General features: G+C 46.5%; 1 protein-coding gene across 3 annotated transcripts; it reads left to right on the top strand.

The window, feature by feature from the left end:
* The first annotated feature begins 15697 nt into the window (after positions 1-15697).
* MTCH2 (mitochondrial carrier 2) lies at positions 15698-39922 on the top strand. 3 transcript variants are annotated; one of them, XM_049779735.1, is made up of 13 exons: positions 15698-15911; positions 19318-19402; positions 19528-19634; positions 25336-25362; positions 25821-25883; positions 27314-27371; positions 27596-27647; positions 28285-28344; positions 29973-30066; positions 32533-32580; positions 32961-33028; positions 35469-35544; positions 38556-39922. In XM_049779735.1, exons 1-13 carry the CDS (start codon positions 15705-15707, stop codon positions 38640-38642), a joined length of 1032 nt encoding a protein of 343 aa, XP_049635692.1. In that variant the 5' UTR covers positions 15698-15704; the 3' UTR covers positions 38643-39922. The 3 variants fall into 3 exon arrangements, with proteins under 3 accessions (XP_049635692.1, XP_049635691.1, XP_049635693.1); XM_049779734.1 differs by having other exon boundaries at positions 25333-25362; XM_049779736.1 differs by having other exon boundaries at positions 15801-15889; positions 25333-25362.
* The last annotated feature ends 21026 nt before the right edge of the window (positions 39923-60948 follow it).

Below are 60948 nucleotides of genomic sequence, written 5' to 3'. Positions count from 1 at the left end.
GCTCAGAAATCACTCCTGGGCCCGGAGAAATAGCACAGCGGCGTTTGCCTTGCAAGCAGCTGATCCAGGACCTAAGGTGGTTGTTTCGAATCCCGGTGTCCCATATGGTCCCCCGTGCCTGCCAGGAGCTATTTCTGAGCAGATAGCCAGGAGTAACCCCTGAGCACCACCAGGTGTGGCCCAAAAAACCAGGAAAAAAAAATCACTCCTGGCTTGGAGGACTATATGGGATGCCACGGGATCAAACCAAGGTTCGTCCTAAGCTAGCGCTCGCAAGACAAACACCTTACTGCTTGCACCACCGCTCCGGCCCCATTAGTGTAGATGTTTTGCATGCACATATTTGGGGGGCACCCGGTGACACTCAGGGGTTACTCCTAGCTATGCGCTAAGAAATTGCTCCTGGCAGGGGCTGGAGAGAGCATGGAGAAGGGCGTTTGCCTTGCATGCAGAAGGACAGTCTGGCATCCCATATGGTCCCGAGCCTGCCAGGAGCGATTTCTGAATGTAGAGCCAGGAGTAACTCCAGTGCTGCCAGGTGTGGTCTCCCCAAATAAAAGAAATCGCTCCTGGCTTGAGGGACCATATGGGATGCTGTGGGATCAAACCGCAGTCCATCCTAGGTCAGCACGTGCAAGGCAAACGCCCTACCACTTGTGCCACCTCTCAGGCCCCTGCATGCATATATCTATCTATACATAGATGTAGGAACATGCAGCTTCATCTATTAAAAGGCCTACATCGGGCCCAGAGAGATAGCACAGCGGTGTTTGCTTTGCAAGCAGCCGATCCAGGACCTAAGGTGGTTGGTTCGAATCCCGGTGTCCCATATGGTCCCCCGTGCCTGCCAGGAGCTATTTCTGAGCAGACAGCCAGTAGTAACCCCTGAGCACTGCCGGGTGTGACCCAAAAACCAAAAAAAAAAAAAAAAAAAAAGGCCTACATCAAATATACCCCATTGGCACTAGGTACATTTGCACTAAGTCCTTGTTAGGACTTGTAAGTCCTGTTAGGACTAAGTCTCGGGGGGTCACACCCAGCAGTGCTCAGGCATTGCTCCTGGCTCTATGCTCAGAAATCACTCCTAAGCAGGCTCAGGGTTACCATATGGGATGCCGGGATTTGAACCACCTACCTTCTGCATGCGAGGCAAACACCTTACCTCCATGCTATCTCTCTGGCCCCTCTCTTTTTTTTTTTTTTTTTTAAATTTTGGGGCCACACCTGGCCACACTCAGAGGTTATTCCTGGCTCTGTGCTCAGAAATCACTCCTGAAAGGCTTAGAGGGACCATCTGGGATGTCAGGGATCAAACCCGGGTCCGTCTCATGTCAACCACATGCAAGGCAAATGCCTGCCACTGTGCTATCACTCCAGCCTCCAAGTCCTTGTTCTCTAATTCCATTCCTTGATAGAATGAATGTATTAGGGACTGGAGCAGTGACACAAGTGGTAGGTATTTGCCTTGCACACGCTGACCTAGGATGGACCACGGTTTGATCCCCCGGCATCTCATATTGTCCCCCAAACCAGGAGCGATTTCTGAGCACATAATCCCTGAGCATACTGGATGTGGCCCAAAAACAAAACAAAACAAAAAATGCATTAGGGGCTCAGTGAACTGGAGAAAAATTTACAGCCAGGAGGCCCAAGTTCAATCCATAGTACCACATGGTCCCTCAAGCACCACATGGTCCCTGAAGCACCACTCTGAGCACAGAGCTGGGAGTAACCCCTGGACACTTTTGGGTGTCCAAGAAAACTAAAAGGAATGGAAATACATTAGAGAAATGGCTGATACAGGACAGACCCATTATAGAGATTAGATGAGAAGGCTAAAACATTTTGCTACCATACCAAAGATTAGGAAAATACTTTTTAAATGAGAGGCTTAAGAGCAGACATTTTAGGGACCAGAGTGATAGTGAGGTGGGTAGGGCGATTGCCTCACACAAGACTGATCCGGGGGGCCGGGCGGTGGCGCTGGAGGTAAGGTGCCTGCCTTACCTGCGCTAGCCTAGGAGACGGACCGCGGTTCGATCCCCCGGCGTCCCATATGGTCCCCCAAGCCAGGAGCGACTTCTGAGCGCATAGCCAGGAGTAACCCCTGAGCGTTACCGGGTGTGGCCCAAAAACCAAAAAAAAAAAAAAAAGACTGATCCGGGTTTAATCCCCAGCATCAAATGTGGTCCCTTAAGCAACACAAGTGTCACTCCTGAGCACAGAGCCCTTGCATATAGCCAGGTGTGGCCCCAAACAAAGCCAACCAAAAAAATGCCATAGTACAATTATTTAAAATGAAGGTAAAAGTTGGGCCCGGAGAGATAGCACAGCGGCGTTTGCCTTGCAAACAACCAATCCAGGACCAAAGGTGGTTGGTTCGAATCCCGGTGTCCCATATGGTCCCCCGTGCCTGCCAGGAGCTATTTCTGAGCAGACAGCCAGGAGTAGCCCCTGAGCACTGCCGGGTATAAGCCAAAAACCAAAAAAAAAAAAAAAATGAAGGTAAAAGTTAAGGTGTCCTGGTAAATACATATACACATAATAGATTAATATCTATGTGACTATATTAAGAGTATATATATTTTTGGGCTGGAGAGATAGCATGGAGGTAAGGCATTAGCCTTGCATGCAGAAGGATGGTGGTTGGAATCCCAGCATTCCATATGGTCCCCCGAGCCTGCCAGGAGCGATTTCTGAGCGTAGAGCTAGGAGTAACCCTGAGCGCTGCTGGGTGTGACACCTCCCCCCAACAAAAAGTATATATTTTCCATCATTCTTTTAATTTATTTATTTATTTATTTATTTATTTATTTTGGTTTTTGGGCCACACCCGTTTGACGCTCAGGGGTTACTTCTGGCTATGTGCTCAGAAATCGCCCCTGGCTTGGGGGGACCATATGGGACGCCGGGGGATCGAACCGCGGTCCGTTCCTTGGCTAGCGCTTGTAAGGCAGACACCTTACCTCTAGCGCCACCTTCCCGGCCCCCTTTTTATTTATATATATATATTTTTTTTTTGTTTGTTTGTTTTTGTTTTTGGGCCACACCCGGCTGTGCTCAGGGGTTACTTCTGGCTGTCTGCTCAGAAATAGCTCCTGGCAGGCACGGGGGACCATATGGGACACTGGGATTTGAACCAACCACCTTTGGTCCTGGATCGGCTGCTTGCAAGCCAAACGCCGCTGTGCTATCTCTCTGGGTCCTATAATTTTTTATTTTGGGGCATACCTGGCAGGGCTCTGGAGTTACTTCTGGTTTTGCACTCAGAAATAGCTCTTGGCAGGCTCAGGGGAACCACATGGATGCCAGGGATTGAACCCAGGTCCGTCAAGGGTTGGCCATATGCAAGGCAAACACCCTACCTGCTGTGCTATTGCTCCAGTTCTCATTCTTATTTTCTTATTTGTTTTTGGGATGCACAGACTGTGGTTTTCAGCTCTTACTCCTGGTTCTACACTCAGGGATCACTCCTGGTGAAATCAGGGGACTATATGTGGTGGCAAAGATCAAACTTGGATTGGTTTCTTGTAAAGTAAATGCCCAACCCACAGTACTATTTTTCTTTTCTTTCTTTCTTTCTTTCTTTCTTTCTTTCTTTCTTTCTTTCTTTCTTTCTTTCTTTCTTTCTTTCTTTCTTTCTTTCTTTCTTTCTTTCTTTCTTTCTTTCTCTCTCTCTTTCTTTCTTTCTTTCTTTCTTTCTCTCTCTCTTTCTCTCTCTTTCTCTCTCTCTCTTTCTTTCTTTCTTTCTTTCTTTCTTTTCTTTCTTTCTTTCTTTCTTTCTTTCTTTCTTTCTTTCTTTCTTTCTTTCTTTCTTTCTTTCTTTCTTTCTTTCTTTCTTTCTTTCTTTCTTTCTTTCTTTCTTTCTTTCTTTCTTTCTTTTCCTCTCCTCTCCTCTCCTCTCCTCTTCTTTTCTTTTTTTTTCTTTTCTTTTCTTTTCTTTTCTTTTCTTTTCTTTTCTTTTCTTTTCTTTTCTTTTCTTTTCTTTTCTTTCTACCACACCCATTTGATGCTCAGGGGTTATTCCTGGCTAAGCGCTCAGAAATTGCCTCTGGCTTGGGGGGACCATATGGGATGCTGGGGGATCGAACCGGGTCCTTCCTTGGCTAGCGCTTGCAAGGCAGACACCTTACCTCTAGCGCCACCTCCCCGGCCCCCCACAGTACTATTTCTCCAGTCATCATTTTTTTGAAGTATTTACTAGAAAGTGAATTTTAGTCCATCAAATGAATGAATGGAGGCAACTGTAACAATAACTCATAGAAATTTTGTGTTTTTTTATTTATGGGGTTTTTAATATTTTTTTTTTAATTTTTTGCAGGGGAGGCAATACTCTGGCTATTGGCTCTGTATTCTGGCTTCACCTCTGGAACCTCATGGAACCACATGGTATATAGGTGTTCAAATCGGAGTCAGCCACCTATAAGTCAAGAATTTTATCTCTTTAGCCACTCAGTGATCATATTTTTGGGGGAATGGTTTGCTTTTTGGGCCACATCCAGTAATGTTCAGGGATTACTCCTGGCTATATGCTCAGAAATCTCCCCTGGCTTGGGGGACCATATGGGACGCCGGGGGATCCAATCGCGGTCCATCCTAGGTAAGTGTGTGCAAGGCAAACGTCCTACCACTTGAGCCACAGTTCCAGCCCGATCATTTTTTTTAATTCATTTTGTTTTGGGGGATTTATACCTACTGATGCCCACTTATCACTCCTGAAGGTACTTAGGAGACCATTTGTGGTGCCCAGAATTGAACGGGGATCAACTATGTGCAAGGTAAATGCCTTAATCCATGAACTATGTCTTCATTCCTTTATAAGAAATAGTTTTTGTCTTTGAGATTATATGAAATGGCTTTATTTATGGAAAAGTAAAAAAGATAATAAGGAAGTTATAGAGAAATGTATATCTGAGAGGCAATCAACATTTTGTTCATGTTATGATCAAGTTTACCAAAAGATATTTAATAGACAGCAGGGATTTATTTTTGAGGGGGAACCCAGCAGTACTCAGAGTCACTCCTGACTCTGCACTCTGGCAGTACACAGGGAACTATCCAGGATGTCCGGGACCAAACCTGGGTCAGCCACATGCAAGGTAAGTAAGTGCCTTACCTGCTGATGATCACTCTGGCCTTATACAGCAAAAATTTATATTTTTCAGTTTAACCCATGAATAGGCATGCTAAACTAGTCTCAAACTTCATACATTTGGGGCCCAGAGAGATAGCACAGCGGTGTTTGCCTTGCAAGCAGCCAATCCAGGACCAAAGGTGGTTGGTTCGAATCCCGGTGTCCCATATGGTCCCCCGTGCCTGCCAGGAGCTATTTCTGAGCAGACAGCCAGGAGTAGCCCCTGAGCACCGCCAGGTGTGGCCCAAAAACAAAAAAAAAAAAAAAAAAAAAAAAAAAAAAAACAAAAAACTTCATACATTTGAAGTTTGCACATCAGGAAAATTATCTTTTGTGCTACAAGTCACTATTTACTTTGAATATTTTATTATAACTGTCTCACTGTGCTTTGTAATATGCCCTTCATACATAATTCTTTTTTTGGTGGGGAGGCATACCCAGTGATGCTCACGGCTTACTCCTGGCTATGCGCTCAGAGATTGCTCCTGGCTTGGGGAACCATATGGGATGCTGGGGGATTGAACAGTGGTTCTTCCTAGGCTAGTGCCGGCAAGGAAAACACCTTACCGCTCCACACCACTGCTCTAGCCCTTCATACATAATTCTAAAGCCAATTTTAATTTTATGCTAAGCCTGGGATAATTTAAAATATAAAATTATTTGCATAAGGGCCATAAAGATATACAGTGGGTGGGGCAAATATTTACCTTGTACATGGCTAACCTGGTTCAATCCCCAGCATCATATATGGTCCCCAGAGGCAGCCAGCACTATCTCTGGGTGTAGAGCCAGGAGTAAACTCTGAGTACTGCTGAGAATGGCCTTTCTCTGCCAATAAATAAATAAATAAACTTATTGTTATAGAATGAAAATAATTCAAACTGAGCAGCATTGGATAGTAATAGTTGAGTGAGCAGGAGGAATAAAAGTAATGTTACCTTGTTGATCTCATAGAATGAAGTGAAATGTTGCCAAATTAGATAGTACCTGTTCAAAATATATTTAAATTAGAATGGTAAATACTATAAATAAAACACTACAGACATTGTATGTAGACATAGTGGAATATAAGAATACTATTATGATACTGGGAAGGCAGTTCAGTGGACTGAAGCACATGCCTTACATGCAGGAGACCTGGATTTAATCTTGGGGATGATATATTCCCCTGAGCACTCCCTGCCAGGAGTGAGTCCTCACTGAGCCTAAAGTAGCTTCTGAGTACCTCTGGATGTGACCTGATTAAAAAAAAAAAGAAGAGCAGGGGCCCGGGAGGTAGGGCATTTGTTTTGCATGCAAAAGGATGGTGATTTGAATCCTAGCATCCCATTTGGCTCCCAAGCCTGCCAGGAGCAATTTCTGAACGTAGAGCCAGGAGGAACCCCTGAGGGCTGCCAGTTGTGTACTCGTTCCCCCCCCCCCCCAAAAAAAAGAGCAGAACAGCAAAACCACAACAAACAAATGGACAAAAACCCTGTAAATGGGGCCTGTGCAGGTAGAGCATTTGTCTTGCAGATAGTAAGCCTGAGTTTGATCCCTCGTATCCCTGAATCTGCCAAAGTAATTTCTGAGCACAGAACCAGGAGTGGCCCAAAATCAAACAAACAAGCAAAAACAAAAAAACAAAAAACCCCAAAAAACAGTAAATGTACCTGGCTAAATTCAGCTATTGAAATATGGGATTGTTGTACTACCATAAAGTGTGTTTGACCCAAAAATAAACCAAAAAAATAAAATTTATAGAAAGAAAATAGATTTTCAGGGATTTGGCTCAGCAGTACAGTAACTGCCTTTCCATATATGAGGTCCTGAGTCTGATCTTCACCACTGAAAAAGACTTTCAAGGTGAAATACAGTAACACTATGGTGGCATATTATATAAGTAACTAGAAGTGAAAGTGCAAAGGAGCATTAGGCTAAAGCAAATAAAAGAAATAAGGGCCATCCTCTTTTTATCAGATAATGTCAAGTTGAGGTCAAGAACAACTTGTAAAAGAGAACAAGATGCAAGCCAGAGCGATGGCACAGTGATAAGGCCTTGCACTTGGCCGACCTGGGACAGACCTGGGTTTATTCCTGGCATCCCATATGGTCCCCCAAGCCTGCCAGGAGTAATTTCTGAGCACAGAGCCAGGAATGACTCCTGAGCCCTGCCAGGTGTGGCCCCAAAACAAAACAAAAACACAAGATGCAAGGAATTTTGATTAATCACCAACTCTCCTGTGTGACTTTGTATCCGTCTCTTGGACAAAATACTGGAAATGCAAGATCAAATACTGGCTTCACTCTTTGTTGAGCAAGTAGACAGAATCAAATACACCCACATTCCTCTAAAACTTATAAAACAGTCACCAAAACACGTACTTTGTAAATGTTCCAAGACCATTAGTAAAGGGAAAAAAATACCCACTCTTATATTAAGGCACAAAACACAAATAAACTTATAAGTAGGGGCCAGAGAGACAGCATGGAGGGAGGGTGTTTGCCTTGCATGCAGAAGGACAATGGTTCATATCCCAGCATCCCATATGGTCCCCTCCCCTCCCCGAGCCTGCCAGGAGAGATTTCTGAATGTAGAGCCAGAAGTAATCCCTGAGTGCTGCCGGTGTGACCCAAAAACAAACAAACAAACAAATTTATAAGTAATGGCCTATATAGTAGAAGTGGGAAAAATTGTCTATGAATACAAAACCTCAAACTAGTCAAGGACTAAAAGGTAAAATTGAGAAGTAATCACTGAGAAATCCGGACAGCTAATCTTTGGCCACACAAGAAACTGAAAGTGATTAGAAGTAGTAATACAGGAAGAGGCAAGTTATTTGCCTTGAAGGCGGCTGTGGTGGTCATGATGTGAGTTTGAATCTCCAGCATCAGATATGTATGTACCACCCCAAAACCGCCAAGAGTCACACCTGAACACAGAGCCAGGAATAAACACACAAATAATAGATCCTATGAGCTAAAGCAGTGTTCAGTTAAAAAGTCACACTGAGGGGCCGGAGAGATAGCATGGAGGTAAGGCGTTTGCCTCTCATGCAGGAGGTCATCGGTTCGAATCCCGGCGTCCCATATATGGTCCTCCCGTGCCTGCCAGGAGCAATTTCTGAGCCTGGAGCCAGGAATAACCCCTGAGCACTGCCGGGTGTGACCCAAAAACCACAAAAAAAAAAAAAAAAAGTCACACTGAAATACTTAGCAATGAACAAGAAGGGGTAATATAGAGAAACAAATACTTATAACGGGGTAGAGTTCTAGAAGCATCTTCAACTTCCCTCCCTATGTTTTCATCCAATACTCATCCAATTAGTGCTGTGAGAAGATTTTGCAGGTGGAATTAAGTTTACTAACACTTTCAGATTGATTAGGGCCAAAAAGATGGCTCAGTGAACTAGAGGGCAGGCGTTGCAGAGATCCTGGGTTCATTCTCTGGTTTCCTAAAACACCACCAGAAGTAACCACCACTAGCCCATGAGCACCTCCTGGTGTGGTCCCAAAGAAAAAATGTTTAATGGTTGATTAATTTGAATTATCCAGTAGATCCAGGTCTTATAGCTGAAGAGGAAGTCAAAGATTTCATCAGAGTTCAGGGAGAAGAGAGAAAGAGGAGAGATTGGTTGAGATACTTGAAGCATGTAAGGACCTAACGCAGTTTGGCAGACTTGAGGCTGGAGGAATGGGCCCACCGCCAGCCAGGGAGGGACAAGGACCTTTGGAAGCTGAGCGCCACCTCTGGCCTCAATCCAGCCAGGAAGCAGAAATCTTAGTCTCATCACCACAGGCTCCTGAACTTAAATTCGTCAACAAAATGCAAGAGCTCAGAAGTGTGTCTTCCCCAGGAGCTTCCATCTAGTATCAGAGTGGACCATGATCACAGCCTTGCAACTGGGGATTGAGAAATGAACAAAGCCTCCCTCTTTTTGCCCTGCAGATATGAGGGGCCAGAGTGGTAGCACAGCGGGTAGGATGTTTGACTTGCATGTGGCTGACCCAGGTTTGATTCCCGGCATCCCATATAGTTCCCCGAGCCTGCCAGGAGTGATTCCTGAGTGCAGAGCCAGAAGTAACTCCTGAGTGCTGCGAGCTGTGGACTAAAAACCAAAAAGAAGGGGCCGGAGGTGGTAGTGCAAGCAGTAGGGCATTTGCCTTGCACCTGCTAACCTAGGATGGACCATGGTTCGATCCCCCGGCCTCCCATATGGTCCCCCAAACCAAGAGCAATTTCTGAGCACATAGCCGGGAGTACCCTTTGAGCGTCACTGGATGTAGCCCAAAAACCAAAATAAAACCAAACCAAAACAAAAAATAAAACACCCAAAAAGAAAAGAACTGTAAGATGAGTATGTGATTAGGGGTTGTCCACATGGGGATTGAACCTGGGTTGGCCTCATATTAGGCACATGCCCTAAACACAGCACCATCTCCAGGCCCAAGAACCAAGTTTCTTGATAATCTTTTTTTTGGTTTGTTTTTGTTTTTTTGGGCCACACCCGATGATGCTCAGGGTTTACCCCTGGCAAATAAGTCACCAGAGAGATAGTACAGCAGGGAGGCCTTTCGTCTGGCACTCAGCCTTTCAGGGTTCAACAACCAGTATCCCATATGATCTTCTGAGTGCAGCCAGGAGTGATTCCTAAGAACCAGGAGAAACCCCTCAGTATCACCAGGTGGGGCTCCTAAAATCTTTTTTGAATTAAGAACAGCACTTTTTTTTTTTTTGGCCCACACTCGGTGACACTCAGGGGTAACTCCTGGCTATGCGCTCAGAAATTGCTCCTTACTTGGGGGGATAACATATGGGACACTGAGGTATCAAACCATGGTCCATCCTAGGTCAACCACATGCAAGGCAAATGCCCCACCACTGTGCCACTGCTCTGACCCCAAAACAGCACTTTTTTATTCTGACCCTCCACCTGTGTCTGTCCATTTATACTTTCTCGTCCTTCTGTAATGCTTAGGACAGGACAGGAGAGGTAGTGCAATGCACTGAATGCAGACATTGCATTCAGGAGCCCTAAGTGCTGATCCTGACAGCACATGGTACCTGAGCACTGCCAGATGTGCTCCTCCCCCATTTATATATATAAAGAAACAAATTAAGGAAATGGTAAGTATCTAATGTTATCTATGTTAATAAATTCTTGGACTTTGACAAGAGAATTGAGGTTCCCAGAAGTGGGGAAGGAGGTCAGATATAGAGAAGAAAGAAGTGGACCAGAAGTTACAAGATCAGAGTGAGGGCCTTTGGTGATTGAGGAGGTATGCAGTAACCCTATATGTGAGAAAATCTTAAACATCACTATGAACATGTTGTCTCAACTACAATTAAAAGTAGTTATAGGGAAAGATAGCACAGTGGTAGGGTGTTTGCCTTGCGTGCTTGCATGCGACCAACCCAGGACCAACTGTGGTTCAAATCCTGGCATCCCATATGGTCCCCCGAGCCTGCCAGGACCGATTTCTGAGGAGAGAGCCAGGAGTAACCCCTGAACACCACCAAAAAAAAAGCCTAAACTATTTTATAAATATTTTATAAGGTGCTAAAGTCTATGGAGAAAAAGCAAGGACTGGGGATAGGAAAAGACAAGATACTTTTGGATTCATCACAATGAGCTCGTGGTAGTTGGAGTTTATTTGCTCACACTTGAGCATAAGGAGATTAAATCACTTGTTCAAGGCCACCGAATAGCAGGTGGTAAAATTAGATTAACTCACTTGTTCAAGGCGAACAGCAGGTGGTAAAATCAGAACAGGAAATGAGAGGAAGTTCCAGGACATTTGACCTCCACCTAAGTCAGACTACCTTCCAGTCCAGACAGATTCATTCCCCTGTCTGATGTGTTATTGTCATTGTTGTTATTGCTATTATTTTATATAATCTATATAATTATGTATTTTATATATCTCATATTGTTTATATCTTATTAAATATATAATTATTTGGTTCAAACCTAGAGGTGCTCAGGGGTTACTTCTGGCTCTGTGCTCAGAAATCACCCCTGTCAGGCTCGGGAGACCATATGGGATGCCAGGAATTCTGGATTTTCTGTGTGCAAGGCAAATGCTCTACCACTGTGCTATCTCTCAGCCCTATAATTATGTTTTATATAATAATAACTATTATATATTATTATTATTATTGTCCTGTTAACAGCTTTTCTGTTTTTGTTTGTTTGGAGACACTTCTAGAAATATTTTTTGGGGGGGTCACACCTGGTGGTTGTCAGGCGTTACTCCTGGCTCTGCGCTCAGAAGTCACTCCTGGCAGGCTCAGGGGACCATATGGGGTGCCAGGATTCAAACTGGGGTCTGTCCTGTATTGACCATGTGCAAGGCAAAGTCCTTACAACTGTGCTATTGTTCCGGCCCCATTCTAGTGTTGCTCAGAAGTAACTTTTGGTACTGCTAGTGAGTGAACCAAAGCTTCCTGCACATGAAGACTTTATTTTATTGGGGGGGGGGGTTGGACCATACCTGGCAGCACTCAGGGGTTACTCCTGGCTCTGTGCTCAGAAATTGTTTGTGGAAGGCTAAGGGGGACCATATGGGATGTTGGGGATTGAACCCGTGTCTGTCCCAGGTTGTCTGCATGCAAAGCGAATGCCCTACCGCTGTGCTATCACTCTGGCCCCTTTTTTTCAGGTTTTTTTTTTTTTTTTTGTGGTTTTTGGGTCACACCCGGCAGTGCTCAGAAGTTATTCCTGGCTCCATGCTCAGAAATTGCTCCTGGCAGGCACGGGAGACTATATGGGACGCTGGGATTCGAACCGATGACCTTCTGCATGAAAGGCAAATGCCTTACCTCCATGCTATCTCTCCGGCCCCCCTTTTTTTCAGTTTATTGATGCTTCTCTGGCCCCTGCTGAGAGTTTTTATCGAAGACCAACCTAGGTCAGCTGTGCACTGGGCAAACGCCTTCCCTATTTTGTTGTCCCATTTGACTCTTATTTCTCATCAAATAAAATTCATTTTAAGTCACCAAGTATTCAGATTACTCGAAAAGGCACTCTGGGATTATACAGCATACATCTTAGAAAACTGGCTTAAAGCAACCCTCTCTTTTGTTCCTCTTTCCCACTGTTTTGGGGTTTGCTTTCTTTTTTGGTTGAGGGATTAGGCATGGGGGAGATTGTTGGACCATTTCTAGATGTGCTTAGAGGACTGTATACAGTATCAGAAATTGAACTGAGGTGGACCACATGCAGGGTCATCCTTCCTCTGTGACTCCTCTCTCAGTCTCAGTTTTATCATCCATATCATCTAGGCCCTGTGCTGAGAATAGGACAATATTATCAAATTGAATCTTCTTTAAGACCATCTTTATTCACCATGTCAAATGTTCACTTACTATATTTGTTTGTTTGTTTGTTTTTTGGCCATACCTGGCAGCACTCAGGGGTTACTCCTGGCTATTCCCTCAGAAGTTTCTCCTAGAAGGGGCCCAGAGAGATAGCACAGCGGCATTTGCCTTGCAAGCATCCGATCCAGGACCAAAAGTGGTTGGTTCGAATCCCGGTGTCCCATATGGTCCCCCGTGCCTGCCAGGAGCTATTTCTGAGCAGACAGCCAGGAGTAACCCCTGAGCATCTCCGGGTATGACCCAAAAACCAGAAAAAAAAAAAAAAGAAAAGAAATTTCTCCTAGCAGGCTCAAGGGGCCCTATGGGATGCCTGGGATCAAACCCAGGTTGGCCATGTGCAAGGCAAGTGCCTTACCCACTGTGCTATTGCTCCAACCCCCAACCTTAGACTCCTTACTTGCATGTTGTGTTCCTGCCCATGAGTCATCCATATCACCAACCCTAAGAGTTACACTTCTAAGAAATCAATAAGATTTACTTTAAATAGCTAATAAGGGGGCCAGAGCAGTAGCACAAAGTGTAGGGCATTTGCTTTGCAAGCAGGCGATCTGGGTTAGAGCCCTGAAATCCTATGTGGGTCCCCCACAGCCTGTCAGGAGTGATTTCTGAGTGGAGAGCCAGGAGTAATCCCTGAGCACAGCTTGGTATGGCCCAAACACCCATCAAAAAAAAATCTAAGAGGTATCAGCACTGATGGAGGACTATATGGGATGCTGGGGATTAAACCCAGGTCAGCTGCATGCGAGTCAAGTGCCCTACCCGCTGTACTATCGCTCCAGCGATTGTATTTTTAACAGGAAACATAGGAGCTGAGGGCTAAATCAGTAAAGGCAATCTCTTTTTCCTTTTTTTTTTTTCTCTAATTACATATAATAAATATGACCATTGAAGCAATGAATGTTAAACTTTTTTTTTTTGGTTTTTGGGTCACACCCGGCAGCGCTCAGGGATTACTCCTGGCTCTATGCTCAGAAATCGCTCCTGGCAGGCTCGGGGGACCATATGGGACGTCGGGATTGGAACCACCAACCTTCTGCACGCAAGGCAAATGCCTTACCTCCATGCTATCTCTCCGGCCCAGAATGTTGAACTTTTATTTAAGAACTTTTATCTAGGGCTGGAGTGGTGGCGCAAGGTGTAAGGCGTCTGCCTTGCAAGTGCTAGCCTAGAACGGACCACGGACTCCAGCGTCCCATAGGGTCCTCCAAGCCAGGAGCGATTTCTGAGTGCATAGTCAAGAGCAACCCCTGAGCATCACCAGGTGTGGCCCAAAAACAAAACAAACAAAAAAACATTTAAAATATATGGAGCACCTAGCTCCTGAACTTTATCTGACAAGTGGAGGAGTAAACAGGTACATAAGTTAATTTGAGCTGTGGGAAATATAGTTTAGCAAGTAGGGCATTTGCCTTGCACCTGGCCAACCTAAGGTTCCATCCCTGGCATCCATCCAGATGGTCCCCCAAGCACCTCCCAGAGTGATTCCTGAGTGCAAATCCAACAGTGAACCTTGAGCACCCTCAGGTGCGGCTCCCCCAAACAAAAGTAATTTCAGGCAGCATAAAGTGCTACAAGATGGTGCGGTAGAAAAACAGAGGCAAGTATGTTTATTTCTTGTCCCCGACCCTTTTTGTTTTTCGGGCCATATCCTGTGATGCTCAGGGGTTACTTCTTCAAGAATCACTCCAGGCAGTGAGTGCACAAGCAGCAAACGCCTTATCCATCGTGCTATTCTTTAGATGACTCATTTATTTAGGAAGAGGAAAAGAGGGGCTGGAGCGATAGCACAGCCGTAGGGTGCTTGCCTTGCACGTGGCTGACCCAAGACAGACCTGGGTTCCATCCCCAGTGTCCCATATGGTCCCCAAAGCCTGCCAGGAACAAATTCTGAGCGCATAGCCAGGAGTAACCCCTGGGCACCACCACACCGAGTGTAGCCCAAAAACACCAAAAAAAAAAAAAAAAGAGGAAAAGATAGACAAAAGTCACACATGGAACTTCTGAGCAGGTTACAATGGAAAGACTGAATGCACGAGGGAACAGCAATGCACTGAAGAAGTCTCAGGCCTATTATCAGGTCAGATCTGATTGTCCAATTTCTTTTTTTCCTTATGCCAGGAGCGATCTCTCAGTGCAGAGCCAGGAGCAACCCCTGAGCACCGCTGGGTGGAAGGAATAAAAAAAGAAAGGATAATGATGGATGGATGGAAGGGAGGGAGGGAGGAAGGGAAGAAAGGAAAGAAAGAAAAGAGGAAGGAAGGAAGGAAGAAGGAAGGAAGGAAGGAAGAAAGAAAGAAAGAAAGGAAGGAAGGAAGGAAGGAAGGAAGGAAGGAAGGAAGGAAGGAAGGAAAGGAAGGAAGGAAGGAAAGAAAGAAAGGAAAGAAAAGGAAGGAAAAGGAGAAAGAAAAGGAAAGAAAGAAAAGAGAGGGGAAAAGAAAAGGAAAGAAAGAGAAAGAAAAGAAAGAAAAGGAAAAAAGAAAAAAAGAAAGGAAGGAAGGAAAAGGAAAGAAAAGGGAAAGAGGGGCCGGGAAGGTGGCGCTAGAGGTAAGGTGTCTGCCTTGCAAGCGCTAGTGTAGGACGGACCGCGGTTCGATCCCCCGGTGTCCCATATGGCCCCCCCAAGCCAGGGGCAATTTCTGAGCTCATAGCCAGGAGTAACCCCTGAGCGTCAAACGGGTGTGACCCAAAAACCAAAAAAAAAAAAAAAAGAAAAGGGAAAGAAAAAAAAGAAAAGAGAAAGAAAGAAAAGAAAGGAAAGAAAAAGGAAAGGAAAAAGAAAAAGATAATGAAAGAAAGAAAAGAAAGAGAAAGGAAGGAAAAGGAAAGAGAAAGAAAAGGAAAAAGAAAACAGATTTATTGATCCAATATAAAGAAAGAAAGAAAAAGAAAAGTGCAGCAAAGGAAGAATCCTTTGAAATTCTCTTTCCCCCTCTGACCTTGCCTGGGCCCTCAGGGTCACACACGCACGCACACACCCCTCTCGTGGCCACACCCATTCCCCCTCTCCTTCCGGGCGCTTTCGGCCTGCGCAAGCGCAATAAAAACTACCGTTCCAAGTGGTGGCCGCGCAGCCCGCTGCGAAACGCACGCGCGCTCCACACCCGTAAGCCCCGCCTCCCGCGCCTCTGCTCGCGAGCTCTTGCCGTTTCTCGGGGGGCGGGGCCGAGAAGTGGGCGTGGCCTCCAGGGGCCGGAGCTGGCCGGTGTGCGCATGCGCGCGCGGGCCCCGGGCGAGCCAGTGGAGCCGGCGGGCCTGGCACGTGACCCGAGGCCGGCTCGGTGGCTCGGTAGCTCGGTTTGTCCGTCCGTCTGTCCGTCCGCGGGTGCCATCATGGCGGACGCGGCCAGTCAGGTGCTCCTGGGCTCCGGCCTCACCGTCCTGTCCCAGCCGCTCATGTACGTGAAGGTGCTCATCCAGGTAGGAGGCGTCGCCATGCGCGCCCTCGGCCCGCTGCGATCCCCGTTTGCCCAGGCCGGCCTTCCCCGGGGATGGATGGCGATGGATGCTGCTGCCCCTGGGGGTCTCGCCCTGTCTCTCTCCACGGCGGGTTCCTCTGCATCCGGGCCCTGTGGCCTGCTCCCTGTCGTGCCAGCCCAAGCCCATGCCATGCAGCCATGCAGGGCCCCAACTGCCACCTTGCCCTGCCCTATGGCTCCCTTGAACTTTGGTTTTTCTTCCCACCCCGCTTGGATCCTGGCCCATTGCCCTCCTGAGCTCCCCAAATCCTCTCCTGCCAAAGCAGCATTCCAGCTGGCTCCTCCTCTCCTGTCTTCTCCTTGTCCCTCCACCCCATCGTTGGGATTGGAAATGAAAGGGGTGCCAATGTCTCTTTTGTTTCTTTTTTTTTTATTTCCTACTCCCCCTTTTTCAGGTGCCACCCTTTACTGCTGGTGTTCTTTTGTTCCAAGATTGAGCCCCAGATAGAGACCCAGATAAAGCACAAGTTGCTCATTGAGACGACTGAGAATCAAGTGGTTTTTGCCCCAGTCCCCATTTGCTTGCAGAGGCTCCTGATGACAGAGTGACAGTTCACTTCTGTCTGAGCTGGAACTCGGATCATGGCCCCACCTCCTGGGTGACTTAGTCTCTGATCTACTACTGTTAAAATAGAAGTCATTTTATAGTCCCAGGCCAGATGTGCCCAGGTTTTTTTTTTGTTTGTTTGTTTGTTTGTTTGTTTTTTGAGCCCTAGTGATTTTAATACTGTTGAGTAGCATTTCAGAAAGCTGCCTCTCTTGATTTCACAGTAATGAGCATGTCTTTTTTGTTTGTTTGTTTTATTTTAACTTGTGTTGAGAGCTGATGTGATTATTCTATTTTATTTTATTTTATTTTTGATCTGGGGCCAAGGACGAGGAGAAGGGAGCAGTTCTGAAATTTCCTCTTCCCTGGCCACACAATTAAGCAATGCAAGGCACTAGGAACATTGCCCCCCACCCCCACTGTGGGTTCAGATTATTTCTGTGAAAAGACGGTTGTAACCTAAGTTACTTTTCAGGCAGACCCCAAAACTTTGAAATGGGCTCATCGAAAACAAACAGAAATGGGCTAAACATTTGGAGCTAAGTAGTGTCTGAGATGGACAGTTGGGGCTGGCACCACTTGTTTAGTGCTTGTCCTAGATCGATAGGTAGATCGAGAGTGACGGTCAGTGTTCTTGCCTCAGAAGTTTGAATGCACAGTTTTGTTGTTTTGGGAGCACACTTTGCCAAGTTCGGGGTGCTGCTCATTCCTATGGTGGGAGGAGAACCGTGTTGGATGGGCAAATCATATGGCATGCCAGGCCTGCTGCATGCAACACTCCAGCCCATTGAGCTCTTTCTCCTGAATGTCCTTAATCCTGGTTTCACAATCTCTGTGTCTTGCCAGATAGACATCTTAGTGATATTCCAGACTTTTTATTTTTCAAGTAGCTGCAAAACAGGACTTCCAGGGAATTCAGGCAAGAGCAGTGCCATGCTTACCTGCCATGGATGAGGACCTGGGTTCCACCACTCCACCCCCAGCTCTTTCAGGGTGAAACAATATAAACAGGATCATAACAATAGAGAGTTCAAATCAAGTTCTGCTGTGTGTTCATTCTCTCAAACATTCCGTTAGCATTAAAAATCCTGTGTATTATATAGACATAGTAATCATTAACTCCGAAATTGCCTTCATTAGCTCGTTAATGATGCCTGTGCATTTAAGATGGACTTGGTTTGTAATTATTGAATTATCCAGGTATAATCTGTATTTGCCGGAGTCGTTCATCTTGCCTGCCCCAGCCCAGTGTGAATGTGATGATGGCTTAGTGTTTTTATTTGTCTGAGTAATTAAAATGCACTAGATTATTTTGTTTTTGTTTTGGGCCACACCCAGAAATGCTAGGGCTGCTCTCCCGGATCATTCCTGGCCAGTTTGGAGGAACCATATGAGGTGCTGGGGATTAAACCAGTTAGCCAGGTGTAAGTCAAGTGTCCTACTCACTGTACTATTTTTCCACTGTACTAGTTTTCTTTGGGAGTTTTTTTTTTCTTTGGGGGAGGGGCCACACCCGCTGGTGCTCAGGGGTTACTCCTGGCTGTCTGCTCAGAAATAGCTCCTGGCAGGCACGGGGGACCATGTGGGACACCGGGATTCGAACCAACCACCTTTGGTCCTGGATCGGCTGCTTGCAAGGCAAACACCGCTGTGCTATCTCTCCGGGTCCCTTTGGGAGTTATTTTGAATCTCCTTATAAACAGGAATTTAGCACTTTTTTTTTTTTAGCACTTTTTCCATACTCTATTTTTCAGTTTGATATAAGTTAATTTCAGCTATATGCTTTTCCTCATAGAATTTAAAACAGACAAAAATTTAGAGTTTGTTGAAACTAGGAAGAAAAAAATGACAAGGATTACCCTTCATCGTTGCTTCGAAAAATGACTGCATTTTAGCTGATGTTTAAAATGATAAATTTAGGGGCCAGAGAGAAACATTGGGGTAAGATGCTTGCCTTGCATATGGCTGACTGAAGTTCAATCCCTGGCATCCCATATGGTGACCTAAGCACTGCTAGTAATTCCTGAATGCAGTCAGAAGTAACCCCTGAGTATTGCAAGGTGTGGCCCAAAAACAAAACAAAAAGTTAAATTTAGGGGCCAGAGATAAATAAAGTACATGTGAAGACACTTACTTGCCTTGCACTGGTTTGCTTCCCAGGATAGAATATTCTTTGAGGGGGCCGGAAAGATGGCACAGAGGTAGGGCATTTGCCTTGCATGCAGCCAAGCCAGGACAGGTGGTGGTTCGAATCCTGGAATCCCATATGGTCTCCTGGGCGCTGCTGGGTGTGACCCAATTACCAAAAAAAAAAAAAAAAAAAAAAAGAATATTCTTTGAGCATAGAGGAAGAAGTAAGTCTCAGGGCCAGACAGATAGCATGGAGGTAAGGCATTTGCCTTTCATGCAGGATGGTTGTTCGAATCCTGGCATCCCATATGGTCCCCCTTGCCTACCAGGGGCGATTTCTGAACATAGAGCCAGGACTAACCCCTGAGCGCTGCCGGATGTGACCCAAAAACCAAAAAAAAAAAGAAGAAGAAGAAGTCTTAGTACCATTGGGTGTGGCCTAATATCTTTCCCCCAAAATGAAATTTATGTCTGGCATTAGTTAGCCTGATCTGTGATCCTTCACAGCGCTACATAAAGCAGTAGGTGTGACCCCTGTAAAAGTAAATATGTAACTCCAATTTTTTTCCTTATTCAATACCTAGAAATGAGTATATTATTGGGACTCCTGTTTAGCACTGATACTAAGTACTACTGGTATTCATTCTTACCCAGTGTCTTGTTTTTAAAGGTGGGCTATGAGCCTCTTCCTCCAACAATAGGACGAAATATTTTTGGGCGGCAAGTTTATCAGCTTCCTGGTCTCTTCTCCTACGGTGAGTGTCTTAGGGGGTTTGTTGCTGAAGAATATGGAGAAAGAACTAATAGTGACCAGAGCATGAAATTTCTGTGTGATCATTTCATTCCTACGAAAACTGAAACCTCTGGCTTATGTTTTTAGCTCAGCACATTGTGCGAATCGATGGGAAGCGTGGTCTGTTCACAGGCTTAGCTCCGAGACTCTGTTCTGGAGTCCTGGGAACTGTGGTCCATGGACAGGTTTTACAGGTAAGAAAAAAATCAATTTATCTGCCCAGCTGAGGTTTATTTGTATGCACTTTATTCTAATGATCAAGAGCAATTACTAACACTAAATTTACAAACTTATCCTTTCTTCCTCTTGACAAATCTGTTGTTGAAATACCCATTCTCAGTTCTTTCCTGGAAAACAAGGGAAATTTGTGGATAATGAAGTCATTGATGTTTGAGGTACAAGACCTTCCTCTGAACTTGTTCTTCTGAGCATAAATTAATTATTTAATGTCCTGTATAACTCATTTTATTTGAATGAAACTAATGGGAAAACATAGGCTTTTTTTCCTGTTTCCTCATTTCTAGTGTTATGGTAATAAAATATTTTATTATAGAATGTTTTTGTTTTGGTGCCACAGTTAACAAAGCTCAGGGATTACTTCTGGCTCTGCACTCAGGAATTACTCCTGGCGGTGCTCGGGGGACCATATGGTCCACTGAAAATGAACCCAGTTTGAACCTGGGTCAGCCACAATACAAGGGAAACGCCCTACCCACTGTACTGTCACTCCTGTCCTTTAGAATCTTTTTAAATATGAATTAAAGGATAGAGGGCCCGGAGAGGTAGCATACCGGTGTTTGCCTTGCAAGCAGCCGACTCAGGACCAAAGGTGGTTGGTTCGAATCCCGGTGTCCCATATGGTCCCCCGTGCCTGCCAGGAGCTATTTCTGAGCAGACAGCCAGCAGTGACCCCTGAGCACTGCCGGGTGTGGCCCAAAAACCAAAAAAAAAAAAAAAAAAAAGGATAGTGATTATGTGTATGGAGAGAAGAAAGGTTCAGTTCATGGAATTCTGGAGTAAGGACAGTGATTTTACTTGTTCTGTCTTGCCTTATGATCCAGTAATAATTATTATTATTATTTTTTGTTTTGGGGTCACACCCAGCAGTGCTCAGGGGTTACTCTTGGCTCTATGCTCAGAAATCGCTCCTGGCAGGCTCAGGGGACCATATGGGATGTCAAGAATTGAACTACCGTCTGTTCTGGGTTAGCCCGCCCAAGGCATATGCCCTACTGTTGTACTATCTCTTCAGCCCCAGTAATTAAATATTCAATATTAAATAATTAAAATAACTTTTAAAAATTATTCAATTGTGTTTTGTGCAGTTTCTGTGCATTTGTTAAATAACAATTCTGGAAGCCTTAAGAAAACTCAATTATGGGGCTGGAGAGATAGCATGGAGGTAGCACATTTGCCTTGCATGCAGAAGGACAGTGGTTCGAATCCCGGCATCCCATATGGTCCCCCAAGCCTGCCAGGAGTGATTTCTGAGCGTAGAGCCAGGAGTAACCCGAGTGCTGATGGGTGTGACCCAAAAATACCAAAAAAGATAAAACATCAAGGTTGAAGAGCTACATGCTATGTATTCAGAAGACCCCAGTTTGGTCCCCTCAGCATATCCGATAGGGGCACCCTTTCCCAAACATACACATACACACAATAAAGCAAATTGACACCAGAGAGGGGCCCGGAGAGATAGCACAGCAGTGTTTGCCTTGCAAGCAGCCGATCCAGGACCAAAGGTGGTTGGTTTGAATCCCGGTGTCCCATATGGTCCCCCGTGCCTACCAGGAGCTATTTCTGAGCAGACAGCCAGGAGTAACCCCTGAGCAATGCCGGGTGTTGCCCAAAAACCAAAAAAAAAAAAATTTGACACCAGAGAGATCATACTTGACTTTGATTTGAATCCCCAGCGCTGAATATGGTCCCCAAGCACCTTAGGGAGTTACACCTGAGCACACAGATCCAGGAGTATCCCCTGAGCACTGTTACGTATGGCCCCAAACCTAATTCCTCCCCTCACCCCAAAAAAGGCAAAGGGAAACAAAACATCAAACTTATTTCTTGCTGTTTTATTGTTGTTTTTAATTTTCAATGCTAGAGATTATACTTTATATTTGACTTATTTTCCAATTGCACCTATTACAATTTAGGTCAAATAGAATTTCCCTTTGCTATATTTATAAAGGTGTTGTGAATACAAATTCAGTACCATTTAGGACAATACTTGGAAAGGTTGTTCAGCCTGGGTATGGTAGAGAATATTAAAGTAATGAGATTTTTAGATCATTGTTCTGTCTCTGGCTAGCACTAAACTCTGCTGTAATTCTCAAAAAAATTGAGCACTTCAGGGACCAGAGAGGATAGTAAACAGGTAGGGCACCTGCCTTTTACATGGCCAACATGGATTCAATACCCAGTATTCATATGGTCCCCTAAACCTGCCAGAAAAGTCTTGAGAACCTCCAGGTAAGGCCCCAAAACACACCCAAAAGAAGAAGAGCCTGTGTTTGTTCTCCTTATAGCCCTAGATGTGATCCTCTATACTACGAGGAAGAAATGCTCTAGTCTAGCAATTTTCTGTGCATTCATTGAAATAGTCTACACCTTCACATTTGGAGCCCAATCTGGCTGTGAGAGGGTGACAGTTTGATCCTTGGGATCAGCAATGCTCCATGACTGGTTTATTTTTGTTTTTATTTTTAGGCCATACCCAGCAGTTCTCAGGGCTTACTTCTAGCTCTGCACTCAGGAATTACTCCTGGCACTGCTCAGGAAACCGTATGTCGATGCCTAGGATTAAACCTGGGATAGATACCCTACCTGCTGTTCTATCACTCTTGACCTGGATTAGTTTCAAAGAACTCGAAAATGTCTTCTTTGTTTATCTTGATAGTTTATTCTCTTGCCTCTGGTTTAAAAACAACAATAACCAACAACACAGTTTTTAGGTCTGGAGGGATATCCACTGACCACTACCCATCCCCCCTCAAAAAAAGCCTTTATGTTCTTTTTACAAAGAAAATATTGTCTGTTTTATTTTAAAGACTGATTTTTTTTATTGGTTTTTGGGCCACACCCGGCAGCACTCGGGCTACTCCTGGCTCTGCTCAGAAATCGCTCCTGGCTGGCTCGGGGGACCATATGGGATGCCAGGATTCGAACCAACGTCTATCTGGGGTCAGATGCATGCAAGGCAAATGCCTTACCACTCTGGTTCCATAAAGACTGATTTATTGATCCATTTTTGGTTTGGGGGCTGCTCATAGCTCAGTGTTGGGGGGTTACTCCTACATGTGACACTTGCACTCCAGCCTCCAGAGACTCCTCTCAGGCCCTACTGTCTAGATATTAAGCCTTATGATGAGCAGCATAATTATTGACTGATTATTTTATTTCACTAAACCCGTTTTCTATTTCTAGAATAACCCACAAACACTTCCTTTTCCAGTATAGTCTTGACCTTTGTGGTATTCGTGCTCTCTTTGGAGGAACGGGAAATCCATAACCTTTAGAAAAATCAGATACAAAAGAAGTAATATGTGAGGCCGGAGAGATAGCATAGAATAGGTAGGGCGTTTGCTTTGCATGCAGAAGAACGGTGGTTCAAATCCCGGCATCCCATGTGGTACCCTGAGCACTGCTGGGTGTGTCCCAAAAACCAAAAAAAAAAAAAAAAGTATGCCAAAGCAGTAATACAGCCAAGGACACTTCCCTAACATGTAGCCAGCCCTGCTTCTATCCCCGGCACCCCATATGGTACCCCCAGCACTGCCAAGAGTGCTTCCTGATCAAGATTAAGCCCTGATCACTGCCAGATGTGGTCCAAAAAAATAAAAAGGAAGTAAGACAAAAAATTTTTTTGTTTTGGTTTTTTGGGTCACACCTGGCATCACTCAGGGGTTACTCCTGGCTCTATGCTCAGAATATCGCTCCTGACAGGCTCGGGGGACCATATGGGACACCGGGATTTGAACCATTGACCTTCTGCATGAAAGGCAAACACCTTACCCTCCATGCTATCTCTCCGGCCCCGAAGTAAGACGATTTTAGCTAGTATTTGTTGGAGGGCAAGAGGGGTTCATACCTTAGAAATACTCAGGATAGGGCCCGGAGATATAGCACAGCAGCGTTTGCCTTGCAAGCGGCCGATCCAGGACCAAAGGTGGTTGGTTTGAATCCCGGTGTCCCATATGGTCCCCCGTGCCTGCCAGGAGCTATTTCTGAGCAGACAGCCAGGAGTAACCCTGAGCACTGCCGGGTGTGGCCCAAAAACTAAAAAAAAAAAAAAAAAAAAAAGAAATACTCAGGATCACTCCTGATGGGCTCGGGACTATATGGGGTATCAGGGATAGAACTCTAATTGGCCACGTTCAAGGCAAGCCCCTCACCCTCTGTCCTATCACTTCAGCCCCAATTTCAGCTACTCAACACCAGCCTCTTATTCTCCTGAGTTTTTAAAGGGTTTTTGTCCTCGTTTGGTTTCGGTCCCACTTTGTCCATGACATTAGAAACCCTGGGTTTATGGGGCCGGAGCGATAACGCAGATGCAGAGCATTTGCCTTGCTCACAGCCAACACAGGATGGACCCCGGTTCAATTCCTAGCATCCCATATGATCCCCCAAGCCTGCCAGGAGTGACCCAAAAACCAAAAAAGAAAAGAAAAAAAGGAACCCTGGGTTATTTTTTTTTTTTTTTTTTTTTTTTTTTTTTTGGTTTTTGGGCCACACCCGTTTGACGCTCAGGGGTTACTCCTGGCTATGTGCTCAGAAATCGCCCCTGGCTTGGGGGGACCATATGGGACGCCGGGGGATCGAACCGCGGTCCTGATCCTTGGCTATCGCTTGCAAGGCAGACACCTTACCTCCAGCGCCACCTACCCGGCCCCCTGGGTTATTTTTTTTGCCAACTTTTGTCAAGCTTGAGTGATGTAGTAATTAAATAGGTTGTGTATGGGTTTTGTTGTGCTTCTTTTTTCATCTTTATCCTCTTACTCTTTGTTTTTGGACGAGCTGTTCCAAGTAGGTTTCAGGTGTCTGGGAACTCACTCTTGTGGGACTCACCTGCTATAGGGGCCTGACAGTTTGGGTGCTACTCAAGTGGGAATCCTCCAGGGCTGGTCTTGGTGCTGGGGCCATGTGTGGTACCCTGTTAAATTCAGGGCCACGTGCATGATAGGCCTCAACCTGGCCTTCCTCCTCTTTCCTTTCTTCTTTTTTTTGGTTTTTTGGGTCACACCCGGCAGTGCTCAGGGGTTATCCTGGCTCCATGCTCAGAAATTGCTCCTGGCAAGCACAGGAGACATATGGGACGCCAGGATTCAAACTGATGACCTTCTGCATGGAAGGCAAACACCTTACCTCCATGCTATCTCCAGCCCCTCTCCTTCCTTTCTTGAAGGGCCCTTCCAAGTAGCGCTCAGTGTGCCATGGCTATTCTGGAAACTTGGCTCAGCCATACTACAGTTTGTTGTTGGGGGCGGGGTAACTTGACATGCCTCGTGGTCTTCAGGGGTTGTTCCCAGTGATGCTGGGAACCATACAGTCTTGGGGATTGTGTAGAGCCTCCAGAGCTGTCTGCAGTCAGCTCCTCATGGCCATCTGTACACACACACTCTCTCTCTCTCTCTGACCCAGCTCCTGTACTTGTTCCAGAAAAGGTGTTTTTATGATCATTCGCAAGTACAAATACCTGCAGTTGTCCAATATTTAAGCATAGCAGCACGAGCATCATGCAGGTAGTTGATAAGTTGAATGTTGAAGTTCATTAGAGGTTTAGAGCCAAAACTTAAAAAAAATCAGCTACTTTACATTCTACCATTAGACTTTATTTATGTCCTCTCTCATTGATACCCCAGTCTCATCTCTTTTCTTTTTTCTTTTCCTTTGTAGCAGTTCTGTCAGGAACCTGAAAAGACTGAGGTAAGTTGGAACCAGTGTGTCTATGCCAGGCCCTTTTACCTTGAAATTACTGTTCTTTGGTCTCCAGAAGAACCAGTATTATTTGATAGATCTCAGTGTGGGGGTACAGGATGACCATAGTCTGAATACTTTTATTTAAAACCATGAAGTAGGGACCAGAGAGATAGTACAGCAGGTAAGGGCACTGCCATGCTTGCAGTCAGTGACATGGGTTTGATCACTGACATCACTTAATGGTCCTCCATGCCCTGTAGAGTGATCTCTAAGTGCAGAATCAGGCATAGACTCTGAGCACTGATGATGTGGCCTAAAAAAGGAAAACAAACAAACAAACAAACAAAAAAGCATCAGGTAGCTGTATGTGAGGCTCTGAGTTCAGTCGCTAGTATTTTATTTAAGGACACACACCCCCACCTTTCCCAAATCATGAAGCATCTGTGTTTGGTTTTGATTTCCAGGAGTTAGGATCTGGACATATACAAAAAGAAGTCCCAGCTTCCTTTGAGCGAATTGTCAAGGAGGTAAGAGATGAATTACGTGTTATGTAGTTTTTCTTAAATCTATGTTTGCAGTGCAGCTATGGCAGAATTAGAATTTTGAAATCTGGGCCGGAGCAGTGGTGCAGCAGTAGGGCATTTGCCTTCCATGCCTGCTGATCTAGGATAGAACACGGTTCAATCCCTTGACCATTTGGTCCCCCAAGCCAGGAGTGATTTCTGAGCGCAGAGCCAGGAGTGGCCCCTGAGCATCACCAGGTGTGGCCAAAATAACATAAAAAAGAAGGAAGGGCCGGAGAGATAGTATGGAGGTAAGGCATTTACCTTGCATGCAGAAGGATGGTAGTTCGAATCCCGGCATCCCATATGGTCCTCTGAGCCTGTCAGGGTCGATTTCTGAGCGTAGAGCCAGGAGTAGCCCCTGAGCCCTGCCAGGTTTGACCCAAAAACCAAAAAAAAAAAAAAAAAGAAGAATTTTAAAGTCTGTTTTGTCTGCTCCAAATTTCAGCTTAATAATGGGGGGCCGGAGAGATAGCATGGAGGTAAGGCGTTTGCCTTTCATGCAGGAGGTCATCAGTTCGAATCCCAGCGCCCCATATGGTCCTCTGTGCCTGCCAGGAGCAATTTCTGAGCGTGGAGCCAGAAATAACCCCTGAGCACTGCCGGGTGTGACCCAAAAACCACAAAAAAAAAAAAAAAATAATGGGCTTTACTACATGTAAAATGGAAAAGGGATAGGGGCCGGAGAAATAGCTTGGCCTGAGCATGATGACCTATGTTCGGTCTTCAGTACCCTATTTGTTTTTTTCAAGCCCACCAGGAATGATACCTGAGTGCAGAGCCACAAGTAAGTCCTGAGCATTGCTGGGTGTGGCCCAAAAACCAAAATTAAAGTGCTCTGAAGATATCACAGTTATGACTGGGAAACAAATCACAGTCGTTCTGATCTCGCTGAGATGTTATAGATAAAGTCAAGTTTGACATTTGCAGAATGATGGGATTGAGTCCCTGAAGTCACTCACTGAGAACAATTTAATTCATGATCCACATACAGCCTCAGAACTTTAGTCCAGTTCACTGGCTGTTGGAGACCCTCCTTATTTACTTGCTTTTTCGTTTGTTTTTGGAAGAGGGGGATACTCAGGTTGCTCCTGACTCAGTGCTCTGTAGTTGCTCTGGTGGTTGTCTGAGGGACCATGGGTTGCTGAGGACTGAACCAAGGTCAGTTTTTTTTTCTCTGACACTGTGAGGATAATAGAACTCGGCTCTGGAGCATTACTTTGCAGAGAGTAGTAGCGCTGTGCGGTCCCCAAGGGCAAGCCTTAGAGTGCGGAGGAGGAGAAGAGCACATCCATTTCTCCCAAAGCCAGAGAGCTGAGTCTGCTCATGGTACTCTCAAGGGACTTTGGGCATCACTTACTGAGGTTTTAGAAATGTGTCTTGATTATTTCCAGACCACTCGAGAGATGATGGCTCGATCTGCTGCTACCCTCATCACCCATCCCTTCCATGGTATGTTGGCAGGTGGGCCCTGGGATCTAATTGCTCACCTTTCCTTGGATAAGCTGCTAAAGCATCACTAGTGTGTCTGGCCTGTGTGGTTTGTTTGCTTGCTTTGGCTCCACTTGATCTCAATAGTGAAGTATCTTTAGGTAGAAGAAGCTTTCCCACACATACCGGAACTATCAAAATTGGTCTTGTCATAGTCTTAAAAATCTTTTCTCTATGTCCTGCAGTGATCGCATTGAGATCGATGGTACAATTCATTGGCAGAGAATCCAAATACTGGTAAGTGTTTTGGTTTCCAAAAATTGTGGGAAAACTATTTAAACCAAAATATTAGCATCTTGGTGCCAAAGAAATAGTACAGTGGGTGAAGCACTTGCTTTGTACCTGTGTTCCTTCCCCAGTATCCCATATGGTTCCCTGAGCACTGCCAGGAGTGAATTTTGAACTCAGAGTTAGGAAAAAACTTTGAGTATTTTAGGGTATGGCCCCCAAACCAAACAAACCAACAAAATAATTAGCATCCTGCCAAGTCATATATGTCCAGTGCCCTGGAGTGTATCGGACACATTCATCTGTCCCAGCATCCCATGTGGTCTCCCAAGCACCACCAGGAGTGATTCTTGAATGCAGAGTCAGGGTAAGCCCTGAGCACTGGGTATGGCCCAAAAACAAACAAACAAAAACTAATGTAGGTTTTTATTTATTTATTTTTTTGGTTTTTGGGCCACACTCGTTTGACGCTCAGGGGTTACTCCTGGCTATTCGCTCAGAAATCGCTCCTGGCTTGGGGGGACCATATGGGACGCTGGGGGATCAAACCGTGGTCCATCCTACACTAGCGCTTGCAAGGCAGACACCTTACCTCTAGCGCCACCTTCCCGGCCCACTAATGTAGTTTTCTTCTTTCTATCCCCAGTGGACTCTATGACTCCATAATCACCATCTATCAGGAAGAGGGCATTCTGGGATTTTTTGCGTAAGTAATTACTGATTTGTGCATATCTGATCTTTATGTGAGATGCTTTCATAACATTAAGGACTCGAGTGCTGGTGGATAGGGCATTTGCCTTCCATGTAACTGACCCAAGTTCAATCACCAGCATCCCAAATGATCCCTTGAGCACTGCCCCAGGAATGATACCTGAGTGCAGAGAGATACAAGTAACCCCTGATGATCACTGGACATGACCAAAAATATTTTTTTCATTTTAAATAAGTAAAAGAAAATAAGGACTGTTTGTTGACACTGGGGCTGCAATATACCTTAAACCACTTAACTATATGATCCAGCTATACCAGTCCTAGGAATATACCCTAGGAGCACAAAAATACAAATCAAAAATCCCTTCCTATATTCATTGCAGCACTATTTACAATAACCAGACTCTGGAAACAACCAAGATGTCCTTCAACAGATGAATGACTAAAGAAACTGTGGTACATATACACAATGGAATATTATGCAGCCATCAGGAGAGATGAAGTCATTAAATTTTCCTATACATGAATGGACATGGAAACTACTATGTTGAGTGAAATAAGTCATTGGAAGAGAGGCACACAATAGTCTCACTTATCTATGGGTTGTAAGAAAAATTGAAGACATTATTGTAATAATCCCCAAAAGACTATAGAAATGAGGGCCAGAATAACCAGCTTACAATAGGAAGCTCATCACAAAGAATGGTCAGTGCAGTAAGGGAAATAACCACACAAACAGCTATCATGACCATCTTAATGAGTGAGAGAAGTATAATGTCTGTCTCTAAATACAGGCAAGGGTTTGGAAGAAGTGGGGGGCATTGTTGGTGGTGGGAATGTTGCACTGGTGAAGGGGGGTGTTCTGTTTATGAATGGAACCTAACTACAGCTATGCTTGTAATCAGGTGCTTAAAGATTACATGTATGTATGTGTGTGTATAAATAAAATTTTAATAAAAGGAAACTTAGCTATGTAAATGCCGTACATACCAGTGTAGGCATGGTAATTCCTGGGGAAACACCCTCGCTGAGCTACTTCATGTGAGCTTTAATGAGGTCCCTTGGAAATTCCAAACTTATGCTTCTGCACATCTAATATATTTGAAATGAAGATGCTATTTACTTTGTTTTTTGAACAAATAGATATGGTCCAAGTTTCTGCCCTTGCTCCAGTAAATAAAATGAGGAAAGGGGAGTTCTTGAAAAGTGGGAAAACCACTGGCCGTGTTTTGCTCTTGAAATAACAAATGTTTTACCAACCAAAGTTAGATCCCCGGCTTGCCATATGATCCCCCAAGCCTGCCAGGAGCCATTTCTGACTAAAGAGCCAGGAGTGATTAACCCCTGTGGCCCCAAAACCATTAAAAAATAAAGAAATAACATTTTGGCATTTGTTTTCTTGCATATGCTTTGGAAGAACTTAGTCTACTGCCCTCCTAAGCACAACAACTGTTAATTGAATGGTTAAAATGTCTATTTTCAGCATCTTCTGTGTGGTTGATAGTAACGTAAAAGCTCTGGGAAGTAGAGGTCTAATTATCTGAGAAGTATTTAATTTATTTTGAGTGGATTTCCTTTTTACTGATTATGTTTCCTGGTTATTTTTCTTATTTCTTCATGTAGGGGTCTTGTTCCTCGCCTCCTAGGTGACATCATTTCTTTGTGGCTCTGTAACTCACTGGCCTACCTCGTCAATACCTATGCACTGGACAGTGGGGTAGGTTGTGCCCGTGAGAGCTTGTGCTGGGGCTGACTGTTCTCTTCTGCTGATTAGAGAGTCGTTAAAGTTAGGATACAGTCCAAGCTGTGCCGGGGTTCGTCAGCTGAGTGCTAAGGGCAGTGAACTGTTTATGATAGAGTGTGGCACTAAAAGGTCCCCTAAAGTTTGATAGATATGCCCAGAGAAAGCCTAGCTCCGCACTGCAAGGAGATCACATCTCAGTCGAGCATAGCTTTAATAGATATTATGAAGCTGGACAGTTTCATAGTGTTTCCGGGCTGTGCTCTCTGATCTGAAGTGTCAGGGGAACTCCTGTATTGAACTTCCTAGAAACCTTAGCCTGGGAAGTCTGGACAATCAGCCTTTCCTCGAAGCAGCCTTGCTGTTAATAAAACGGGCCAGCGAGGTGTCGCTAGAGGTAAAGTGTCTGCCTTGCAAGCGCTAGCCAAGGAAGGACCACGGTTCAATCCTCTGGCGTCCCATATGGTTCCCCCAAGGCAGGGGCAATTTCTGAGCGCATAGCCTGGAGTAACCCCTGAGCATCAAATGGGTGTTGCCTGAGAAACAAAAAAAAAAAATTTTAGGGGCCAGAGATAGCACAGCGGCGTTTGCCTTGCAATCAGACAACCCAGGACCTAAGGTGGTTGGTTCGAATCCCGGCATCATCCCATAAGGTCCCCCCCAGCCTGCCAGGAGCTATTTCTGAGCAGATAGCCAGAAGTAACTGCTGAGCACCGCGGGTGTGGCTCAAAAAAAAACAACAAAAACAAAAACAAAAATCAGACAGCCACTGGGAGCACTCAGCCTTTGAGCTTCTTGAGGAGCTCTGGAGCCTGTTCTTCTGAGCAGCCCAATAGTCAAGCCACCACGCATCCTGCAAGCAGCCCTCATAGAGTTCTTTAGGGTTGTATTTCTACATGTTGCGTTTTTGTTGTTGTTTTTTCACAGCAGCCATAAATATGAGCATTTTTGGGGCACCAGATGGTGATCCCCAATCCTGGCAGTGGGAAGCTGTTGCATTAAATAATTAACAATGGGGATGGATGGCGATGGATGGAGGCCTTTGTGCTTAGGCCCCAGCCACGTGGCTTCATCCCCCATCCAGCCGGCGGGTCCCAGGCCCAGGTGAAAAGGCAAAAATCAGACTCATTCAGAGACAGGCATCAGGAACCATCAACTTTATTCATGCCGTATCCACCACATGTGTGTGGCCTACTCATAACCTTTCAAGCACAGCAATACTTTGCTAGCCCTGCGTCTTATCTCCTGTTAGCCATCTTCCCTTTTGGCTCCATGCTGGTCAAAGACCAGAACACAGAGGCCCAAAAGCCAGAGCGCCCAGCAGCTTTGCCCAGAAAGGGGCAAAGAGACCCTAATCCCCTGGCTCCAGGGTTTATCTACCTATTCCAAGACCCCTCCCAGGAATGGGCCGGATCTAATATTTCTGAGCGCATAGCCTGGAGTAACCCCTGAGCATCAAATGGGTGTTGCCTGAGAAACAATATAATATCCTAATATTATATTAGGACCTAATATCCGGTTCCCAAGACCCCTCCCAGAAATGGGTGGGTCTTAGGTATCTACACCAAATCCAGGGTCTCAGATAGGTACACCAACAGGAAGCGGAAAAGTTTTATCACCGAAATATGAAACTGATCCAGGGTGGGACTTGAAATGAGTCTCCCAACCCCCTGGCTCATGGAGCACATATTTATCGAGCACTTGAACTAGGTCAAGTATTTTGCTTTTGAAATTCTGAAACTATTATATTTGCTTCTGAGCTATCTTACTCAAATAGAAATTTGTGTCGGGGCCAGAGCGATAGCACAGCGAGTAGGGCATTTGCTTTGCATGTGGCTAACCCTGGACGGGCCCCAGTTCGAATGGTCTCCCGAGCCTGCCAGGAGCGATTTCTAAGCGCAGAGCCAGGAGTAAGCCCAGAGCACTGCACTACTGGATGTGGCCCAAAAACCAAAATATATATTTATAAATATGTGTATGTGTGTGTGTGTGTGTGTGTGTGTGTGTGTGTGTGTGTGTGTATATATATATATATATGAATCAAGTTGATTTTGAACCACAGCCTTTTTTTTTTTTTTTTTTTTTTTTTTGGTTTTTGGTTTTTGGGTCACACCCAGTGGCGCTCGGGGTTACTCCTGGCTCTGTGCTCAGAAATTCCTCCTGGCAGGAGTGGGGGACGACCATATGGGATGCTGGGATTCGAACCACCATCTGTCCTGGATCAGCTGCTTACAAGGCAAACACCTTACTGCTGTGCTATCTCTCTGGCCCCTGGACCACTGCCTTTTACGTTTATATTCAGTATTTTATATTTTTGTCCTCAAGACTCATTTTCAGGCTGTCAAAGAAAGTGATAATATATAGAGATAGCCTGGATTGATGTCGCTAGGGATGAATAGCTGCAATAGCAGCTTAATTTTCTGTTTTATTCTCCTGTCTTAGGTTTCAACCATGAATGAAATGAAGAGTTACTCCCAAGCCGTCACTGGGGTAAGTTACTAAGTCCTCCTAACCTCCTAGGAATTGTTGTGTTACAGTTTTTTTTTTTTTTTCTTTCTCTTAAACTTGGCTGGCATCTCCATCCCCCTAAAGCAGGGGTTAGATAAAGGTCATGCCTTGCATGCAGCAAACCCAGATTTAGTCCCCAGTCCTGCATATGTTCACCCAAACACCACTGGGAGTGATCCCTGAGCACTGCTAAGTGTGGCCCAAACAGCAGGGCCTACAGTACAATGTTGTCTTTCCTGCTATACTGAGACAGCAAAAGTGACATTGGAATATTTGAACACAGTGGACCCACACCTTTTGCTGAAAGTAAAAAGGGAATGATTTAAGGATAAGCTAATGACTCAAGTTTCTTGACCTTCCAGTTTTTTGCCAGTATGTTGACTTATCCCTTTGTGCTCGTCTCGAACATCATGGCTGTCAACAACTGTGGGTAAGTGTGTAGCTTTTCTCATCCTGGCAGGCAAAGCGGTCCTGGGAGAAACAGGGTGGCAGGTGGACACAAGTATGACTCCATGGGCTGAACACAGGCTTGGAGAGCAGGAAGCAGGGCAGCACTGAGGAGGTGATAGTACAGCACGCATGTTGCTTGCCTTGCCTGCGGCTGACCCAGGTTTGATTCCCAGAATCCCATATGGTCCCCAAGCCCATCAAGAGTGATTCTGAGTGTATAAAACCACATCTGAGGATTGTCAGGGTATGGCCCAAGAATAAAAAACAGAAACAAGGGGCCGGAGAGATAGCATGGAGGTAAGGCATTTGCCTTTCATGCAGAAGGTCATCGGTTCAAATCCCGGCATCCCATATGGTCCCTCCATGCCTGCCAGGAGCGATTTCTGAGCATGGACCCAGGAGTAACCCCTGAGTGCTGCTGAGTGTGACCCAAAAACAAAAAACAAACAAAAACAGAGACAAAAGGAAAATTCTGATTGCTGCTGTTTTTAGACCTCACTTCTTTCCTCTTTCCTCCTGCGTTGCATACAGCAACAACATAAGTATATATTAGAAATAGGTCCCTTGTATCCTTTTCTGGATCAGAGATTGGTATGATGAGCATTTCTCAAATAATCTAAAAGAATAGGGGCCTGGAGATAGTATAGCTTGGCACTCCATATAGTCCCCTGAGCTCACCAGGAGTAAATCCTGAACACAGAAATAAAAGTAACCCCTGAGCATCGATGAGTGTGGCTCAAAACCAAAAGTAATAACAATGATCTAGTTTCAAAAATATCAAAAAGATATTTTCATATCTTTTAACTCTATCTTCCTTTAATGAAAGTTACACAAAGCTTGCCAGAGACTGACAGAGGGATTCATGTCTTTGCTGCAGTCTTTGGGGAAACTTTGGGGAAAGTTGTCTTCAAATCAAAGTAGTGCCCAGGGAGGTGATTTAAGTGGGAAAGAGGTCCTAGGCTTAATACTTGGCACCTCAAGGTCCCTTGAGTTCCATTAGCATTAGTCCTGAGGGCCCTAAATTACCACTGGAAATCATCCCTCCCCGTCACCCCAAGAAAAGAGCCATAGGAAGTTAGGTCCATGGAATATAAGGTTCTAATGGTTCCTGGATGGGAAAGGGGGTAATGGATAGATATTATTTATTCTCAACTCCTGGGTGACAAGTTGACCCTACAATGTTGGACAGAAATCTTGTTTAACTCAAAACTCTGTTTGGAGAGGTTGGAGAGATTCTCAAAGGCCTGGATCATTTGCTCTGCATTCAGGAGGCCCAGGTTCTAACCCCCATATCGCCCTGTCTCCTGAGCACTGTCAGGTATTGGCCCTACCAGGGGCTGGAGAGTCAGAACAGCAGTTGGAGCACTTGTCTTGCATGTACTTGATCCAGGTCAACTTCATATGATCTAAAATCTGCCAGGAGTGATCCCTGAGCGCAAAGCCAGGAGTAGGCCCTGAACACAGCCATGTGTGCTCCCTCCCACTCTCCTCTCCCAAAATAAAAATCAAACAAAAAAATAGTATCAATGCCTCAATACCTGGGACAACTTGACTTTAGATATGCATCATTATTTCAAATAAGACCTCAGAAAAATCATTGAGAAGTTTTAAGCACACTTAGATTTTTGTATCACATTGTGAAATTTATGAAACAACTACCACATCTTTGCTCAGAACACACTAGAAGAAGAGTGAAATGTGCAGTGATTACCAATAGTGGTGATTTTGTGTTATTCCTGTGTAAATATGTATAACGTGTTGGTTGGTTGGTTGGTTGGTTGGTTGGTTGGTTGGTTGGTTGGTTGGTTGGTTGGATGGATGGTTGAAAACCTGTGTATCGGGGCCGGCGAGGTGGCGCTAGAGGTAAGGTGTCTGCCTTGCAAGCGCTAGCCAAGGAAAGATCGCGACCGCGGTTCGATCCCCCGGCATCCCATATGGTCCCCCCAAGCCAGGGGCAATTTCTGCTATCTTAGCCAGGAGTAACCCCTGAGCATCAAACTGGTGTGGCCCGAAAAAAAAAAAAAAAAGAAAACTTGTGTATCAGGGAAGATAGCCCTTTAGGGGTGCTCATTATTTTTCTTTCTCCACTGTAATTTGTTTTATTAGGACAGAATGGTCTGAGGGGACCTTCTAAGTAGCTATTGATAAAGATTGCCTGGGCCAGAGAGATAGCACAGCGGTGGTGTAATTGCCTCGCATGCAGCTGATTCAGGACAGACGGTGGTTCAAATCCCAGCATCCTATATGGTCCCCCATGCCTGCCAGGAGCGGTTTCTGAGCGCAGAGCCAGAAGTAACCATTGAGCACTGCTGAGTGTGACCCAAAAATCTGAAAAGCAAAACAAAACAAAAAGATTGCCTGGGCCCTTGAGAACATTTTGCTAATCCTGGTTTGACAAGTTGCTCGTATTTCTCTTTCAGGCTTATTGGTGGGGGTCCTCCTTTCTCTCACATATATACTTCTTGGATCGATTGCTGGTGCACACTACAGAAAGAGGTACTTCCACCCCGCCACCCATTTTCATACTCCCATTTTCCTTTTGTTTGTTTTCTTAATGGCTTTGTGTCCCACATTAATTCTGTAGCTTCTCCTTTAGCTAACCATTAATGTACTCTGCAGCATTTTGACAGAGAGTAAATGCACTATTTTATTTAGAAACCAACAGACAGAGCAAGGAAGAAATGATGTAATGCAGAAGGCATTTGCATCCTATACGATCAGATTACAAATAGATGTACAAAGAGACAGTACAAAAGCAGGATACTTGCCTTGCATGTGCCAGACCCAGGTTCAATCCCTGGCACCCATTATGTTTCCCTAAGCCCTGTCCGGAGTGCTTCCTGATCACAGAGCCAAAAGTAGGCCCTGAATATAGCTGGTTGTACTCTCCCCCACTCCCCCCCAAAAAATCAAATTACAAATTTGGCTACTGGGTCAGTAGCCATCCTGATGGAGAAAATAGTGGCTTTAATTTTACCTGATATTTTTTTTCTCCAAACTCACATTTAATACCTCAGAATCTCCTGAGAAACAGTAATTATTTCTGCTTCACAGTGATATTAATACAGTTTGACACTTCCAGAATCTTGTTAGCACTTAATTTTATTGTTTTGGTTTTGGCTCATGTCCAGCAGTGATTGGGGAACTGTAAGCAGTGTTGAGGATGCTGCCCAGTTGTTCTGCGTGTGAAGCCTGTGCTTAACCCCTGAGCCTTGCAAGTCTGACCCAGTGTTTCACTTATTGGTTATTGAAGCTGGAGGAATTGTACAGTGGGTAGGGCATTTGCATTGCACACAGCTGACTCATGTGGCAAATTTAATTCCCCATGTGGCAAACCGTCCTGAGCATTACTGAGTTTGGCCTAAAATAAAAATTTTAAAAATTAATGGAACCAGAGCGATAGCACAGTGGGTAGGTCATTTGCCTTACAGTAGCCAACTCGGGTTCAATCCCCAGCATCCTATATGGTCCCCTGAGCCTGCAAGGACTGAGTCAGGAGTAAACCGTGAGCGTTGCCAGGTGTGGGCCAAAAACCAAAAAAAGGGGGGGGGGATTTGTTGTTGTTGTTTTTTTGGTTTTTGGGTCACACCTGGTGACGCTCAGGGGTTACTCCTGGCTATGTGCTCAAAAATAGCTCCTGTCTTGGGGGACCATATGGGACACCTGGGATTGAACCGAGGTCCGTCCTGGGTCAGCCACATGCAAGGCAAACGCGCTACCACTGTGCTATTGCTCCAGCCCCACAAAAATGTATTTTCGGGGCCCGGAGAGATAGCACAGCGGCGTTTGCCTTGCAAGCAGCTGATCCAGGACCAAAGGTGGTTGGTTCAAATCCCGGTGTCCCATATGGTCCCCCGTGCCTGCCAGGAGCTATTTCTGAGTAGACAGCCAGGAGTAACCCCTGAGCATCACCAGGTGTGGCCCAAAAACCAAAAAAAAAAAAAATGTATTTTCGGTTGAGTGGTCATTATGTCTAAAGCTTCTTGATCAAGGAACCAAAGTAGTAAATGGCTCTGTGCTAAATAGAATGCAGAGGCACTGACAGTGACCATCAGCTTAAAGAGATTTTTGAGGGCCGGATAGATAGCAAAGCGGTAGGGCATTTGCCTTGTACATGGCTAACCCAGGACGGACCCCCAGCATCCCATATGGCCCCCCAAGCCAGGAGCGATTTTTGAGCACATAGCCAGGAGTAACCCCTGAGCATCACCAGGTGTGACCTAAAAACCAAAAAAAAAAAAAGATTTTTGAGTGAGGAGCATGTTTTAAGGACATGTAGAAGAAAATTCCTGAAGGAGCTCTTTGTTACTCTGAATGATTGCGCTGTGTCAGAGTCAAGAAGGGCCTTGTTCCCCAGATAGAAATTGCCAGGGGGGACTAGAGTGATAGCACAGTGGGTAAGGCGTTTGCCTTGCACACGGCTGACCCAGGTTTGATCCTTGAGCCTGCCAGGAGTGATTTCTGAACTCAGAGCCAGGAGTAACCTGAGTGCCACCAGGTGTGGCCCAAAAACAAAGAAAAAGAAAATCAAGAAATTACTGTTGGTCTCAGAAACCCAAACTAGGTGGTGACTGCACCAGGCTGGTAGCTAAGAGCTTTCAGTGTGTCAGCTCGTCGTTCCTCTCACACAGGAGAAATGTGGGACGGAGTCGTTAAGTCACTCCCTTAACCTAATCCGAGGTTGCAGAGTTAATGTTGGGCTGAGGGTCCATGTGCAGGCTGACCTCAGAGTCTGCTCAGTCAAGAGCCGGGAAGGGCTGGGTCCCAGGGCCAGTCCCAGCAGAAGTTCTTCTAAACACCTGGGCTTTTCCATGTAAAGTCATTAAAAACTAGCACTTCCTGTTAGGACTTTCTCAACACTGTAATATTGACACATGGTAACTCTGCCAGAATCCCTTCTGGTTTTCTGCATAAACCTTCGCAAAATGACCATCTTGGGGCTGGAGAGAGTGTAGGACAAAGCACGAGCACAGCTAGGGGCCCTGTTTGATTTCTGTCATCTCTCCCCCTAACACCCCACCCCCATCCCAAACCCAAATCCAAATCCAAGCACAGAGCTTAGAGTAGCCCCCAGCACCAAAGCCCAAAAAACCATAATAGGATAAATAAAATAGTTTTTAAAAGTAGGAAGGAGGGGGCCGGAGTGGTAGCACAGCTGTAGGGCCTTTGCCTTGCACAAGCCTGACCCAGGACTGACACATGCTTGATTGCCGGCATCTGGTATGATCCCCCATGCCTGCTAGGAGCAATTTCTGAGTGCAGAGTCAGGAGTAACCATGAGGGCTGCCGGGTGTGGCCCAAAACAAACAAACAAACAAATAAAAGCAGGAAGGAAACTCTTGCCATAAGCCGGGTGTCTCAGAGAATGCTCCTTGCTGCTCGGTTTCACCCAGTTCGGCTCTGTCCTGATGTGTTTGCCTAGTTCCCCCTCAGCCCATCTGTTTGGCTTTACACTGGTTGCTCTTCATGCTCTGTTTTATTTGTGTTTGTTTTCTGTTTTTCTCCAGGGAAACATGAGCCGAGGAAATAGCTTGTTTTTCCGGAAGGTTCCCTTTGGGAAGACATATTGTTGTGACCTGAGAATGTTAATTTGAAGATGTGGGGCAAAGCCAGTGACATTTCTGTAGTCCCAGATGCACAGAATGATGGGAGAGAATGTTGATTTCTATACAGTGTGGCGCGCTTTTTTAATAATCACTTAATCTTGGGAAAATGGAGATGTTTGATGTCTGCCTTTTCTGTTCTTCTCTCAGAACAACCTAATTGACCACTGGTAAACCCCCCCCCCCTTTGTTATACTGAAATGGGATTTTTTTGCTCTAAGCCTTTTTAGTTTACTAAAAGAGAAAGGGAAACAAAAAGAAAGAACAGTGTATGTTTTCCTAAAGGTCCAGGCAGGTTGTCTTATTTTGTCTTTCATTTTAAGGATTTATAATGTGAAAAAATACCATCCCAGAAGCAAGGAACTCTTCTGTAAGACTTCAGAAAACAAGTGAGGCAAACGCTAGGAGATGGGTCTGGCCTTGTCAGTAGGTCTAGATATAGCAGCACGCCCATGCTTTCCCCATGCTGCTCAGTATACCCCATTAACTGACTCATATTTCACGCACAGGGCACCAAACAGTACCAAACTACCATAGCCATCATCCCCCGTCTCTGTGAGGCATCCACACCTCTGATCTGTAATTGCCAAAACATAAATTGTCACCACTGCCACAAAAAAGGACAGAGGATAATAGAAGAGAAGGAGGTGTAATGCACATTACTCCAAGGGAAGCCCCTGCTCAAAGCCCATCATTAGGCCTCTGATTGTACAGAATTTTTGGTTCTTCCATTTCTTCATTTGCTCCTTGGTGGTTATAGTGGCAGAAGGTAAGTCAATGTTTCATTCCTTTATTCCTACTGCTCCCTTCTGAGGGTGGGTTTGTGGCTTCAGAGCCCATGAGGCCTTTTGGGTACGACCCCTTAGGAGAACCACCCATCTCTGGTCAGACTTGGCATCAAAAGGAGAAAAGGACCAGTGTTGGCTCAAGAATGAAGCTCCCCTTGACTTGCTCCTTTAACAGGCAGGTTCAAATGCTTGACATGAGAAAGTCTGATTTCACTTAGCTCAGTAATAATGTCCTCGATGTTGCCAAGCTAGGGATCATTGGTCTGCTGCTCCCTCCCCGGGGTTTGAGGATACACACAGCCTGAAGGCCAAGAGCAACTTGAAAGGTCTTTGCTGTCTCATACATTGTCTCAAAAAGAAATGTAAATATTTTTATTCTATCCAATATTATCTGCATTGTTTTTAATATAAAGATGTTTTACATTGCCCACTTTTTTTGCCTGAAGAAAAAAAAGACTTCCAAGTAAAGATGATCCCGGAAAACGTGCCTCGTTTATTATCCTATAGGCATCTGTGCTCCGCCTCCTGACCACCCCAGGGCTGAGTTGAGGACTAGTATGCCACTAGAGGGCGCCAAGGCCGCAGTTTTTGCATAAGTCAGTTGGTTGCTGAAAATTTTCACCTAGACAAGGGCCATATGGTCCCCCCCAAGCAGTGTCAGCGGTGAATGACTTTGAGGTTGGGAGTTGATACAGGGTTTAGGGTGCACAGCATTCACCCAACTCAGGTTTGATCCCCAGTCCTGCCCTGGCATCACCAGGTGTAGCTCTGGAAACCCTTGAGTGCTCCCGAGGGTGTCCCAGAAGGCACCTTGGGCATTGCTGGGGATGGGGAAAGGTCTGGTAGAATCTGACAGTGCCTGTAGTAGGGCCCCAGTACTGCTCATGTTTTCAGACCCTTGTGCTAAACCACCTGCACAGTTGGCCACATCTCCAGGAGTAGCCCTTAGATCTCCTGAGCACCATTTAAGCCCACAGAGGTACCTCCCAAATACAAACATGGCTTGAAAGGTGTTATAAGAGCTAAGGGGACTTGTCTTGCACATGGCTGACCTGACTTGTCTCAGCACATGGCTGAGCACTGCCAGCAGTAATCTCGAGTACAGAACCAGGAGTAAGCTCTGTTGTTTTTTGGGGGTCACACTCCGCAGCCCTCTGGAGTTACTCCTGGCTCTATGCTCAGAAATAGCTCCTGGCAAGCTCGGGGGACCATATGGGATGCCGGGATTCCAACCACCGTCATTCTGCGTGTAAGGCAAATGCCCTATCTCCATGCTATCTCTCTGGCCCTGTGGGTTTTTGTTTTTTTTTTTTTTAAGACAGCAAATCAAAGAACAAACCTCCCATAGGGCAGAATAGACTTGACTTAAATCATGAAAGATAGACCAGAGCAATAGTACAGAGAATAGGGCACTTGGCTTGAGTAAGGTAGCCAGAGTTCATTCTCAGTCATCCTGTATAGTCCTTCATGCCCACCAGGGGTGATCCTTGAGCAAACGCCCCAGGAGGTGGCTCAGAATAAACAAAATATCAGGAAACAATAGTTCTTTTCCCTAAAGAATGATGAATAGGTGAAAGAAATGGTGGCAGAGTGATAACAGTGGTAGGACATTTGCCTTGTACAGGTTCCCTGGCATCCTATATGGCCCACTGAGCCTGTCAGGAGCATTTTCTGAGCACAGAGCCAAAAATAACCCCTGAGTGTCACCAGTGCGGCCCCAAAACCAAAAAAATAAAAAATTACTATTGTCTTATTACACTGTTAGAATGAAATGTTTGTGAAGTTAGGAAACTTAAGTTGATGGGGCCAGAGAGATAGCATGGAGGTAAGGCATTTGCCTTGCCTGCAGAAGGTTGGTGATTCGAATCCTGGCACCCCATGTGGTCCCCCGAGCCTACTAGGAGCGATTCCTGAGCGCAGAGCCAGGAGTAACCCCTGAGCGCTGCCGGGTGTGACCAAAAAACAAGAGTTGAGGATTGGAGAGAGAGCACAGTGGTAGGGCATTTGCCTTGCAAACGGACGACCCAGGACCAACTGTGGTTCAAATCCTGGCATCCCATATGATCCCCCATGCCTGCCAGGAGCAATTTCTGAGCAGAGAGCCAGGAGTAAACCCCAGAGCACCGCTGGGTGTGGCCCAAAAACCAAAAAAGAGCGTTGGTAGTTAAGAATTTATTTCTAGAAAACTATCAGCAGTCCAATTTATTTGGATTCCTTCATTGGATTATAATGTTAGTTGAAATTATATGCTAGCTTGTTCTAGATTCTTCTAGAATAAAGTTCCTGTTTTGTATGGTTTTGGGTTTTGAGACCATACTTGGCTATACTCATTCCTAGCAGAGACCAGGTGATCATATGCAATACTTGGATTAAATCCAGGTTAACCACTGACAGGGCAAGTGCCCTACCTTCTGCTATCTCTGACCCTTTGAGATCTCGGGGGTTTTTTTGTCTGTTTTGTTTTTTGGGCCACACCCATTTGATGCTCAGGGGTTACTCCTGGCTAAGTGCTCAGAAATTGCCCGTGGCTTGGAGGGACCATATGGGACACGGGGGATCGAACCACGGTCCTTCCTTGGCTAGTGCTTGCAAGGCAGACACCTTACCTCTAGCGCCACCTCACCGGCCCCGAGATTGTGTTTTATCAATGGGCTTACATACAGACATAACAAGTGACATCTGTATTTTCAGCCCTCTCGATTGTAGAATTAATATTAGTCCTCAGTGGATGCTGGATGATGGTGGATGGAGAATACCTTTCTCGGTCAGACCAGGTGCCTGCAACCCCTTCTAGGTGGCAGGTCTGCGGGTTCAGGGTAACGGTAAGGAAATGATCCAAAGCAGTCAGATTTCAGGAGACGTGTTTTGTTTTTTTTCCTTTTGGTTTTTGGGTCATACCCAGCAGCGCTCAGGGGATACTCCTGGCTCTACTCTCAGAAATCGCTCCTGGCAGACTCGGGGGACCATATGGGATGCTGGGATTCAAACCACCGTCCTTCTGCATGCAATGCAAACGCCTTACTTCCATGCTATCTCTCCGGCCCCCATGTGTGACTTCTAAGCTAACCTTTTTCGAAGCCTCCCAAGCTGCCCTGCATTTAATCCTGACTCTGCTCTCTCCTTGCAGCCTACTTCTCAGGCTTCTTGCTGAATCTCTTTCTGAAATTCCCTGAATCTCCTCTGCTCCTGAGGCAACCCCTTTATTAGCAACCACAAACCCTTCCCATCCAAGTGAGCAAGGAGAAAGTTGGTGGAGGGGTAACACTCCATGTCTCAGGATTGAAAGTAACAAGCTTTACACTAATTTTGCCCCAGAAAGTTGCAAGTGAAATGTTTGTTTTCAATATATTTTTTTTGTTTTTTGTTTTTGGGGCCACACCCATTTGATGCTCAGGGGTTACTCCTGGCTAAGTGCTCAGAAATTGCCTCTGGCTTGGGGGGACCATATGGGACGCCAGGTGATCAAACCGTGGTCTTTCCTTGGCTAGCGCTTGCAAGGCAGACACCTTACCTCTAGCGCCACCTCACCGGCCCCGAGTTATTAATATCTTTTCTAATGATTGAAACTATTTTTCTTTTTTGTTTGTTTTTGGGCCCCACCCAAATCCCTGGTGCATAGGAATACTCCTGGCGCTGCATTCAGAAATTACTTCTGGGGGCTGGAGTGATGGCGCAGTGGTAGGACATTTGCCTTGCATGCGGCTGATACAGGATGGACCACGGTTCTGTCCCCCAGCGTCCCATATGGTCCCCCAAGCCAGGAGAGATTTCTGAGATCATAGCCAGGAGTAACCCCTGAGCATCACCAGGTGTTGCCCAAAATCAAAAAAAGTAAAAAAGAAATCACTTCTGGGGCCAGAGTGATAGCACAGCCATAGGTTGTTTGCCTTGCATGTGGCCAACCATGGATGGATCCCAATTTGATTCCCAGCATTCCCTATGGTCCCCCGAGCCTGCCAGGAACGATTTTTGAGTGCAGAGCCAAGTGTGATGCCTGACTGCTGCTGGGTGTGACTCAGAAAAAGAAAGAAATCATTCCTGTCAGGCTCGGGGACCATATGGGATGCTGAGGATTGAACCCAGGTCGGCTGTGTACAAGGCAAACATCCTACCCACTGTGCTATCGCTCTGGCCCCAGGAATCTATTATTTATTTCTGAAAGTGGTGTCCTTCCATCTAGCTTTATCCATATGAATCAACAGAAACTTTTTGTTGTTTACTTTTGGACCTGGAAGGCCATACCTTGTTGTGCACAGGACATTCCCCCAGATTGATGCTCAGGGTTCATTTACTATTAGCTGAGCTAGAGGACTAACCATACGTAGTACTGGGGATCAAACCTGGGTTGAGCAGTACCAGACAAGGGCTTACCCATTGTAGTCACATGGGCCCAAATTGGATTTATTTTATTATGGAGCCATACCCAGTTGCACTCAGGCCTTACTCCTGACTCTGCACTCAGGATCACTCCCGGCAGGGTTTAGGGCTCCATATTAGGAGCCAGCGATCAAACCCAAGTCTACATGCAAGACAAGCACCCTACCAACTGTACTGCAAGTTGGGTTTTTGGTTTTGGTTTTGGGGCCACACCCAGCTGTGCTCAAGTGTTACTCCTGGCTCTGCTCAGAAATCACTCCTGGTGGGTGCTTGGGATCTAACCTGGGCTGGCCACGTGCAAGACAAATGCTCTCCACTGTGCTTTCACTCCAGCCCTGGATTTTTTTTTTTTTGTTTGGGGTCCACACCCAACAGCACTTAGGGGTTACTCCTGGCTATGCTCAGAAATCACTCAGGGCACACTTGGAGGATCATATAGGATGCCGGGGATCAAACCCTGGTCCATCACTGGTCAGCAGCATGCAAGGCAAACCCTACCGCTGTGCTATCACTCTGGCCCTGGATTTTTGTTTTTATTTATTTTTTGCTTTTTGGGTCACACGGGTGACTCTTGGGTCACTCAGAATTCGCTACTGGCTTGGGGACCATATGGGATGCCAAGGGATTGAACCGCCGCGGTCTGTCCTAGGTTAGCGCCTGCAAAGCAAATGCCCTAACGCTTCAGCCCCAGGATTTTTTTTTTTTTTTATAGATAATGAGGTTCCTGGCAGGTAGAAGGAGGTGCATGTTCATTGGGAGCAATTTCCAGATCTTCCCTCAGCCACGTGACCTTGGCCAGTTTCCTTTGGGGGGGGGTTGGGTCACACCTGGCAGTGCTCAGGGGTTACTCCTGGCTCCACACTCAGAAATCGCTCCTGGCAGGCTCTGGGGACCATATGGGATGCCGGGATTCAAACCAATGACCTGCATGAAAGGCAAAAGCCTTCCATGCTATCTCTCTGGCCCCAGCAAGATTCCATTTTAAGCTTCAGCATCCTCTTCTCTAAAGCGAGGCTAAGAGTCTTGAATTTGGTCACATGCCACCATAAATATCTGGCCTGTCTGTGGTAGCTGTTATTTAAGGTGGATGACGTGGGTGAACCCCTCTGTTAGGGGAGGCTGCAGACATGAAGGCAGTAGGGTGGCTTGTGAGGGGCCTGGCCCTGCTTTAAAGCTTTCCGCCTTGATTGGTTGAGCACCAGCAGTAGCATTTGGTATCACTGAGCGGCTGGCCGGCACTATCCTCCATTGCTTTCATCTCAGCCCCAGGGCTGCCTTGTTCCCACCGCTCCACCTACTGCAAGTCCCCGGAATGGCTGTTTGTCCTCTCCCCCACTGAGACCCACTGTTTGCTCTGGAATCTGTCATCCCCTCCTCTCTCTGCTTGTTCTGCTTGCTGTCTTCTAACTGGCAGCCAAGAGAGTGTGTGGACTGGTGGGATGTATAGAAGGTTCTCAGGCTGCCTGGTCTTTAGGCAAGGGTGAAAGAGCCCTTAACCCAAGCTCCTTAAGATGTCCTGCCCTAGGGTACCAGGGATCAGGAGTGTACAGGACAGACTACTGGGCTCTCTCCTCTCTGCCCCACACCTCCTGAGTCAGCTACTGCACTTCTTGAAATATCCAGGGAGGCCTTGACAGTGTTGGAACCACCCCTTGGCCCAAAGTGACCTGGAAGCAAAGCAGAGGACAGATTGAATTGCTACAGCTCCCTGGTTCCAGTCTGGATGGAGGTAATTGGGAATCTGATACATTAAACAAACCTCAGTTCAGGGGCCGGGTGGATAGCACAGCTGTAGGACATTTGCCTTGCATGCAGCCGACCCGGGATGAGCCTGGCCTCGATTCCTGGCATTCCATATGGTCCCTCGAGCCAGGAACGATTTCTGAGTGCAGAGCCAAGAGTAACCCCTGAGTGTTGCCAGGTGTGCCCCCCCCCCCAAAAAAAAAAAACCAGTTCAGTGCTAGAGGGATAGTACAGTGGGAAGGGGAGGGTATTTGCCTTGTACAAGCTGACCAGGTTCAATCCTCTGCATCCCATATGATTCTCCAAGAAGAGTTGGGAGTAACCCGATTGTTGTTGGTTTTGTCCCCACTCCAAAAAAAAAAAAAATGAGAGAGAGAAAGAAAAGACAAACCATTTCAAAGTTTTTTGTTGGAGGAGTTGTTTTTGTTTTGTTTCGCTGTTTAGGCCGCACTCAGCAATTCCTGGCTCTACACTCAGATTACTCCTGACAGTGCACATAGGACCATATGGGATATCAAGCCAGCCGTGTGCAACTCAAGCATCCCACCCAAAGCATCATTTTGTTCCCCTTAAACAGTTGTACAGGAGCTAGAGAGATAGTGCAGTGGGTAGGACACTTACCTGGTGTAGCATGAAATAATTAACGATGGGGCTGGATGGCGATGGATGGAGGCCTTTGTGCTTAGGCCCCAGCCACGTGGCTTCATCCCCCATCCAGCTGGCGAGTTCCAGGCCCAGGTGAAATGCGAAATTACTCACATGCAGGCATTAGGAAGCATTATTTTTATTCATGCCCTGACCACCACAGGTGTGTGGCCTATCATAACCTTTCAAGCATTCGGCCATTCTTAGCCCTGCATCTTATAATTCAGTTATCTTCCTCCAAGAGCCCAGCAGGGCCAAAAGGCAAAGACCTTTAATCCCCTGGCTTCCGGGTTTATCTACCTATTCCAAGACCCCTCCCAGGAATGGGCCGGGTCTTGCAGGTAAGGTTACACCTATTATCCGGTTCCCAAGACCCCTCCCAGAAATGGGTGGGTCTCAGATAGGTACCCTACACTTGGCAGGGGTGCAGATTTTGGAGATACATCCTGATGCTCAGGGGCTACACCTGAGTCTGCTCAGGAATGACCCCTGGCGGTGCTTGAAACCATTCACTGTTGGTGCTGGGGACCAAATCTGGGTCTGCGGGATGCGAGGCAAGTGCCTTTCTTCACCTGCTCTCTCGACTCCTAAAGGACTTAAAAGCACATTTGGCTATTTCGGGGCATCCTTCGATCCTGACACTGAGTCCCAGCATTCACCCACCCCCTCACCGCCTTCCCAACAGCTGTTCCCTGTGCCTGTGAGCTTCCCCCAGAGCCTTGTGAAGAGGAGCCCCGCTGAGAGACGGGTATTTATACACAGAAGTGGGTGTGCGGCTCTGCAGTGCCAAATGCTGGAGGCCAGGCTGATCCCATCACGTCTACACTGTAGCTTGGAATGCTTGTCCGCCCCCTCAGCTCCCATCTCCACAAAGGGAGCATGGGTGTGAGTGTGAGTATACACACCATATCTGCTATGCCGTGGAGAAGAAGGCTCTATGCATACTCCATTCTGTGTTGTTCCCTGGAGAGAAAGGTGATATGTGTTTGTACTTGAGTGTATGTGAAGGAAGTGTGCATGTGTGTACGCTCCAAATCTGTGCTGTGCCGTGGAGAGAGGGCTGTGTGTACACTCCCTGCTTAAGTGTCTTAACTTACCCATAAATACCACAGTCCACCACGATAAGGCATTTCTGGGGCTCAAGAGAGATTACAGTAGGAAAAGCCAACCAGATTTGATCCCTAGTAACCCATTTAGTCCTTCAAGCCCGCCAGGAATGATCCCTGAGCATAAAGCCAGGAAGAAGCCCTGGTCATAGCTAGCTGTGACAGCAAAAAATAAAGATAAGGCATTTCTAATTCAAAGGAATACATGGGGAGCAGGACAAAACTGCAGTTTAACCTTTTCAAGACAAAAGCGTGTCATTTCAGAGATCTAGCAAAACTCAGAAGACAGCAGGCAGGGGATTATATAAATAGTACAGTGAGTTTGCCTTGCACACAGGCAACCAGGATTTGATCTTCGGCACCCCATATGGTCCCCCAAGCAAGTCAGGACTGATCCCTGAGTGCAAAATCAGGAGGAAAAAGCCATAAGCACTACTGGGTATGACCCAGAAACCACAAAGAAAATAAAGGAAAAGAAAAGGAACTGGTACCTTACTTGCAAACTGCTAGTAAGGTAAGGTGCTTGCCTTGCAAACAGCCAGCCTGGGCTTGATAAACTCCACATATGGTCTCCTGAAGCCAGCTAAGAGTGGGTGATCCTGACTGCAGAGCCAGGAGTAACACCTAAGCATCACAAAATAAAAGAAAAACCTTAACAGGAAGAAATACACTTTCACTGGGGGGACTATAAAGGGAGTCATAGATCAAACTCTGGTTGGCTGTGAGCAAGGCAAACCCATTTTCACCTGTAAAACACTTTGGGGAGTCTCTAGTTGGGCCAATGCTGAGAGTTACAGCCAACTAGAAGGGCCCAGGGCCAGGAGTCACAGCTGTCACTGGAGGTGTAGGTCAAGGAAAGCCACCGACAGCCTCGCCAGAGACAACCTAAGGGGCAAAAGAACTGTGGTACACCTGACCCAGGTTTGCTTCCCAGTACCCCATGGTTCCCCGGGCATCACTAGGTTCAACTCTAGAAGCCCCAGGTATCCCCTAACACTGTAGAACCCAAGTAGTACCACATCCTCAGATCTTTTAAAGTGAAGGAAAGACCTTAAAAGCTAAGAATTACTGGAAGCATTCCTCCCCCCAACTTCCTGAGCATCACTGGAGCCCCAACCCCCAAAGAAGAAACAGCTTTCCCAGAGAAGAAAAAAAAGCCCATTCCATCAAGCACCTGAGATGCTCATTGAAACAGGGATGTGCATCTATTGGCCAGAGACAAAACCCAGTTCCCAAGTGAGGATCATTTTTGCGGAAAGATCAAGCAGAGCTAGAGCTCAGGCCTGGAAACTAGGCTCCAAATCATGTGCATGAGAAGAGAGTTTGGAACCCTCCTGGGTGTGCAACAGGTCACATTCTGGGCAAGATGGCACTGGGCTAAGGGGCAGCTGCTGCCCAGCAAACCCAAATCCAGAGCAGCTGAGACAGTCAGAAATAGTTTTTTTCTCTCAGAAGCAAAAGTAGATCCGGATAAATTGTCTAACAGTGAAGGCACCTGCCTTTCAGGCAGCTGATTTGATTTGGTTCCTGGTACTGCCTATGGTCCCAAGAGGGATCAAGTACACACACACACAAACACACACACACACACACACACACACACACACACACACACACACACACCACCCATAAAGCTCCTATAGAACTGCTCTCCAAGTTTACTCTAATGGGGGAACTATTGCCTGGCAGTCATAGGCATGACAGGCAAGAATTGAATAGAGGAAAAAGGACGTGTTGGGCCCAGGAGGATGGATAGAAGAATAAACTGCCCTAACAAATGTCCTAGAACCAGTGCTCTCAGTTTAGAGACTTTGCTGGGAATGTGGTAACGTGGGCTCAAAAGTACCAAAATAAACAGTGAGGACAACCCATTTGCAGAAAAACCTGTGAGCACAGATGGAGGAGAGCTCAGGCCTGCAGAGCACTCCAGTAGCTCAGACACCACAATCAGGCAGACAGGAGAAGAGGGCAAGAGAGGGGAGACTGGGAGGATGTACAGACAAGACATACAGAAGTGGGGCTGGAGCGGGTGCTCTGCTTGGGCGAGAGGAAGGGAGGGAGGGAGGGAGGAAAGAAGGAAGGGAGGGAGGAAGGAAGGAAGAATGAAAGATGGAAGGAAGGAAGGAAGGAAGGAAGGAAGGAAGGAAGGAAGGAAGGAAGGAAGGAAGGAAGGAAGGAAGGAAGGAAGGAAGAGAAAAGAGTGAGACTAAAACGTTAATACAGTAGGTAAGGCGCTACTTCGATGGGAGGCTGGTTCAATCCCTGGCATCCCATTGGTCCCCTGAATATTGCCAGGAATAATTCCTGAGTGCAGAGCCAGGCGTGATCCCTGAGCACTGCTGAGTGTGGGCCAAAAATGCTAAAAGCAAAAGTGGGGGGGGGGGAGGTTATGTCAGAACAAGAAGATTGAAGAAGTGCTCAAGTGGGTGAACATGTCAACAACATGGAAATAGGGCCAAGGGGATAGTGCAGAGGGCTGGAGTGCCTAGTTTGTACTCAGAAGCCCAAAACTTGATACCCCAGGCACCATCAGGCGTGGCCCTAAAAAACAAGACAGTAGGATCTGGAGAGATAATACACCATATAGGGAATTTGTTTTGCACACAGCCAGGGTTCAACCTGCACTCCACATGGTCCCCAAGCCCACCAGGAGTGATCCCAGAGTCAGGCATAAGCCTGAGCACCAATGTTTGAGACCCAAAAACGAAACAAAAAAGCAGTCTCAGTTTTCTTTGCTCTCCCTTAAGGAAAAGCACCGTTAGAGATCCAGATGAGTAAATTTAGTAAAACGGACTGGAAGAGGGGCCGGAGAGATAGCATGGAGGTAAGGCATTTGCCTTTCATGCAGAAGGTCATCGGTTCAAATCCCGGCGTCCCATATGGTCCCCTGTGCCTGCCAGGAGCAATTTCTGAGCATGGAGCCAGGAATAACCCCTGAGCACTGCCGGGTGGACCCAAAAACCAAAAAAAAAAAAAAAAAAAAAAAAAAACGGACTGGAAGAACATGAACCCCAAAAAGGTCAAAGAGATAGTACAAGGTACGATAAGGTGCTTGCTTTGAACACAATTGACCCTAGTTCAATCAATCCCTGGCATCCTAGATGACTGGATTAAGGGCCCGGAGAGATAGCACTGCGTGTTTGCCTTGCAAGCAGCTGATCCAGGACCAAAGGTGGTTGGTTCGAATCCCGGTGTCCCATATGGTCCCCAGTGCCTGCCAGGAGCTATTTCTGAGCAGACAGCCAGGAGTAACCCCTGAGCATCGCCAGGTGTGGCCCAAAAAACAAAAAACAAACAAAAAAAAAAGATGACTGTATTAAGCCCCTGAGTATGTCCAGGTACGGCTTAAGTCTCCCTTTCCAACCACACCAGCAAGAGAGGGGAGGAGGGGAGGGGAGGGGAGGGGAGACCCTTATAAGCTACAGCCTCGGCTGAAAATATCCTAGAGCTTTAAGACAAAATATGGGACAGTTGTGCAGGATGGAAAGGGGCCAGTGCTGCTGATTGCTGTCTATGCCCTGATTTTCAGAAAAGAGAAAAAGGGATTCTGGAACTCTTAGAAAGCAGTATTAGAAGTACATTCCTGGGCCGGGCAGTGGCATGGTCCCCCAAGCCAGAAGTGCATAGCCAGGAGTAACCCCTGAGCGTCACCGGGTGTAGCCCAAAAACAAAAACAAAAACAAAAAAAAAAAGAAGGGGCCGGGCGGTGGTGCTAGAGGTAAGGTGCCTGCCTTGCCTGCGCTAGCCTTGGATGAACCGCGGTTTGATCCCCCGGTGTCCCATATGGTCCCCCAAGCCAGGAGGGACTTCTGAGCGCATAGTCAGGAGTAACCCCTGAGCATCACCGGGTGTGGCCCAAAAACCAAAAAAAAAAAAAAAAAAAGAAGTACATTCCCCTAAAAAGTATTCTATTGTAGATACTATACTGTGAATCTTGAAAAAAAAAAAAAAACAGAAAAAGAATCAATTCCTTCACATTCACATGATTTCCCCTCGGGGCAGCAATCTGTGAAGCATTTGAAAGGCTCCTTGGAAAAGTTCTGCCACCCAGCATTGGCCCCGTGTCCAGTGAGGTGTGGAACTAGGACAATCTCCACAGTCACCCAGATTTAAGCTTACTTTGTCCTTGCACCTCCCCCCTGAATTGCTGGTTCCATTGGTGCAAATCTGGGGAGTCTTATCTTGTTTATTTTGGGGCCACATTCAGCGGTGCTTGTACAGGGGTTACTCCTGGCTCTGAGTTCAGGGATTACTCCTGGTGGTGCTTGGGAGATGGAACTTAGGTGGACCAACTTGCAAGATAAACACTTTATCTGCTAGACTATTGCTCCAGCCCCAGGGGGTGCAGTCTTAAGTGCTTGGACCCCCCCCCCCTTAGCCAACTCAGTAGGCACCATATTGGCAGATGGTGTCTCTGTTGGAAATAAAATGTATAAGGTGGATGCCAGGATCCTAATTCTAAAATATCTTGAGACAGAAAGTACAGCCAGACAGGTTTTATTCTTGTCAATCAGCTACACCAGCCCTGCCTGGTTGGAGGAAGCTGATGTTACTTTGGATGGTGGGCAGAAAGGAGGCTGAGGGCCCCCCTGATCCTCCTGCCAGACTGATCCCTGATGCAGAGCCACTGAGCAAAACAGTGAGCTCTGAACAAAATGAGTGAGCAAAACTGAGTGAGTCCTGAGCGGGGTAAAACAAACAGAGCAAGGGCAGGTAGGGCACTTGACTTGCACAGAGCCTACCTGAGTTCTCTCCCTGGCAGCCTATATGGTTCCCCAAGCCTGCCCAGAGTGATTGCTGAGAGAGAAAAAAAATTAGAAGCAAACCCCAACCACAAAGCAAAGAGTCAAGGAATAGCCTCTAGCACCAGCAAGTGTGTGTGTGTGTGTGTGTGTGTGTGTGTGTGTGTGAGAGAGAGAGAGAGAGAGAGAGAGAGAGAGAGAGAGAGAGAGAGAGAGAGAGAGAGAGAGAGAGAGAGAGAGAGAGAGAGAGAGAGCACAAAGAGCTGAGGGCATGTCTTCATGCCAGGGATCGGCTTGCTGCTGAATGGATCACTCATTGGGAGTGACCTTCAAGCACTGGCAAGTGTGGTACCAAAAAGAAGACACAAGTTAGGCTGGGACCATTCAACAATAGAGCACCTGTCTTGGAAGGAAGGAGGGAAGGAAGGAAGGAGGGAAGGAAGGAAGGAAGGAAGGAAGGAAGGAAGGAAGGAAGGAAGGAAGGAAGGAAGGAAGGAAGGAAGGAAGGAGGGAGGGAGGGAGGGAGGGAGGGAGGGAGGGAGGGAGGGAGGGAGGGAGGGAGGGAGGGAGGGAGGAAGGAAGGAAGGAAGGAGGAAGGAAGGAAGGAAGGAAGGAAGGAAGGAAGGAAGGAAGGAAGGAAGGAAGGAAGGAAGGAAGGAAGGAAGGAAGGAAGGAAGGAAGGAAGGAAGGAAGGAAGGAAGGAAGGAAGGAAGGGGCCAGAGAGATAGCATGGAGGTAAGGTAAGTTTGCCTTTCATGCAGAAGGACGGTGGTTCGAATCCTGGCATCCCATATGGTTCCCTGAGTCTGCCAGGAGCGATTTCTGAGCATAGAGCCAGGAGTAACCCCTGAGTGCTGCCGTGTGTGACCCCAAATCCAAAAAAAAAATTATAAAGAAAGGGAGGGAGGGAAAGAAGGGAAGACGGAAGGAGGGAAAGAGGAAAGGAGGGAAGGAAGGAAGGAGGGAGTGAGTGAAGGATCAGAACCAGGTCACAATCACACTTTCCTCCCTCCCATCTGGAACACCATGCCCAGACCTTACAGACTAGACCAGGCTGTGTATCCTAGGCTTATTCACAAGGCAATGACCAGCTTTCACGAGAGTTGGGGGCTCACACTGTCCCACTCTGCGTGGGCACCCAAATCACCTCCTAGAATGTACCACGAGCAGGGCCAGTCTATTCACAAACAGCCTCTTTAGCATCTTTCCTCCCAGGAGTTATGGGGACTCAATCCTGGCTTTTGAGGTGGGCATCTCGGAGGTGAGGCCTTCTGTGTCTCCTGGGCAAAGATCCCCCTGGGAATTGGATGTTCTGGCTCCTATCTTTTTTTTTTTTTTTGTGGTTTTTGGGTCACACCCGGCAGTGCTCAGGGGTTACTCCTGGCTCCATGCTCAGAAATTGCTCCTGGCAGGCACGGGGGACCATAAGGGACGCTGGGATTCGAACCGATGACCTCTTGCATGAAAGGCAAACGCCTTACCTCCATGCTATCTCTCCAGCCCCCTGGCTCCTATCTTGAGGCAATTATTTCCCCAGATACTTAGCTGGGCCTGTAGGGGATAGGAAATCAGGACCCGGGATCTCTAATTTCTCCCTCAGGACCCCAATCCCAGGCTGAAATCTCCCAGGAAGGCCCAGTCTCTGCACCCCGACATCTGTTTCTCCCCAGCTGCTCTGCTTAGCTTACATTCCTCTTCTTTCATTTTTCCCCGGGGCCTGCTGCTGTCTTTCTCATTAACTTCCCCTCAACTCGCAGCAAGGTCCCTCGACTGTGAGCTCAGCTAATTCTCCTGTAATCCACTGGCAAGCCAGGAAGCTAATTAAATTGTGAGCGCACATGTGTATGTGTGTGTGTGTGTGTGTGTGTGTGTGCGTGTTCCACCCTATGCCTGCCTGTCTTTTCTTTCTTTTATTTATTTATTTTGTTTGTTTCTTTGGTTTTTGGGCTATACATGGTGGTGCTCAGGGATTACTCCTGGCTCTGTGCTCAGAAATCGCTCCTGAGGCCGAAGCGATAGCACTGTGGCAGGGCATTTGCCTTGCATGCCTTTGACACACAACAGACCTGGGTTCGATCCCCAGTGTCCCATATAGTCCCCCACCTCCAGCCAGGAGCGATGTCTGAACGCATAGCCAGGAGTAACCCCTGAGCATCACTGGGTGCTGCCCAAAAACCAAAAACAAACAAACAAAGAAATCGCTCCTGCAAGGCTCAGTGGACTGTATGGGGTGCTGGGGATTGAACCTGAATTCGTCCCAGGTCAGCCACGTGCAAGGCAAACACCCTACTGCTGTGCTCTCTCTTCAACCCTGCCTGTCTTTCTTCTTTCTAGATTCTTCTTTTTTTTTTCTTCTGGTTTTTGGTTTTTGGGCCACACCCGGCGGTGCTCAGGGGTTACTCCTGGCTGTCTGCTCAAAAATAGCTCCTGGCAGGCATGGGGGACCATATGGGACACTGGGATTCGAACCAACCACCTTTGGTCCTGGATTGGCTGCTTGCAAGGCAAACACCACTGTGCTATCTCTCTGGGCCCTTTCTTCTTTCATCTGTCCTTCCCCTTCTCTTCCCCTCCCTATTTTGTTTTGTTTTTTCGTCCACACTGGCAGTGCTTGGTGTTGACTCCTGGGTCTGTGCTCAGGAGGGATCACTCTTGGCAGGGCTCAGGGGACCACATGATATGGTATGGGGGATCAAACCCTTCATCGGCCACATGCAAGGCAAGTGCACTGTCCACTGTACTATTGCTCTGGCCCCAACCCTGTGCCTTTTTTTGTTTAGTTTTGTTTTGTTTTGGGGCCACAGCCAGTGGGACCATATGGAGCACCAGAACTGCGGTCCATCCTAAGTTAGTACGTGCAAGGCAAATGCCCTATCACTTGCGCCACCGCTCTGGCCCCAGCCCTTTGCCTTTCTTTCCTGACTCATTAACCCTGCCAAGCTGAGAGCCACAAGTCACGTGAGTCATCTTCTCACAGGTCTCCAGGCCTTTTCACTCCTCCTCCTCTTTTTTATTGTTTGCTAGATTCTTATTCCGGCCCTGGGCTGGGTCCACACTGAGTCTCACCTTGTCCACCTTCTGGGAAGAGTCTCCTGGGAGATAGGCTACAGAACCCTGGATGGCCCAGCTCTCCCTGACCTCTTTGAGCTTGGCTCTTGGCTCTTAGCCTGGCTTCTTTCCACCTCTGAGGGTTTTTTGTGTGTGTGGATGAGGCAGACACACCTTGTAAGTGCTCACAGACTACTCCCAGCTCAGTGCTCAGTTTGTTCCGGGCAATACCGGGGGGAGGGGGGCTGTCCATACAGTGCTGGACATAGACCCTGGCCTCTCGCATGTGCTCCAGGCTTTGGAGTCATTTCCCTGAGACCCTTTGATGGCTTGTTTTGTTTTTGGGTCACACCCCACAGTGCTCAGAGGTTATGCCTCTGCACTCAGGGGTCATTTCTAGGAATAATTTCTGGCAAGCTCAGGGGACCATATGCTTGGGATCAAACCCAGGTTGGCTGCCTGCAAGGCAAATGCCCAACTTGCTGTGCTATCTGATGGCTCTATAAGTGGTCCCTCTTTGAGGGCAGATCTCCAGGTCTTCATCTCAGCTGCCCCCTGAGCATTTAATTAGCTCTATTTTTTTCTCTCTTTTTGGGGGGAAGGGGAAGCACACCCAGCTTCCTTCAGGGGTTACTCCTGGCTCTGCGCCCAGGGATTACTACTAGCAGTGCTTAGGTCACCAGATGGGATGCCAGGGATCGAACCTGGGTCCATCCTGGATTGGCCACATGCAAGGAAAATGCTCTACCATTGTGCAATCGCTATAGCCCTACCTAACTCTGTCTTAGAATCAGCCTTCAGAGTTGTCTCCTGGCCCAAATGGCAACTGTCCACTAGCCCTCATGGCTACATTCCACAGTAGGGAAAAAGGAAGATTAATGTAGGAAAGAGGGCCCGGAGAGATAGCACAGCGGCGTTTGCCTTGCAAGCAGCCGATCCAGGACCAAAGGTGGTTGGTTCGAATCCCGGTGTCCCATATGGTCCCCCGTGCCTGCCAGGAGCTATTTCTGAGCAGACAGCCAGGAGTAACCCCTGAGCACCGCCGGGTGTGGCCCAAAAACCAAAAAAAAAAAAAAAAAAAAAAAGAAGATTAACAGAAGAGGGTGTGTGAAGTGGGCAGAGGGGCTGGCGGGGTGCGGGTGGGAGAAGGCCAGAGATGTGACTAACTGGCAAATTCAGACTTTGCACATCTGAGCCCTGAATTCAACCCCAACAGCACAAAGACAACCCCTTCCAAAAAAAAAATGAAACCAGGGGCCAGAAAGATAGCTCAAAGAACTAAGCACAGGCTTGGCATGTAGAAGGCCAGGGTTTGTGGTCTAGCACATAGGGTCCCCTAATCAGAGCTGGTAGTGTGGCCCCAAAGCAAACAAACAAAAAAGAAGATACCCTTCATTGAGACTCCAGCTAAGTGATTCCCTTCAAAGTATCTGTCTCTAACGTTAGCTCTTTTATTTTGGATTTGGACCTAACCTGGTAACACTCAGGGATTACTCCTGGCAAGCTCGAAGGGACTACATGGGATCCTGTGTTGAGTTTGCAAATGTTTGATTTTGAAGAACTTTGACCTTGAGTCCAGACATTAAGTTTGGGTTTAATTCTGAGTTCTTGTGTTTTATCTTAGAGCTTGAAATAATAGTATTTAGGAATAGTAGATACAAACTGTTAGTTTAGAATAATATAGTTAGCAAGAAACTAGATTTTCCTTTTTCTTTTTTTTTTTTTGGTTTTTGGGCCACACCCGTTTGATGCTCAGGGGTTACTCCTGGCTATGTGCTCAGAAATCGCCCCTGGCTTGGGGGGACCATATGGGACGCCGGGGGATCGAACCGTGGTCCTTCCTTGGCTAGCGCTTGCAAGGCAGACACCTTACCTCCAGCGCCACCTACCCGGCCCCAGAGATTTTCCTTTTTCAAAGTTTGTGTTTTCCCTTTTTCATATAGCTCAGAAAGACCCCTCCTTGCCTTTAAAGTTGTTTTTTTTTCCTCAGCAAATTATTTCAGAACCCCTGACAGGCAGGCAGAGTCTCACTGCCCAAGGGGCCCCAGGCTAGCTGTGAGACTGGCCCAAGGAGATAAGAAATACCCCTGCTCAGGACCGGAGAGATAGCATGGAGGTAAGGTGTTTGCCTTTCATGCAGAAGGATAGTGGTTCGAATCCTGGCATCCCATATGGTCCCCCGTGCCTGCCAGGGGCAATTTCTGAGCACAGAGCCAGTAGTAACCCCTGAGCAAAGCCGGGCGTTACCCAAAAACCACAAAAAAAAAAAAAAAAAAAAAAAAGAAAGAAAGAAAAAGAAATATTCCTGCTCACTTGATGCATACTGAGGAAATAACAGGATCTTTAAGAAAGAGAACAAAAAGACATTTGGGCACTTTAAAAACAAACAAACTTAACTTAATAACTAAGAGTAAAACATTAGGTCAAAAGTAGTTCTGAGTCAAGAACATGTTAAATTTGCTTTTGTCATTTGTTTGCCACCAATACTCAAGCTACATGTTAAAGTTGCTTTTGTCACTTGCTGGCTAAAAAGTTTTTTTTGGGGGTAGGGGCCACACCCGGCAGTGCTCAGGGGTCACTCCTGGCTGTCTGCTCAGAAATAGCTCCTGGCAGGCATGGGGGACCATATGGGACACCGGGATTCGAACCAACCACCTTTGGTCCTGGATCAGCTGCTTGCAAGGCAAACGCCGCTGTGCTATCTCTCCAGGCCCTGGCTAAAAAGTTTTAACAGCCCAGAGTGACACCTCCATCCTAGTACATGATAAGACACTCTAACAAAAGCAGACTGTGAAACAGTTTCAAAAGGAAATCAAGGCACTATAAAATACAGCATAACAAATTTGGGGTGATATAGAAAACATAAAAATAGTTAAGGCTAATGCTAATATTGCTTCTGTCACTAGCTTGCTAGAAGATTTTTATTTAACAAAATAACTTCATAGGGCCCAGAGAGATAGCACAACGGCTTTTGCCTTGCAAGCAGCCGATCCAGGACCAAAGGTGGTTGGTTCGAATTCCAGTGTCCCATATGGTCCCCCGTGCCTGCCAGGAGCTATTTCTGAGCAGACAGCCAGGAGTAACCCCTGAGCACCGCCGGGTGTGGCCCAACAACCAAAAAAAAAAAAACTTCATGACCTCCCCATAGTCAAGCCCACAACCCAGAGTGACAACTCCACCCTGGCACATGGGACCTCAGCCCTGCCAGCAAGGGACATTCTTCAAGCCAAATCAGTACACACTTAGGGACCACCTGGGAGGACTACCTTTATCAGGAAAAACATAAGGCTCAAGTTGGAACACCTGTGAGGTCATGAAGGGACAGGATTTGCGCCATTTTCTGAGATTGTCATTGGTAAAATTCAAACTCATACAACTTGTACAACCTATGAAATGCTTTGAATTGTTTGCTAATTACCATGTAAAACTCCTTAAAAAACCTGTGTGAAGAATAACTCAGGGTCTCAATACAGACCGAAAATTCCTGCTGCGTCAGGTGGCTGTGAGTGGACCTGGAACATTCTGTGATTGAATAAACCACATTGCATCCTCCAAGGTTTGTGTCTCCTCAATTGAGCAGTGGGCTTTCCTCGGACCCTGGGCATACCCAATCCCTAGGACCTCTTCCCGGGCTTGGGCATCTCCAACCCCGGACCCCAACATGGGTCCAGACCAGCCTTGGTCTCCTTTAACATCTAGGGATCGAACCTGGGTTGGTCTCATACATGACAAATGTCCTCCCCACTGTACTATGGCTCCATGCCTGTAACTTCTGCTCTGGACCTGCTTATCTGTGGGGAGAAAGTGCCCCATTGTCTCTGCAGATCTGGCTTTCAATCCTGTTCCTGCTTAGTAAACACTCTATTTGTAAAACTAGGTTAATGATGCCTGTTTCAGGGGGTGGGAAAGACAGTTACTAGAGTAAGGGATGTGAAGTACTCACAGAGTGTGAACTAATTACTCTCCATTGTCTGAGCCCACCAGGCCCTGAAGCAAATGTGACTCAGAGTGTGTGTGTGTGTGTATGTGTGTGTGTGTGTGTGTGTGTGTGTGTGTGTGTGTGGTGGGGGGGGTAGGAGCCACACTATCACTGTCATTATTGATGGTGAGAGATACTTCATCTCTTCATCTCTGTCTTTGCTCATCTTTTTTTTAATTTTTATTTATTTATTTTTTTGTTTTTTTGGGTCACACCCAGTGGTGCTCAGGGGTTACTCCTGGCTATCTGCTCAGAAATAGCTCCTGGGAGGCACAGAGGACCATATGGGACGCTGGGATTCGAACCAACCACCTTTGGTCCTGGGATGGCTGCTTGCAAGGCAAATGCCGCTGTGCTCTCTCCAGCCCCATCTTTTCTTTTTCTTTTTTTTTTTTTTTTTTTGGGGGGGGGGTAAAGGGCTTACCTGGCTGTGCTCAGGGATCACTTCCAGGATTGTAAGTGCCTAATTCCCGTGCTCATTTTAAATGGCCTCTTTCATTATTTGAACTAGAAATGGAGGGGGCCGGAGAGATATCAGGTAAGTTAAGAGGTAAGTTGTTTGCCTTGCATGCAGAAGGTCAGGGGTTCAAATCCCGGCATCCCATATGGTATCCCTAGCCTGCCAGGAGTGATTTCTGAGCATAGAGCCAGGAGTAACCCCTGAGCACTGCTGGGTGTGACCCAAAAACCAAAAACCAAAAAAAAAAAAAATGGAAATGGAGATAAAATAGATATGAGGCTTAATTAGAAGGGACACAAAACACCTAAAAGGTGTTTTTACAGATGTGTAGAGAGGAGTGTCATACCTGGTGGTGCAGAGGGTTTATTCCTGGCTCTGCATTTAAGGATCATTCCTGAAGGGGCTGGAATGAGTAATGTCAGGTTTGACCCAGGGTCAGCTGCATGCAAAGTACCCATTGTACTATATATCCTGACCCATCAGTTATTTTTCTCAAATTTTCTTTTTTCTTTCTTTTTTCTTTTGGTCACACACTGTGACCCTAAAACAAAAATGCGCTCAGGGGTTACTTCTCGCTCTGTGCTCAGAAATCACTCCTGGCAGGCTCGAGGAACCATAAGGGATGCCGGGGATTGATCCCGGGTCAGCAGCGTGCAAGGCAAACACTATTGCTGTGCTATCATTCTGGCCCTCAATTTTTTTTATTTCTTTTTTTGGGGGCCATACCCATCAGCGTTACTCCTGGCTCTGCGCTCAGAAATCACTTCTGGCAGGCTGTGAGACCATATGGGGTGCCGGGAATTTAACTGGAGTCCTTCCTGGGCCCTGCCATGTGCAAAGGCAAACACCCTACCGCTGTGCTATCTCTCCAGCCCCAATTTTTAAACACTTCTTCAGAAGACCCATTATTATAATCTGTTTGTTTCCCTGCCTTCCTTTCCTGTTTAAAATCTTTTCTGAATTTGAAAAATAAAATAAAATTGGGGCATGGATGGGGCTGGAGTGATAGCACAGCAGTAGGGCATTTGCCTTGCACACAGCCAATCCAAGATAGATGGTGGTTCGAATCCCGGCGTCCCATATGGTTCCCCCAAGCCAGGAGCAATTTCTGAGCCCATAGTCAGGAGTAACCCCTGAGCTTCACTGGATGTGGCCCAAAAACAAAAAACAAACAAAATTTAAAAAAATATATTGGGGCATGGAGAAGCAGAGTGATAGTATAGTGGGTAGGGTACTTACCTTGCATGTGGCCAACCCAGGTTTGTTTCATGTGGTCCCCCAAGCCCTGCAAAAATGATCCCTGAGTGCAGAGCCAGGAATAAGTCCTGAGAACTGCTGAGTGTGGACTGAACACAAAACAAAATAAAATAAAAATCTGGGGCCGGAGAAATAGCATAGAGGTAAGGCAT

This window comes from Suncus etruscus, chromosome 9 (genome assembly GCF_024139225.1).
Source record: "Suncus etruscus isolate mSunEtr1 chromosome 9, mSunEtr1.pri.cur, whole genome shotgun sequence".
In the NCBI taxonomy this organism is placed as follows: Eukaryota; Metazoa; Chordata; class Mammalia; order Eulipotyphla; family Soricidae; genus Suncus; species Suncus etruscus.
Note: the sequence above shows the minus strand (reverse complement) of the source record. Positions and strands in the feature narration are given on the sequence as shown.

Excerpts from the sequence above, each read along its gene's own strand:
- MTCH2 (XM_049779734.1), top strand. The coding sequence starts at position 15,705 with ATGCGCGCGCGGGCCCCGGGCGAGCCAGTGGAGCCGGCGGGCCTGGCA. Across the intron at positions 15,912-19,317 it reads ACGTGAAGGTGCTCATCCAG|GTGGGCTATGAGCCTCTTCC; the intron begins GTAGGAGGCGTC and ends TTGTTTTTAAAG. Across the intron at positions 33,029-35,468 it reads ATGGCTGTCAACAACTGTGG|GCTTATTGGTGGGGGTCCTC; the intron begins GTAAGTGTGTAG and ends TTTCTCTTTCAG.